Source organism: Staurois parvus, unplaced genomic scaffold (genome assembly GCF_062004578.1).
Source record: "Staurois parvus isolate SC_StPar_1 unplaced genomic scaffold, SC_StPar_1.0 ptg000691l, whole genome shotgun sequence".
Classification (NCBI taxonomy): domain Eukaryota; kingdom Metazoa; phylum Chordata; class Amphibia; order Anura; family Ranidae; genus Staurois; species Staurois parvus.
Genome location: NW_028318487.1, coordinates 338740 through 410828, shown reverse-complemented (window position 1 = coordinate 410828; position 72089 = coordinate 338740). Strand labels below are relative to the sequence as shown.

The 72089-nt window shown below is 41.6% G+C and overlaps 2 protein-coding genes across 2 annotated transcripts in view; one reads left to right on the top strand and one right to left on the bottom strand.

Annotated features, from left to right (window-relative positions):
- The window catches only part of SYTL4 (synaptotagmin like 4), a 114404-nt gene extending 113085 nt beyond the window's left edge, over positions 1-1319 (top strand). The window contains exon 17 of the mRNA XM_089652721.1: positions 919-1319. Coding sequence (XP_089508847.1) covers positions 919-1058 — 140 coding nt within the window. The 3' untranslated portion in view covers positions 1059-1319. The remainder of the gene's footprint in view (positions 1-918) is intronic.
- A 17212-nt stretch (positions 1320-18531) lies between these two features.
- LOC149446279 (uncharacterized) lies at positions 18532-39094 on the bottom strand. Its single transcript, XM_089652716.1, has 3 exons — positions 39016-39094; positions 20477-20503; positions 18532-19643 (listed from the first exon to the last, which is right to left on the bottom strand). The coding sequence occupies exons 1-3, from the start codon at positions 39092-39094 to the stop codon at positions 18724-18726; spliced, it is 1026 nt and encodes a 341-aa protein (XP_089508842.1). The 3' UTR covers positions 18532-18723.
- Positions 39095-72089: the final 32995 nt, after the last annotated feature.

Genomic DNA, 72089 nt, shown 5'->3' with positions numbered 1-72089 from the left:
CAATGGTGTGTGAGATGGACTGAAGAGTTCCAATGGTGTATGAGATGGAAATAGAGGGGAAGGGTGTCCCTCATCTGACTTAATGAGTTGTGTGTGGATCTGGATAACACATCAGATTACAGTCTATTCACAGCATAATAGTATAATGATTCAGTAAGATGTTGCACAGTCTTCAGTGTGCCATCTTCTGTTTGCAGATGGATAATACAGTAGTACAATTAAATGTGTAATACTCATTTGACTAAACAGAATGAAAGAAATCTTTTATGACCAATATTGCAACACATGCTGTTTTCTGATAACTGAAACTGAGAAGTTCAGTGACTTGGCCTTGGTTGGCATGGTTTAGACAATATATTGCCGCTGCTGCTATAGGACTGTCCAGCAACCACACTACTTCCTGCTCACAACCCTCCAGCTTTGCTGAGCTGTGTAGGAAAGCCTCCTGGTGCTATATCCTAGTCATGGATTCTGCTTCTGCATACATAGCCTGAGATGATGTCCTCATTCTGCTGCAGGCCGGAGGAAGCATTTCCTCAGTTTCCTGTCCCCCACTAATCTGACTGCCACATTGTACCTTTGTAGTAAAGTAAGATCAGAGTAAGCTATTTCAGTCCAGGAGAGGAGCCTCTACAACACGGGTGTCAAACTGCAGCCCTCCAGTTGTTGAGAAACTACAATTCCCATCATGCCTGTGCCTTTGGGAGTCATGCTTTTAACCTGCAATGCCATATGGGATTTGTAGTTCTGAAACCGCTGGAGGGCCGCAGTTTGACACCCCTGCTCTACAAAAAGACTGAAGGGAAGGCTGGAGGTCAGGTTTAACTGTAAATCATGTTATAAATAAGGAGGAAAGGTATTGTTTTCTAACTGGGGTTTACCAATTTTTACCAAATTCATTGGCTTGGCTTGTTCTAGGTGTATTCAATGGACAGCCGGTAGACTGGATGGACTCCACCGGAGAAGAGCTGAGCCTATGGAAGAAGATGGGACAATATCCTGGTTCCTGGGCTGAAGGAACCTTGCAGCTCCGTCCCAGCATGGCCAGGTCAAAGTAATCCACTGTACTGGGGGGCGCACAGCCTGGATCAGATGCCAGCTCACGTTCAATAAACTGTATATTAATGAAGGAAAAAAGTATGGAGTATTTTTAGTCCACCAATAATGTAAATTTTGTGATTATTTATTTTCCTTATTATGAGGTTTTAAATTATATTGGCACTGTTTCATTGAACTTGATGGTGTATGGAATATTCTACTGGATCTGTTCTATAGCCACTTCGATTTTAGAGGAATAAACTCCTAGATGGTTCATTCTACGTTGTGACGTCATATCCTCTGTCACTATTATCTGTCCTGTATATACACACACTCGTCTGCTGTTTTTGTTATGTTTCACGAACCAACACTAAATATATGACCATTAAATATGGGTTAGAAATGGTTGCCATATCAGCGGTTTATTGGGATTTTATTTCATTTTTTTTATAGTGGTGTGTCCATAATAACTCTTTAATATTAGATCAAGCTGTTCTAACAATGAATGTTCCTCAAAAGTGTAACCACGCTAAATGTTTTCAAACCAATAAAAAGCAGCTGGCATGCTACAATATTTACCATAGTCAAAAAAATGATCAAACCGATATGCTGCCCAAACCAATGATGCTACACAAACACACATGTATCTATGCAATAAAAAAATAATAAATCAATAAATCCACTCATAACAGTAAATACATTCAAAATAAAGAATACAGAAAGTCCATAAAGAAAGGTGCTCTGTTCCACATCACAAGTGTTGCCGCCACCATGCAGACACGCCGAGAGGCTCTCCAAGAATGCAGGATTCTCTTATTATAGAGAAGCCATATAAAGCTTTATACAACTACTCTCAACATCACACCAGGTCACCAGCACTCCTTGAACACATGGATATCTCAAAAGGGTATCTCCTCCCAGGATCTTCTCCAGTTCTTATGCAGGCCATACATGGGTCGAATTCTGAATGATTTTTCCTCCGAAAATCGAAAACAACGTTTCCTCGGTAATCCGATGGCGCCATCAATGATATCGAAAATTGGCCGACCAAGTCATAAAGTTCACCCCATATAACAGGTGAAACTTTTGTTCCTTCCAGGTCACTGCTCATTCCCATATTTGTACGATTTGACCATCATAGAGTCGAAAATCGGCTGTTTTTCACAAATTTTCCAACATGCCCGATCACCGAAAAGGGGAGGAACCACGAAAATTGGACGGTGCCATTGACCCACTAACAAAGCGAAAATAGGCCAATTATTCTTAGATCCAATTTTTGGATGAAAAATTGTTTGAATTTCAACCCATGTATGGCTGGCATTAGTATATGCATGCAGGTATGTTAAAAAAGAATAGAGACCAAGCGCTCCACATACCATAAAATCCAGCGTAAAATGTAATAAAATAGCAGAAATGCACTTATAAACAATGAGTGCAAAACAGTGCTGTCTGTAAACCAAAGATTGTGTAAAAATACTACACTTCTGAGGTCACTTCCAGTATACATGATGATGTCACAACAAATTCCTACCGACACGTTCCATCATAGATGACATATTTTATGATTGCGCAGAGCCTGCTGTGACATCATCACGCATACTGGAAGTGCTGTGTTTCTACACAATCATTGGGTTACGTACATCACTGTTTCACTCTTTGTAAGTGCATTTCTGCTATTTTAATAAATTATACGTTGGATTTTTTCCTAATGTATAATATATTTAAATATCAGAAATGCACTTATAGAGTAAAACAGCGCTGTATGTCACCCAAGATCACGTAGAAACACCTCACTTTAATAAATTATGACATCACAACAGACTCCGCTCGATGCGTTTCATCACTGAAGATGTCACCTATGATGAAACGCATTGGAGGAACCTGTTGTAACCTCATCACATATACTGGAAGTGATCCTAGAAGTGCAGTGTTTCTACACGATCTTTGGTTTACATACAGCACTGTTTTACTTTCTTTGTTTGTAAGTGCATTTCTGCTATTTTAATAAATTATACTTTGTATTTTATGGTATAAATCTTTATACAACTACCCTAAACATCACACCAGGTCATCTGGCACTCCTTGAAGACATGGATATCTCAGAAAGGGTATTTCCTCCCAGGATCTTCTCCAGTTCTTGGTCTCTGTTCTTTTTTATCATACCTGTATACATGGACTAAGTGCTCCACATACCATAAAAGTATAATTTATTAGAATAGCAGAAATGCACTTACAAATAAAGAAAGTAAAACAGCGCTGTATGTAAACCAAAGATTGTGTACAAACACTGCACTTTTGAGGTCACTTCCAGTATACGTGATGAGGTTACAACAGGCTTCCTCCAATGCGTTTCATCATAGATGACATCTTCAGTGATTAAACACATTGAGCGGAGTCTGTTGTGATGTCATCACATATACTGGAAGTGAGGTGTTTCCACATGATCTTTGGGTGACATACAGCGCCGTTTTACTCTGTAAGTGCATTTCTGCTATTTAAATATATTGTACATTAGCAAAAAATCCAACGTATAGTTCATTAAAAAAGCAGAAATGCACCTACAAAGAGAGTAAAACGGTGATGTACGTAACCCAATGATTGTGTAGAAACACAGCACTTCCAGTATGCGTGATGATGTCACGGCAGGCTTTGCTCAATCATAAAAAATGTCATCTGTGATGAAACGTGTCGGGAGGAATTTGTTGTGACATCATCATGTATACCGGAAGTGACCTCAGAAGTGCAGTGTTTGTACACTATCTTTAGTTTACAGACAGCACTGTTTTGCCCTCATTGTTTGTAAGCGCATTTCTGCTATTGTATTACATATTACGTTGGATTTGATGGTATGTGGAGCGCTTGGTCTCTATTCTTTTTTTAACATACCTGCATGCATAGACTAAGAACTGGAGAATATCCTGGGAGGAGATGCCCTTTCTGAGATATCCATGTGTTCAAGGAGTGCTGGTGACCTGGTGTGATATCAAGGGTAGTTGTATAAAGTTTTATATGACTTCTATATAATTCGAGAATCGTGCATTCTTGGTAAGCCTCTCAGTGTGCCTGTGTGGTGGCGAAGACTTTTGTGACGTGGAATTCACACTTCTAATTTTGAATTCCTACACAGAACACATTTCTTTTACAGACGTTTTGTTCTTTATTTTGCATTTATTGACTTTTATGTGTGGCTGTATTGATCCAGTTGTTTATTGCATAGATACATGTATTACTTGTGTGGATAGCACAGCTTATTGGTTTGCTAAGAGTGAATATAGAAGTACATTTTCACCCAGTTTCAGACATATGTCCAATGTCCCCTCACTGGAAAGGCACAGCCCAATAACTCTTTTATTAGAGCTCACAGAAGAAGCATCAAAGATGTTGCTTGTCTTTTTTTTTTTTCATGCCATATTAATGCTTATTAGCTGTATTATTCAATCTATTAAAATGCATGGTATAGCACCAAAGTGCAAAGGATCCTTAAAGTGGAAGTAAACTGTATCTGAGCGCCACAAACTTAAAACGTTATTTAATTCATTTTTAATATTCACAACAAATTCCCCATCCAGCCATGTCTCCATGCTTTATTTTGTTGAGAAATAACTTCAAAAAACACCCCTCCAGCATTTCTAACCACGGTCATCTTGAGTGAGGGCAGATGATTCATGTAGTAGCATTTACTTCCTGGAATCCATCTGCTCTTCCCACATGGAAGAAAAATATATTTGAAATATATTTTAAAAATATTCTTCCCAAATATACTGACATATATTGAAATGCTACAATTTTGGCCGTATTCAATATATTTCAAAATATATTTAGCTCTTAATTGAACGATTGCCTAACCTCCCCCCCGTCCATCCAAGTATAAATTCAGTACAGTCCTTGGGATGGCTGGCGAGGGGACAGGCTGGCATTCCTTGCGCAAAGTACATGTTACGGCGCTAAGTACATGGCACTTTGACTAAGGCAAGTACAAATATTAGGGCTCTACCTCAAGTAGATTGCATGCGCTCTTCACTCCCTTACCTCTTTCCGTCTGCCTTCCTTTGTTATTTCCCCTCTCTCCAGCATGCTCTTCCTAACTCTCTTTGTTGCTATAATGCCCTCTCTTCTCAAACTCTCTCTGGTTTACCCCCCCCTCCCCCACCCCACAACCTGTACATATCACCCTCACTTCTGCCCTCTCAATATCACTGCACTTATCTCCTGCTCTCTCTTGGTCCACATAATGCCACCTCTACAAAAGCACTGCAGCATTTGCCCTCATATAAATCTTGCTCCCACCACACCTCCCTCACCCTTCTACTACTACTAACTTCTGGAGACATTGCTCCAAACCCTAGCCCTCCACCATCAAACTCCAACCCACAGAAGAAGCAGCCTCCACTCTCTAGCCGCAGCCGCAACCCTCAGTCTCTTATCTCAATTCCCCTGCTTCCACGCACCAACCCCTCCCTCCTATGTGCTCTCTGGAATGCCCACTCAGCCTCTAACAAACTCTCTACTATCAATGACCTCTTCCTCTCCCACTCCCTCAACCTTCTTGCTATTACTGAAACCCGGCTCCAGGATTCCGACTCTGTCTCCTCAGCTGCACTCTCCCATGGTGGCCTCCTCTGGACTCACTCGCCCAGACCCAGTAGACGAAAAGGGGATGGAGTCGGACTTCTTCTTTCCCCACAAAGCACATTCCAGGTTCTTCCTGCCCCTCCGTTTCTGTCCCTCCGCTCTTTTGAAGTGCACTGTATTCGTCTCTTTTTCTCCTGTTTGTCTGAGGATCGCAGTCATCTACTGGCCCCCAGGCCTAGTGTCACGCTTTCTAGATGACTTTTCAACATGGCTACCGTACTTTCTCTCCTCTGAGGTGCCTGCCATCATCCTCGGTGACTTTAACATCCCAGTCAATGTTCACACCCCTGCCACCTCTCAACTACTCAACCTAACTTCCTCATTATACCTAACACAATGGTCACAATCCACCACCCACTCCAATGGCAACACCCTTGACCTTGTATTCACCCACCTATGCACTCCCTCTAACCTCTCTAACACCCCTTTTTCTCTCTCTGATCACAACTTTATCAGCTTCACACTCTCCTTGCCTCCTACCTCCCATGTCTCCAACCAGCAAACCGTTACCCGTAGAAACCTCAGCCCTGACCTTCTTCACTAGGCTACTGAGCACCTCTATGATGAAATTGCACTCTGTCCTGCCTACAGCAACTGTCTGTCATCCTACCTGGACGCTCTTGCTCCTCTTTCTACATGCAGAACCAGGCCTCGCCTGCCACAACCCTGGCAAACAGATGACACCAGAAGTCTCAAGAGACGCAGCCGCACTCTTGAGTGAGCGTGGCGTAAAACTAAATCCCTGAAAGACTTTACCCTCTACAGATCCGCTCTTCTTAAATACAACTCCAACCTCCACGCTGCTAAGCAAACCTACTATAACACTCTCATCAAGACCCTCTCATCCAATCCTCGTCAACTCTTCTCTACCCTTAATTCCTTACTCTACCCCCCACTACCTCCACCCACCAGCTTACTTACTGCACAGGAGATTGCCAGTCATTTCAAGAAGAAGATTGTCACAATTCGTGATGAGATCTCCAGTGTCAAGCTTCCTCCTCTAACCAACATACCAGGCCCAACACCAAACTCAACACTCTCCTCCTTTGACCCTGTTACCACCAAGGAAGTTACCAAATTCCTTTCCAAGGCCCACTTCACCACCTGTCCCCTGGATCCTATCCCCTCATGACTGTTGCAGCCTCCTTCCTTCTCTATCCTAAACTCTCTAACCCACATCTTCAACCTCTCACTCTCCATGGGCACCTTTCCCTCCCCACTCAAACATGCACTGGTTACCCCCATTCTCAAAACACCCTCGCTGGACCCCACCTGTTTGAATAACTTAAGACCCATCTCCCTGCTCCCGTTTGCTTCCAAGCTTCTCTAAAGCCTTGTTCACAAATGTATGAACTGCTACCTCACCGACAACAACCTTCTTGATCCCCGACAGTCTGTCTTCCGCCCACAACATTCCACAGAAACTGCCTTACTAAAACTCACTAATGACCTACTAATGGCTAAAACCAATGGCCATTACTCCATACTCATACTCCTTGACCTTTCTGCTGCCTTTGACACAGTCGACCACCCGCTCCTCCTCAGTAAACTCCACTCGGCCTCTGTGACTCTTCTCTCTCCTGGTTCTCCTCTTGCCTTTCTCAGTGCACTTTCAGTGTCGCATACAACTCCTCCTCCTCCGCTCCTCTTTCTGTTTGGGTACCCCAAGGTTCTGTTCTTGGGCCCCTCCTTTTCTCTCTCTATACCTCCTCCCTGGGCCAACTGATAACCTCCCATGGCTTCCAATACCACCTCTACCACCTCTATGCTGATGACACCCAGATCTATCTCTCCACTCCCCAGCTCACCCCCTCAATCTCCTCACGTATCACAAATCTACTAAGCGACATATCAGCATGGATGTCTCATCACTACCTTAAACTCAATCTTTCAAAAACTGACCTTGTAATATTTCCTCCTCCCGATCCCCCACTCACGACTTTACCATTAAGATCAACAGCGCAACCATTGGTCCTTCCCCTCATGCCAGGGTACTAGGCGTAATCCTAGACTCTAACCTCTCCTTTGGGCCCCACATCTACTCACTAGCTAAATCCTGCCGCCTCAACCTCCAGAACATTTCCAAAATCCGCCCCTTCCTGACCAATGACACCAGAAAACAACTTATCCACTCCTTGGTTATATCCCGCCTCGATTACTGCAACTCCCTCCTCACTGGTCTACCGTTACACAGGCTATCCCCCCTTCAGTCTATTATGAATGCTGCTGCTAGACTCATACACCTTACCAACCGATCAGCGACTGCTGCCCCTCTCTGCCAATCCCTCCACTGGCTTCCACTAACCCAACGTATAAAATTCAAAATACTAACCACAGCATACAAAGCCATCCACAACACTGGCCCTAGCTACATCGCCAACCTCATCCACAGATATTGCCCACTCCGCTCCTCCCATGATATCCTCCTCTCTAGCTCGCTCATCACCTCCTCCCACGCTCACCTCCAGGAATTCTCCAGAGCCTCTCCCATCCTCTGGAACTCCCTACCACAGCATGTCCGGTCAGCCCCCACCCTGTCTGCCTTTAGGCGATCTTTGAAAACTCACTTCTTCAGGGAAGCCTACCCCACCTCCACCTAAGAACTGTACTTGAATGACCTCCGCCAGATCATCCCCCTCACCTTTTGTATCCCCTCCCCCTTCCTTTAGATTGTAAACTCAACAAGCAGGGCCCTCATATTCCTTCTGAACTGAAATGTATTGCAATTGTACTGTCTCCCTCATATTGTAAAGTGCTGAGCAAACTGTTGGCGCTATATAAATTCTGTATAATAATAATAATAATAATAAATATATATATATATATATATATATATATATATATACTGCATGTTGAAATGCGTTTTTATTACAAAATAAATGAAAAATACATTTCAAATATACTGTATGTCTTTAAAAATACAAATCTACATTTTTGGAATGCATTTAAAAATATGTTAAAATTTATTTTTTATATGTATTTCATATGTAATATATTCTTAAGATTTTTTTTTTAACATATAAAAAAGTCATATTAACATATATCTTTACATATATTTGTAAATGCATTCCACAAATGTAGATTTGTATTTTTAAAGACATACAGTATATTTGAAATGTATTTTTGAAAATATTTTTCATTTATTTTGTAATAAAAACGCATTTCAACATGCAGTGTGTGTATATAATATATATATATATATATACATGTTTGTAATTTTTTTTTTTTAAACATGTTGAATTTCAACATTCAGTGTGTGTGTATGTATGTATGTATGTATGTGTGTGTGTGTGTGTGTGTGTATATGTATATATATATATATATATATATATATATATATATATATATATATATATATATATATAGAATACGGCCAAAATTGTAGTATTTCAAATATATGTCAATATATTTGGGAAGAATATTTTTAAAATATGTTTCAAATGTATTTTTCTTCCATGTTGGTTAGCTCAGGCATGCAGACAGGAGGGTGTGCTTAGAGGAAAAAGTCCCTCCTTCAGTTGATAGAGAAGTCCTTTCTCCCTTCCACCTGATGAAAGAGAAACAATGCCCATGAAGACTCCTGGGATGTAGGACATCATTTTGGATTAGGCCAGATACCTTGGGAGCAACTGAGGAAATGTAAAAACAATTTACTAATCTAGCAGCATAAGGATTAAAAACAGTTCATGTTGATGCAGCAAGTTTTGTTCTGCTTTAAGGTGTTGGAAGACTGCTGAGTCTTGGCCTGTAGAGTTTGCCATCCTATGTTGGGTCATCTGTTTGAGACATTTCTTTTACTAATGTTCAGGTCTTTGTGTTCCTTTCTACACCGCATTGCATATACCAAGTTATTTCTCATGTGGTGGGGATGGAATATCTTCCCAATGGTCATTAGAACCGAAGACGTGACTCAGAGAAGCTGCAAAATATCTTTAACATTACACAATTCCAGCTAAATGTGACTATATCCTGTATAATAATGACCATCTATTACTAGCTATACTTTTGGCTGCTTTTTTTTTGTTCCAGTTTAATAATAATATCCTGTTCAGGTTTTAAAAATTCAGTATTTGACAACCTCAGCAGTTTCTGCTAACCTGAAATAAAATACGGATGAGGTCACAGTTCCATTTTTGTGGTATTACTCCAAGGACATTAGCCAGTTTGTGGTTGATGACTGCAGCTTTGAAGAACGATGCTGGACATCTGTGTGGTAGTAGGTTTGGTAAGATTGCACACGGTCCTTTTGGATTTAATGGATCTCACAGGAGCTTCCAAAACAAATCCAGTCCTGCAGTAGGCAGTCTCAGTGCTGCCATACTGTAAGTATAATGGAGTACCTGATTTTCGAGTAATGTGCGTTGCCGGTCTATTAAGGAACTGTAAAGTTTTATATCCTCCCGGTGCACTATACAGTAAGGCAGGGGTCTCCAAACTTTCTAAATATAGGGCCAGTTTATTGTTCTTCAGGCTTTAGGGAGGCCAGACTATGACCATTTGGAGTAGAAAACACCCTGCCATCAGTGGGAGTAAACAATGCCCCATCATTGGTTTTAGTGGGAGGAATAGTGCCCCATTGTTGGTATCTGGTGCCCCATCTGTGTCTGTAGGAGGAATGGTGCCCCATCATTGGTGTCTGTGCATGGAACGGTGCCCCAAAGGCCTGATAAAGGCAAGCAAAGGATCAAAGTCAGCCCATGGGGCACAGTTTGGAGACCACTGCAATAAGGGAAAGTGTGGGGCAGGTGGGGCTCCACAAGGGCATAGGGCAAATGTCAAAACATGCCTCCTTGTCCACCCTTACCAACTGCATAGAGAGCTGGGAGGAAGTAAGCACTGTGCTGGTGCTCTATACATAGGGCAGTACAAAAATTAACAAAAAAGTAACAAAAATTGCTTTATGAAGAGTAACCATTTACATTGACAACCTGGGAGCACAGCGTTTCTAAAGAAGTTTTTAATTTTTTTAATTTTTGGTGTCTGTCACACTCACATTTTCTCCAATCCAGCACTGAGTCTCCTCACTTCTCGGCACTTCTGAGTTTCACCTGGGATGCCATCACTGTGGCCAATCAGAAGACAGTTCTCCTTATGAGAGCCTTTTGGTTTTGAATTGTGCAGCAATGTGTGGAGAGGTTGAGTCCTCTGCTGCCGTAAGTTTTCCTGTCCTCCATGTCTGCCTCCTGTATTGTGTCCTCTATATTTCTTCAGCATCCAGTGCGCCCCATGTCTTCAGTGATCCCTAAGCATACTGTGTCTCCATTGATCTCCTAAAGGGCTTGTGTTTCCAATGACCCCCTAAACGTCCTGTGTCATCCAGTCACCTCAGTGAGCCTTATGTCTCCAGTGACCTCTGAGCATCCTGTGTTCCCCCTGAGCTCCTAAAGGGCTTTTGTCTCCAATGACCCCTAAAAGTCCTGTGTCATCGAGTGATCGCAGTGTGCTCATGTCTCCAGTGACCTTTTGGCCCCGTTAGAAGCCCGGTCAAAAAGCTTCCATTGAGCAATTCCCATATTCTGTCTAGTTGCTAAAACGCAAAAATCACTGTTTTTATTCCAGTAATGCTGAGAACAAGTGTTCACCCTTATGTATTATACATGGAGATCATATCCCTCCATATGTATTATACATGGAGATCATATCCCCCCTTATGTATTATACATGGAGATCATATCCCCCCATATGTATTATACATGGAGATCATATCCCCCCTTATGTATTATACATAGAGATCATATCCCCCTTATGTATTATACATGGAGATCATATCCCCCCTTATGTATTACACATGGTGATCATATCCCCCCTTATGTATTATACATGGAGATCATATCCCCCCTTATGTATTATACTGTACATGGAGATCATATCCCCCCCTTATGTATTATACATGGAGATCATATCCTCCCTTATGTATTATAAATGGAGATCATATCCCCCTTATGTATTATACATGGAGATCATATCCCCCTTATGTATTGTAAATGGTGATCATATCCCCCCCCCCTTATGTATTATACATGGTGATCATATCCCCCCTTGTAAATGGTGATCATATCCCCCTTATGTATTGTACATGGTGATCATATCCCCCTTATGTATTATACATGGAGATCATATCCCCCCTTATGTATTATACATGGTGATCATATCCCCCTTATGTATTATACATGGAGATCATATCCCCCCCTATTGTATTATACATGGAGATCATATCCCCCCTTATGTATTATACATGGAGATCATATCCCTCCTTATGTATTATACATGGAGATCATATCCCCCCTTATGTATTATACATGGAGATCATATCCCCCCTTATGTATTATACATAGAGCTCATATCCCCCCTTATGTATTATACATGGAGATCATATCCCCCTTATGTATTATACATGGAGATCATATCCCCCTTATGTATTATACATGGAGATCATATCCCCCCTTATGTATTATACATGGAGATCATATCCCCCCTTATGTATTGTACATGGAGATCATGTCCCCCCTTATGTATTATACATGGTGATCATGTCCCCCCTTATGTATTAAAAATGGAGATCATATCCCCCCTTATGTAATATACATGGAGATTATATCCCCCCCTTATGTATTATACATGGAGATCATATCCCCCTTATGTAATATACATGGAGATTATATCCCCCCCTTATGTATTATACATGGTGATCATATCCCCCCTTATGCTTTATACATGGAGATCATATCCCCCCCAAGTATACCACGTCCACCACCAACCCTCTTTCCAGGTATACCACGTCCACCACCATTCATCTGTCCAAGTATACCACGTCCACCGCCACTCCTTTGTCTAAGGTTTTGCTCACCTCCCCATAAAAAAAGATTTTTTTGACAACTTCGGTCTTTCAATCCATGCTGTGTGTTGCTTAACCCCCTGGCGGTATTCCTGAGTGTAGCTCGGGGTAAAGTTTCAGTACCAAAAGCGTAACCCCGAGCTACACTCGGGCTTACCATGCAACGCTGCATAGGGATTCCCTGCAGCGCTTACCTTGTCCTTCGCTCCCGTGATGCGTCCCCTGCAGCGTCCCCGGCCATCTCCTCCGGTTGATGCCGGCATCCGGCTTCCGTGTTCCGGTCGCTGTGACGTCGGGACGTACAGGTGCCGGAACCGGCGGCAAATTTGAAAATTTTAAAAAAATGACTTTTTTTAAAACGATTATTACATAGTAAAACATTGCTGTTTCAACCCATTTCACATACATGTTGTCCCGAGTGCTTTGTCCGGCGCCCTGCCTGCATTTTTACTGTTCTTTCTGCCTGGAAACTGAGAAACATCCATGGCGTCCAAAAAGTGTCCCTTTACGTCAAAAGCGGTTTTAGATCAGCTAGAGAACAGCGATAGTAAATCAGAACCACTTGCAGAATTGAGTGATAATGATTCGTGGAGGAAATTTGCCATCAGACACTGAAAACGATTCTGCGACTTTGCTCAGCGATGTGCGAACTTGGCGCTATATTTCACATTTCAGTGTTTTTGGTTTGATTATATTATTGAATTAAATGTATTATTATTATATTATTATTTTTTATGATTATTTATTAAATTATAATTTATGATTTCGTGTTTCAAGTTTTATCCTACCCGGGATGTTTACTAGACTCTTGTTCGGACAGATTTCAGGGAGTTATTCCTAAAAATTACAGGCCTACAATAAAAAACTACATATTTCCATACAAAAAAATGGTACCGCTTTCAGCACCAAAAATCTGAAATAATCATACCGCCAGGGAGGTTAAAGGATAAACTTACCCTTGGAAACATGTTATGTGTTCCACCTGTTTTTAGGGGGGAACATGTAACATGTTCCCATAGCCGCAGCTGCGCCCGCCGCCCCTCCCCCCCTCTGACAGATAGTACGAGGAGAAGTCTGTCAGATTTTAAAACAGCGGCTGTCAGCTTCTTTTCAATGAACTACCACTCTGCTGTGGAGCACCGAAGTAGTTCATTGAAGCTTCCTGTCAGAATACCTGCTTGTCCGTACACCCTGCACACCCCGTACACCCTGTACATCCTGTACACCCCATACATCACATACAACCCGCACACCCCGTAAATCTCGTATACCCCATACATCCCGTACACCCCATATACCCCGCACACCCCATACATCCTGTACACCCCATACATCCCATACATCCCGTACGTCCCGTACACCCCATATACCCCGCACACCCCATATACCCTACACACCCCATACATCCCGTAAATCCCATACAACCCGCACACCCCGTAAATCTCGTATACCCCGTACATCCCATACACCCCATACATCCCGCACACCCCGTACATCCCATACATCCCGTACGTCCCGTACACCCCATATACCCCGCACACCCCATACATCTCGTATACCCCATACATCCCGTACACCCCATACATCCCATACACCCCGTACGTCCCGTACACCCCATATACCCCGCACACCCCATACATCCTGTACTGCAAGCAGATATACTGACAGATTTGCAGGAGACCTGCATGGCACCAGTGATCTACTGATTGCTGGTGCAATACTTTCCAGGTTCCTGCAGACAAAAATAATAAATGCACATTTTTTTACCTGCAAAAAAATGTGCATTTATTATTTTTGTCAAAAAGGTGAATTTAACCTTTACATTTTTCTTTTTCCAGCAAGAACTCATCTCTGTGGTCTTTATTAAACTCTCCAGTATCCTCCCAACTATAGAAGTTACACTAACAGGTCTATAATTACTTGGTAAAGATTTTGACCCCTTTTTAAATATTGGCACCACATTGGCCTTACGCCAATCCAGGGGTACTATGCCAGTCATTAAAGGGTCCCTAAAAATTAGAAATAATGGCTTTGAAATGACAGAGCTCAATTCCTTAAGGCCCCGTGGGTGTATGCCATCCGGTCCAGGGGCTTTATTCACCTTTATTCTGTCTAAATATTTCTGGATAGAGATGGGATTCACGTTCATGTTGAACCTAAGTTCCACTTCAACATGGGCCAACGGTACGGGCGTCCAGCGGGCTATTCATCTGCCGCGCCCCAAAATACACTGCACCCTGACTGGTCAATGCAATGCACCTGACCACAGGTCAGATGTAATGCTTTGACCAATCACAGCGTGTGATGACATCACAAGGGGCCGAGGTGAACTCCGCCCCCTTGTGATGCCATGACAGTATTTAAGAACTGTCATTAGGGGCGCAGCTGTAAGAACGCGGGTGCCCGATTTACGAGTGCTTCGCTTTCTTTTTTTCTTTTTTTGGCGGTGGGCATCGTGATTGACATTGGATTTATTTGGGGGACTTTTTTTTATTTTTAATAAAGGATTTGTCAAAGACTGTCTCCTGTCTTTTTTTACATTACCCTTTTTTTTGTGAATTGGTAGCGCATACTTATTCACATGGGGGGGCAGGATCTGGGGGCTCCCATGCTAAAGGTAGCTTCCAGATTCTGATAAGCCCCCCCCCCGCAGACCCCCATAACCACAGGCCACAGTTGTGGGGAAGAGGCCCTTGTCCTCGCCCCAAATCAGCCCCCCCATGTTTAGGGCATGTGGCCTGGTATGGTTTAGGAGGGGGGAGCACTGGCTCGTTTTACATTTTGGCATGGGGGTTCCCCTCAAAATCCATACCAGACCCGAACGGCTTGGTATGGATGGGAGGGGGGACCCTGTGCTGTTTTTAAAAAAAAAAAAATATTTTAAATGTTGGTCAACACCAACAATTGTTTTTACATTCAGCTGTCAGCAAGGAACCCCACTGACAGCTGAAACATGAATGAATGTCTCACTACTAACATACCGCGTGACGTCATAATAGAACTCATGGCGGATTGTAGTAACTGAGCGGAATCATACCACATCCTCAGGTGCCGTAAGATACCGATCAGTAAATTGTTTGGTTCGTGTTCGAAGTTTGCGATTGAACATTCTGTAGGTTTGGATGTTCGACCAGAAAACCGAACAGGGGGGTGTCCAGCCCATCACTATTTCTGGACCATCAGTTGTGAGCCAATGTGGACCATCTGGAGCTGTGTCAGTACCACGCCCATAATGGACAAGAGCCCCCCCATGCTTCATTGTATACACAGAGCTGAAGAAGGGATTCCATACATTGGCCTTCTCTTTGTCCCCAGTCACCCCCTCTAGATGATTCTGTAAAGGGCCTACATGCTCGGACCGAACCTTTCTACTATGAATATATTTGATGAATGTTTGGGGGGTTTAGCCCGCCATCTTTTGCAATGTGTAGCTCATTTTGAATTTTTGTGGCCTTCATTTCCTCTTTACAAATTCTGTTCTATTCCTTGTAGTGGTGATAATGTTCCTTCATTTTTATCATTTTTAAAAGCTCTTTTCTTATTATTTAAAGCTATTAAGTAATATTTACTAACATGACACAAAAAATTACTGACAGAGACATTTTTTTTACTGCCACAACACATAAAATTTACCAACAGAGTCACATTTTTACAGACCGTTCACGTCGAACACAAGTCATCGCTGGCACAGCTGTCAGACAGCCGTTCAATCTACTTTGGGGGACTTTTTTAATTTTTATTTTTAATAAGGGACTTGTCAAAGACTGTCTTCTGGCTTTTTTTACACTACATTTTTTTATGAATGGGTAGCGGTACCATGTACCACATACTCATTCACTTGGGGGGGGGATCTGGGGGCCCCCTTGTTAAAGGGGGCTTCCAGATTCCGATAAACCACCCCTGCCCCCGGCCCCCCGCAACCACAGGCCACGGATGTGGAGAAGAGGTAATTGTCCCCATCAACATGGGGAGCCCCCCTGCCCAAAAGCATCCCCCCCCATGTTGACGGCATGTGGCCTGGTATGGTTCAGGAGGAGGGGGGCGCTCACTCATCCCTCCCCTTTCCTGACCTGCCAGGCTGCATAATCGGATAAGGGTCTGGTAGAGATTTTGGGGGGAACCCCAAGCCATTTTTTTTTTAAATATTGGTGTGGGGGTTCCCCTCAAAATCCATACCAGACCCGAAGGGCTTGATATGGATGGGAGGGGGGACCCCATGCCAATTTGAAAAGAAAATTTTACTTGTCGGGTAATGCTAAGAATTTTTTTTACATTCAGCTGTCAGCAGGGAACCCCACTGACAGCCGAGACATGAATGAATGTTTCACTAGTAAAATACCGCGTGACCCAATAATACAACTAATAGAATAATAGAACTGCCGTATTTTAGTAACCGAGCGGCTTCTTACCACATACTCAGATGCACTCAGTTGTTCGGTTTGTGTTCATGGAAGAACATTCTGTAGGTTTAGATGTTCGACCACAAACCAAACAGGGGGTGTTAGGCCCATCACTACCCAGCACGGAGTTCCCCCTTACATCAAAGTCTGCAGGGTTCCCCTTTACAGTGCAAGGGGAAACTCTGCAGACTCTGATGTAAAAGGGAACACTGTTGACTGTCTATGTTAAGAGAACTCTGAGAGCTCTGATGTACAGTGGAATGCTGCGGACTCTAGTGTAAAGGGAAGCTCTGATGCAAGGGGGTCTCTGGTCACCAGAGCCCCCTACACAAGAGTCCACAGAGCTCCCCTTTATATGGAAGTCAACAAAGTCCCCTCTTACATCAGATTCCAGAGTTCCCCTTTACATCGCAATCTACAAAGTTCTCCCTTACATCAGAGTCTACAAAGTGAAGGGGAACTCTGTGGACCCCGATGTAATGAGAAACATCATGGATCCTGATGTAAAGGGAAACTCTGTGGAATGCTGTGTACTATGATGTAAGGGCGAATGCTGCAGACTCTGGTGTAAAGGGTAACTCTGGTCACAAGAGCCCCCCTTTACATGGGAGTCCACAGTGTTTCCCTTTACATCAGAGTTCCCATTTAAATCAGGGTCTGCAGCATTGTCATTTACAGAGTTCCCCTTTACATCAGGTCCAGCGTTCCCCCTTGAACTGTAAGAGGAATCCTGCAGACTGATGTAAAAAGGAATACCTGGTCCAGATCACCTTTATATCAGTGTCCCCCCTTACTTTAGCATATTATTCACCCCCCCCCACATCAGTGACCCCTCCCCTTACAGACTTTGTGTGGAATGACTGTCTGGGAGCTGTAAATGACCTGACTTCCAGGCTCCTCCATTGCTCTCTCAGGGGCAGGCAGTCAGACACAGTCCAGAGCAGACTGGGCAGCTGGGCACAGAGGCTCATTTTGAGTCTGTCCTCTTCTCATCCAAACTAGAGTCCTACACCCCACGCTCAGTGGGTGGCTCTCCTGAGTCCTGGCTCCCCCTCCAGTCTGACTCCTGCTGTGTGATTCATAAAACATCACCTTGATCCTGCCGTTGCCAGGCCGGTGCCAAAATGCACCAAAAGCCTTTTTTTTTTTTTTTTTTTTTACGGGCAGCCCATCTATAACAAAAATTTACAGACATCTTGCAAATTTGCCAATATTTGCCAACCCTGCCTCCAATGTAGAGGGATCAGTCATGGGGCAGCTAATAAAATCTGCAAGGTCAATGTTTTTTAGGTATGATAAATTACACTTTTAAAGATTTCACTTTCAGCTCCAAATTTGTTTTGTAAGGTGAATTAGTTCACACAATTGTATTTCAACTGTGTATTCAGCAGTTCCCATATAATTTAACCGGTAAATGAAGAGTAACCCTCTTGTTTTTGGATTTGAGAATATTTGAGTGCTTTCTGTTTTAGGGAGGCAATGCTGTACTCATAGATTGAATAAACTCAAACTTTTTTTGCAAATAACCTTATAGACTTATCTTATAAATAAAAAAAACACCAGTTGGTAGAAAAAACATTTATTTAGAAAAATTAAAGAATTTAATATGTGCATGATTAAAAATAAACAACGCTGATAAAAATTACAAACTTACATTTTTCTTGTTGCACAGAAAATGGGAATTAGCACTGAAATACGTGGCACCCTATACAGGGTGTGGGATTTTCAAGGGTCTTTTATTCTAATTTCCTAGGTCTGTCTGACAGAGGGGAGATTTACATGGTCAGAATACACTGAACAGCATTGCAGGCTATAGCTTCAGTGGTGATCATCTCCAGAAGCCTCTCCTTGTTCCTTATAAATCAGTTGTCCGTGGTCTCCAGAAGCCTCTCCTTGGTCCTTATAAATCAGTTGTCCGTCATCTCCAGAAGCCTCTCCTTGTTCCTTATAAATCAGTTGTCCATCGTCTCCAGAAGCCTCTCCTTGGTCCTTAAAAATTGGTTGTCCGTCATCTCCAGAAGCCTCACCTTGTTCCTTATAAATCAGTTGTCCATCATCACCAGAAGCCTCTCCTTGGTCCTTATAAATCAGTTGTCCATCATCTCCAGAAGCCTCTCCTTGTTCCTTATAAATCAGTTGTCCGTCGTCTCCAGAAGCCTCTCCTTGGTCCTTAAAAATCAGTGGTCCTTCATCTCCAGAAGCCTCTCCTTGTTCCTTATAAATCAGTTGTCCGTCGTCTCCAGAAGCCTCTCCTTGGTCCTTAAAAATCAGTTTTCCATCTCCAGAAGCCTCTCCTTGTTCCTTATCAATCAGTTGTCCGTCGTCTCCAGAAGCCTCTCCTTGGTCCTTAAAAATCAGCTGTCCATCTCCAGAAGCCTCTCCTTGTTCCTTATAAATCAGTTGTCCATCATATCCAGAAGCCTCTCCTTGTTCCTTATAAATCAGCTGTCCATCATCACCAGAAGCCTCTCCTTGGTCCTTAAAAATCAGTGGTCCTTCATCTCCAGAAGCCTCTCCTTGTTCCTTATAAATCAGTTGTCCGTCATCTCCAGAAGCCTCTCCTTGTTCCTTATCAATCAGTTGTCCGTCGTCTCCAGAAGCCTCTCCTTGGTCCTTAAAAATCAGCTGTCCATCTCCAGAAGCCTCTTCTTGTTCCTTATAAATCAGTTGTCCATCATATCCAGAAGCCTCTCCTTGTTCCTTATAAATCAGTTGTCCATCATATCCAGAAGCCTCTCCTTGGTCCTTATAAATCAGTTGTCCGTCGTCTCCAGAAGCCTCTCCTTGTTCCTTAAAATTCAGTTGTCTGTAGTCTGCGGAAGCCTCTCCTTGTTCATTAAAATTCAGTGGTGTTTCATCCTTATTGGCATCTTATAGTAGAGAAAAAAATATTAATTTGGGAGGAAAATCGATCTGTAAAATGCTACAGCACTACGCAGCTTTTAATCAATAGAAAAGTAAGCATAACGGCCTACAGGACCAACTGGACAACTTGAGGCGAGGAGTGCAGGAAAGGAGAAGGAAATCTTAATTGTTTTAGTTCCATCTATTGGATGTCCTTGTCAACCCAACCAGTCAAAAGGTTACTTTCCATGGTCATCTTACATTTAATGATGGGTGTATGTTTGAGTCAAATGTTAGTTTGACTCAAAAGATCGGCCGTTCATGAGAGAGAGAGAAAGAAAGAGAGAAAGGGAAGAGAAAGAGAGAAAGGGAAGAGAGAGAGAGAGGGGGAAGAGAAAGAGAGAAAGCGAAGAGAGAGAGGGGGGGAGAGAGAGATAGAGAGGGAAGAGAAAGAGAGAGGAGGAGAGAGGGGGAAGGGAAGGGGGGGGAGAGAGGGGAGAGAGAGGGGGGAGAGAGAGAGGGGGGAGGAGAGGGGAGAGAGAGGGGGGAGAGAGAGAGAGATCTTCACCTACAAGACAACAAGGCTGGATTCCATGGACTACCAAGTATTTTTTTATATTTTCATACTGAAACAATGTATAGGGATTTTACTTTTTATACAGGATATCTAGGGTGGGGTTCCTCTGCTAGCAACAGTTCTGGACATGCATGCCTTTGAGTAACTTACCAATTTTCCAACTTTCCTCGGGATATGCTGAAAGAGAAGAACAGAATATTAAGATAACGGAAGACTCTGGATATCACATTCATATTGCCTGTTGAGTTACACAGTTGAGCAAATTAACATTTTTTTTTTTTACAACTTCCATTAAAATGAAATATGGTTGCTAGAAGAAACACGCAGATTTATCCAATGAGGAGTGCATGGAGAAGTGTGCCGAGTGCAGTACACCCATAGGGGGCGATTTACTAAAAGTGGAGAGTGGAAAGTCTTGGGCGGCTCTGCATAGGGACCAATCAGCTTCCAGGTTTTATTACCAAAGCTTAATTGGAAAATCTGATGTTAGAAGCTGATTGGCTGTCATGCACAGCTGCACCAGATTCAGAGTGCTCCAGTTTTAGTAAATCTTCCCCAAAATAAACCAATCAGAGCTCACTTTACTGCAAACACATGAATGAATGGGGGATCATCTGCCAAGGAGGCTTTTCAGACAGGCTGCACAGTGCCCACGTGTATGAAGGGGGGCAGGTACAATTATTTGAAGAGTGATATGTAATGTGCCAGGGAGGCTGGGATACAATACATGGGGGATTTTTGTTTGAAAATGGCCAATAAAGGGGGAACTATCCCTTTAAATTGTAAACAGCTTAAGAAGTCTTAAGGGTGGAGTAACAGCCCCAGGTGACACAAAATAGACAAATCTGCATTCTATAACTTCTACAATTAAAGAAAAACTAAAGGGATTTTTAAAAAAAACAGCTTGAATTAAACAACAACAAAAAAAAAAATTTGCAGTGCTGAAATATACCATAACTTCTACAAATAAAAGTAGAACTAAAGACATTTTTAAAAAAAACAGCTTGGATTAAATAAAAAAAATTAAAAATAAAACCAAAGATTGGCAGTGCTCAAATATACTATAAACAATTAATTAAAGTAGAAGTAAAGGCATTTTTTTAAAAGACAGTGCAAATTAAATGAAAAAAAAAAAAAAGTGGCGGTCCTCGAATATACCATAAAAATTTAAAGTAGAACTTAAGGCATTTAAATCTGGGATTTTTTTTTAAATGACCAATAAAGGGGGAACTATCCCTTTAAATTGGAAACAGTTTAAGAAGTCTCAAGGGTGGAGTAACATAGCCCCAGGTGACACAAAATAGACAAGTCTGCATTTTATAACTTAGAACTAAAGGCAAAAAAAATAGCTTGAATTAAACGAAAAAAATAAATAAATAAAAAATTGGCAGTGCTCAAATATACCATAAACATGTATGCAGCCTGATATCAAAGGACCTCATTTGTATAATTTTATATATAATTATATATCCCTACCACAACATGTCCGGTCAGCCCCCACCCTTGTCTGCCTTTAGGCGATCTTTGAAAACTCACTTCTTCAGGGAAGCCTACCCCACCTCCACCTAAGAACTTGAATCACCTCCACCAGATCATCCCCCGCAGCTATCACCTTTTGTATCCCCTCCCCCTTCCTTTAGATTGTAAGCTCCAGGAGCCGGGCCCTCCTATTCCTTCTGTACTGAAATGTATTGTACTTGTACTGTCTCCCTTATATTGTGAAGCAATGCGCAAACTGTTGGCGCTATATAAATCCTGTGCAACAATAATAATAATATATTTATATATTATATATTTTTTTGTCTAGGGATAAAAACCTGACGGGGGTTCTAATCCCTCTCCACTTTATCCAAAACGAAAGAAAAAAAGAGTTCTGCCATTAATCATACTTAAAAAAAACAGCAAAAGTGTGTATGCCCTTTTAAAACATCTGCTTTTTTAAAAAAAAAAAAAAAAAAAAGCAGAAACGGAAACTACACAGGATTATAGTAGCTTCAGTGTAATTAAAATCCCCACAATTATATGTGAGAGAGAGAATTGTATTAATATTCCATTGCAATAATTATATACTATAGAGAGAAGTAAAAAAAAAAACAGATCAAAGTGAGAGATAAAATAGGGAATACATATGAATCCAAATTCACCATTTCATTTGCTAAGCTGTGAACAATAATACAGAAGAGATGGAAGAGAAGTGGATTTACCTGGCCGACATAGAATTTGATTGATGCAGCACAAAATGATGATCACAAGGCCCTTCATCCTGATGGCAGATGGCAGGTAATGGGTATGAGAGCAGAAGGTGATGAGGGTCTTTATATAGGACAGACCACCTCTGCATTATCTGGGTGGATTTACAGAAAACAATGAAGTCTCCTCCCTGATATTTGCATTTAGATAGCAAACCCTAATATTATAAAAAAGGTTGTTTTACAATTTGGGACCCAGTGTGTGTGGGGGAGGGGCTGATATTACTTTCTGTTGAAACCAACTTTATTTTTACTTTATTGATATACTTTAATTTTTCAAAATAAAATAAAAAACAATGAAATATTTAAAATTCTGCTGATTATGACCATAGATAAATGTAAAAGACAGGGCACATTTATAAGTTTTTTTTTAGAATAAACAATGCAAAATTTGCCTTTTTTATTTTATTTTAGAAATGTTTAAAAAAAACTAATTTCTAATGGTTTTGACCACTTAAAAATGTAAAAGACAAGGCACTGTGGGTTTATTTTTCTAAAATATTAGATATTATTCACATAAAAATGAAATCCATTTTTTTCAAAATGAAAAAAAAATTGAGAAAATTATTTAAAAAAAACTAATTTCTGTTGATTTTGACCACATAAAAAATGTAAAAAAAAAAAGCAAAGTGTTTATATAAATAATTGTATTAATTTGTCTGGAATGAAACAATATTTTTTCAAGTTATGAGGAAAACATAATACAGTATTATATATTATATACAAAGCTTTTTGCCTTCTCCATGACTTGAAATTACATACTTTATTCATTTTTTTTTAGAAAAGAGATAAATGGTAAAAATTATGAAACTAAAAACAGTTTTCTGCTGATTTTGACCACATAAAAATGTAACAGGTAAAGCACATTGTTTTTTTCTGAAATATTTTTTTTTTATTTTTTCTGGAATAAAACAATATGAAATTTGCCTGTTTTTTTTCTTTAAATTTGTGGGAAAAACATATTTTATTATTATTACAGGTGCTTCTATAGTGCTGTCAATTTACGCAGCTCTTTACACACACATATATATATATATTGTACATTCACATCAGTCCCTAACCCTCAAGGAGCGTACAATCTAAGGTCCCTAACTCACAGTCATACCTGCCTTAATTCTTTATTTTATTTTTTTATTTCAGGTACTTATATAGCGCCATCAATGTACGCAGCACTTTATATATATATTGTACATTCACATCAGTCCCTAACCCTCATGGGGTGTACAATCTAAGGTCCCTAACTCACATTCATACATACACATACTAGGGACAATTTGGGCAAGATCCAATTTACCTCCCAGCATGCCTTTTGGAGTGTGGGAGGAAACCAGAGTACCCAGAGGAAACCCACACAGGGACAGGGAGAACATGCAAACTCCAGGCAGGTGGTGCTGTGGTTGATATATGAACCAAGGACCCTAGCACTGCCAGGCAGTAGCGCTAACCATTCAGCCACTGTGCTATGTATTGGCCAGCTTTGCACATGTATGGCCAAATCTAAGACCAGCCAACCAAGAATATGAGTTAGTCTAGGGGTGTCAAGCTGGAAGCGCTCCAGATGTTGCGAAACTACAAGTCCCATCATGCCTCTGACTTTGGGAGCCATGCTTGCAGCTGTCAGTCTTGCAATGCCTCATAGGACTGGTAGTTTGGCAACAGCTGGAGGGCCGCCAGTCTGACACCTGTGAGGTACCCTAGGTTCACATATGGGGACACTAGTTCTAGTGACCTGGGGCCCCCAAGGAATTCTCTTAATTTGCAGGGATTTCCTCTCACTTCCTGTTTGGCTATGGGACAAGAAGTGAAGGGAAATCTCCCCAATGGGACACAGATGCTGCTCTATCCAAAATGGAAAACAAAAAAAAAGTTTAGGTCATGTAAGTTCATGTTTTCCGGCAGAGCAAATTTCAGGATCAGCCCACCCAAAGTTTCAGTTTTTGGTAAACTCTGAAGACCTAAACTGTGAATTTCTAGTGATAGGCAGAGGCATCCCTAGGGTTGGTGTCACCCGGTGCGGTAACACTTGGTGACACCCCCTCCGACGATCCCCGGAGAATGCATCAGATCTGTGGATTGAGCATAATGGATCGGAGTCCGATCCATTATCCTCCCCAATCCACAGATCCGATCCATCCAGGGGGGATCGTCGGTTTGCAACCTATACGGGGTGACTCCAGACCCACCCCACGAAAAGGTAAGTTTTAAACAAGCCGACGATCCACGCAGGGGGGATATGATATCCATGTATAATACATAAGGGGGGATATGATCACCATGTATAATACATAAGGGGGGATATGATCTCCATGTATAATACATAAGGGGAGATATGATCACCATGTATAATACATAAGGGGGGATATGATCTCCATGTATAGTACATAAGGGGGGGATATGATCTCCATGTATAATACATAAGGGGGGATATGATCTCCATGTATAATACATAAGGGGGGATATGATCTCCATGTATAATACATAAGGGGGGATATGATCTCCATGTATAATACATAAGGGGGGGATATGATCTCCATGTATAATACATAAGGGGGGATATGATCACCGTGTATAATACATAAGGGGGGATATGATCTCCATGTATAATACATAAGGGGGGATATGATCACCGTGTATAATACATAAGGGGGATATGATCTCCATGTATAATACATAAGGGAGGGATATGATCTCCATGTATAATACATAAGGGGGGATGTGATCACCATGTATAATACATAAGGGGGATATGATCTCCATGTATAATACATAAGGGGGGGATATGATCTCCATGTATAATACATAAGGGGGGGGGATATGATCTCCATGTATAAATACATAAGGGGGGATATGATCACAATGTATAATACATAAGGGGGGATATGATCTCCATATATAATACATTAGGGGGATATGATCTCCATGTATAATACATAAGGGGGATATGATCTCCATGTATAATACATAAGGGGGGATATGATCACAATGTATAATACATAAGGGGGGATATGATCTCCATGTATAATACATAAGGGGGGATATGATCTCCATGTATAATACATAAGGGGGGATATGATCTCCATGTATAATACATAAGGGGGGATATGATCTCCATGTATAATACATAAGGGGGGATATGATCTCCATGTATAAATACATAAGGGGGGGTATGATCTCCATGTATAATACATAAGGGGGGATATGATCTCCATGTATAATACATAAGGGGGGATATGATCTCCATGTATATTACATAAGGGGGATATGATCTCCATGTATAATACAAAAGGGGGGATATGATCTCCATGTATAATACAAAAGGGGGGATATGATCTCCATGTATAATACAAAAGGGGGGATATGATCTCCATGTATAATACATAAGGGGGGGATATGATCTCCATGTATAATACATAAGGGGGATATGATCTCCATGTATAATACATAAGGGGGATATGATCTCCATGTATAATGCATAAGGGGGGATATGATCTCCATGTATAATACATAAGGGGGGATATGATCTCCATGTGTAATACATAAGGGGGATATGATCTCCATGTATAATACATTACATTACATCGAGTTTATATAGCGCCAAAGGGTTTGCTCAGTGCAGTACAATAGAGGGGGGGACAATACATGCAACAGTTCAGCAACTACAAACAGCACACGAGGGGTTAGAGGGCCCTACTCTTTCGAGCTTTCAATCTAGGAATACATAATACATAAGGGAGGATATGATCACCATGTATAATACATAAGGGGGATATGATCTCCATGTATAATACATAAGGGGGATATGATCTCCATGTATAATACATAAGGGGGGATATGATCACCATGTATAATACATAAGGGGGGATATGATCTCCATGTATAATACATAAGGGGGGATATGATCTCCATGTATAATACATAAGGGGGGGATATGATCTCCATGTATAATACATAAGGGGGGATATGATCTGCATTTATAATACATAAGAGGGGATATGATCTCCATGTATAATACATAAGAGGGGATATGATCTCCATGTATAATACATAAGGGGGATATGATCTCCATGTATAATACATAAGGGGGGATATGATCTCCATGTATAATACATAAGAGGGGGATATGATCTCCATGTATAATACATAAGGGGGGATATGATCTCCATGTATAATACATAAGGGGGATATGATCACCGTGTATAATACATAAGGGGGGATATGATCTCCATGTATAATACATAAGGGGGAATATGATCTCCATGTATAATACATAAGGGGGATATGATCTCCATGTATAATACATAAAGGGGGGATATGATCTCCATGTATAATACATAAGGGGGGATATGATCTCCATGTATAATACATAAGGGGGGTATGATCATCGTGTATAATACATAAGGGGGGAAATTATCTCCATGTATAATACATAAGGGGGGATATGATCTCCATGTATAATACATAAGGGGGGATATGATCTCCATGTATAATACATAAGGGGGATATGATCTCCATGTATAATACATAAGGGGGGATATGATCACCATGTATAATACATAAGGAGGGATGTGATCTCCATGTATAATACATAAGGGGGGATATGATCTCCATGTATAATACATAAGGGGGATATGATCTCCATGTATAATACATAAGGGGGGATATGATCACCATGTATAATGCATGAGTGGGATATGATCTCCATGTATAATACATAAGGGGGGTATAATCTCCATGTATAATACATAAGGGGGGATATGATCTCCATGTATAATACATAAGGGGGGATATGATCTCCATGTATAATACATAAGGGGGGATATGATCTCCATGTATAATACATTAGGGGGATATGATCTCCATGTATAATACATAAGGGGGATATGATCTCCATGTATAATACATAAGGGGGATATGATCTCCATGTATAATACATAAGGGGGGATATGATCTCCATGTATAATACATAAGAGGGGGATATGATCTCCATGTATAATACATAAGGGGGGATATGATCTCCATGTATAATACATAAGGGGGATATGATCACCGTGTATAATACATAAGGGGGGATATGATCTCCATGTATAATACATAAGGGGGATATGATCTCCATGTATAATACATAAAGGGGGGATATGATCTCCATGTATAATACATAAGGGGGGATATGATCTCCATGTATAATACATAAGGGGGGTATGATCATCGTGTATAATACATAAGGGGGGAAATTATCTCCATGTATAATACATAAGGGGGGATATGATCTCCATGTATAATACATAAGGGGGGATATGATCTCCATGTATAATACATAAGGGGGATATGATCTCCATGTATAATACATAAGGGGGGATATGATCACCATGTATAATACATAAGGAGGGATGTGATCTCCATGTATAATACATAAGGGGGGATATGATCTCCATGTATAATACATAAGGGGGATATGATCTCCATGTATAATACATAAGGGGGGATATGATCACCATGTATAATGCATGAGTGGGATATGATCTCCATGTATAATACATAAGGGGGGTATAATCTCCATGTATAATACATAAGGGGGGGTATGATCAACATGTATAATACATAAGGGGGGATATGATCTCCATGTATAATACATAAGGGGGGATATGATCTCCATGTATAATACATAAGGGGGGATATGATCTCCATGTATAATACATTAGGGGGATATGATCTCCATGTATAATACATAAGGGGGATATGATCTCCATGTATAATACATAAGGGGGGATATGATCTCCATGTATAATACATAAGGGGGGGGTATGATCAACATATATAATACATAAGGGGGGGGGAATTATCTCCATGTATAATACATAAGGGGGGATATGATCTCCATGTATAATACATAAGGGGGATATGATCTCCATGTATAAATACATAAGGGGGATATGATTACCATGTATAATACATAAGAGGGGATATGATCTCCATGTATAATACATAAGAGGGGGATATGATCTCCATGTATAATACATAAGGGGGGATATGATCTCCATGTAAAATACATAAGGGGGGATATGATCACAATGTATAATACATAAGAGGGGATATGATCTCCATCTATAATACATAAGGGGGGGATATGATCTCCATGTATAATACATAAGGGGGGATATGATCTCCATGTATAATACATAAGGGGGGATATGATCTCCATGTATAATACATAAGTGGCGATATGATCTCCATGTATAATACATAAGGGGGAATATGATCTCCATGTATAATACATAAGAGGGGGATATGATCTCCATGTATAATACATAAGGGGGGATATGATCTCCATGTATAATACATAAGGGGGGATATGATCACCATGTATAATACATAAGTGGGGATATGATCTCCATCTATAATACATAAGGGGGATATGATCTCCATGTATAATACATAAGGGGGAATATGATCTCCATGTATAATACATAAGGGGGGATATGATCTCCATGTATAATACATAAGGAGGGATATGATCTCCATGTATAATACATAAGGGGGAATATGATCTCCATGTATAATACATAAGAGGGGGATATGATCTCCATGTATAATACATAAGGGGGGATATGATCTCCATGTATAATACATAAGGGGGGATATGATCTCCATGTATAATACATAAGGGGGATATGATCTCCATGTATAATACATAAGGGGGGATATGATCACCATGTATAATACATAAGGAGGGATATGATCTCCATGTATAATACATAAGGGGGGATATGATCTCCATGTATAATACATAAGGGGGATATGATCTCCATGTATAATACATAAGGGGGGATATGATCTCCATGTATAATACATAAGGGGGGATATGATCTCCATGTATAATACATAAGGGGGGATATGATCTCCATGTATAATGCATAAGTGGGATATGATCTCCATGTATAATACATAAGGGGGGGTATAATCTCCATGTATAATACATAAGGGGGGGTATGATCAACATGTATAATACATAAGGGGGGATATGATCTCCATGTATAATACATAAGGGGGATATGATCTCCATGTATAATACATAAAGGGGGGTATGATCAACATTTATAATACATAAGGGGGGGAATTATCTCCATGTATAATACATAAGGGGGGATATGATCTCCATGTATAATACATAAGGGGGGATATGATCACCATGTATAATACATAAGGGGGATATGATCTCCATGTATAATACATAAGGGGGATATGATCTCCATGTATAATACATAAGGAGGGATATGATCTCCATGTATAATACATAAGGGGGGATATGATCTCCATGTATAATACATAAGGGGGGATATGATCTCCATGTATAAATACATCAGTGGTTCATATAGTGGACTCGGTGTAGAGATATTCACCCTGAGGTCATCACAGAGGACAAGGGGGCACTCTTTACATCTGGAGGAATAGAAAATTAATCTCCAAACATGGAAAGGTTTCTTCACAGTGAGAGCTGTGAGAATGTGGAATAGACTCCCTCAAGAGTTGGTTGTGGCCAGCTCAGTGGAGTGCTTTAAAAAAGTCCTGGATTCTTTCTTGGATACACAGAATATAACTGGATCAGGAGCGGACTGACCATTTGGAAACTCGGGCACTGCCCGAGGGCCCATGGTCAGTAGGGGGCCCCATGAGATGTCCCTGGTACCTTTTTCATAGGCTTTTTTGAGTTTGGGCAAGGACACAGGGACCCCATGATCCCCTATTGCCCGGGGGCCCCATGAGTTGCCAGTCCGCCCCTGAACTGGATTTAACATTTATAGGTAAAGTTGATTGAAGGAATATCCGATTGCCTCTCGGGGGAACAGGAAGGAGTTTTTCCCCTGTAGGAGCAAATGCTTTGCTGGTTTTTTTTTTACCTTCCTCTGGATCAACTGGGTAAAAGGTTATAATTTTTCTTCTTCCCTTTTATGTTTGAACTAGATGGACTTTTTTCAGCCAGACTAACTATGTAACTACAATATATTGCCAAAAGCAGTAGTCGGCCTGCCTTTCCACGCACATGAACTTTAATGGCCCCCCAGTCTTACTCCCTAGGGTTCAATATTGAGTTGGCCCCGCCCTTTGCAGCTATAACAGCTTCAACTCTTCTGGGAAGGCCATCCACAAGGTTTAGGAGGGTGTCTATGGGAAGGTTTGACCATTCTTCCAGAAGCACATTGTGAGGTCAGGCACTGATGTCGGGGGAGGAGGCCTGGCTTGCAGTCTCCGCTCTAATTCATCCCAAAGGTGTTCTATGGGGTTGAGGTCAGGACTCTGTGCAGGACAGTCAAGTTCCTCCACCCCAAACTGGCTCCTCCATGTCTGTATGGTCCTTGCTTTGTGCACTGGTGCGCAGTGATGTTGGAACAGGAAGGGGCCATCCCCAAACTCTTCCCACAAAGTTGGGAGCATGAAATTGTCCAAAATGTCTTGGCATGCTGACATCTTAAAAGTTCCTTTCTCTGGAACTAGGGGGCCAAGCCCAAACCCTGAAAAACAACCCCACACCATAATCCCCCTCCACCAAACTTTACACTTGGCACAATGCAGTTAGGCAAGTACCGTTCTCCTGTCAACCACCAAACCCAGACACGGCCATCAGATTTCCAGAGAAGTGTGATTGGTCACTCCAGAGAACACGTCTCCACTGCTCTAGAGTCCAGTGGCGGCGTGCTTTACACCACAGCATCCGACGCCTTGCATTGCACTTGGTAATGTAAGGCTTGGATGCAGCTGCTCGGCCTTGGAAACCCATTCCATGAAGCTCTCTACACACTGTTGTTGGGCTCATCTGAAGGCCAAACCAAGTTTGGAGGTCTTTAGCTATTGACTCTGCAGACAGTTGGTGACTTCTGCGCACTGTGCGCTTCAGCATGCGCTGACCCCGCCCTGTCATGTGACGTGGCCTACCACTTGGTGGCTGAGCTGCTGTTGTTCCCAGTTGCTTCCACTTTGTTATAATCCCACTAACAGTTGACCGTGGAATATTTAATAGCCAGGAAATGTCATGGATGGACTTATTGCACAGGTGACCACCTATCACGGGACCACGCTTGGAGTCACTGAGCTCCTGAGAGCGACCCATTCTTTCACCAATGTTTGTAGAAGCAGTCTGCATGCCTAGGTGATGATTTTATACAGCTGTGGCCATGGAGGGGATTGGAACGCCTGAATCACATGACTTGGAGGGGGTTCCCAATACTTTTGGCAATATTTGTTTATTTATTTCAGGTACTTATATAGTGCTGTCAATATAGTGTATAAATGCTGCCAAATATGACTTTTTTTTGCTTTCTTTTATTTTTCTAGAAGTTATAACATGTTGGAAACCATTTCTAGCAATAAGCCCTTCATCGGCCTACAAATCTGTGTTTTTTGGCTTGATGAAGAGGTCTGTGTTTTTTGGCCTGATGATGGACTTATTGCTCATAACTGTTGCCAACATGTTTTGAAACTCTTTGGGATTTAGGATAACATTTTATAAGATGCAAGCCATTCTCAGATATACTGCTAAATATGGAGCCTGAAAGGCAGAGCTGTTCACCTTCTCACCCTCTCTCCTTATATAGATATCAATGAATATTACAAAATATTTGATAAAATATATTAATGTAAAAAAATATATATATATGTACAGTTTGTAGTTGGATAGAAGTCTCTACTCACTGCACTTATCTTTTAGAGTCTCCAGTCTACAAATAATGGGCTTTGTCTTCAGGGCAGTTTCTGCAATCAGGTCCTGTTTATATGATAATGAATTAGCACATCAATAGGTTGTCATTAAAGGGAAAAGAACAACATAGTGATGTTTACAATAGATAGGTCTGATAAACTGCCACTCCGTTTACATAAGATAGCATACAACCCAAACTTTTGAACCGACATTCTGTGTGTCTATCAAAAACTCAGATAATGTAAGTGGAACCATACAAAGGAGCACTAATGATGGCCAATCAACCCATACACTGCTCTGATCTACAGTGCCTTGGTAAAGTATTATTACCCCTTGACATGTTTGTCACCTTACAACCAAGAAGGTCAATGTATTGTATTGGGATTTGTGGTGATAGACTATGAGACTCCAAACCTTTCAAGCAAAGGGCCAGTATACTGTTCTTCAGACTTTAGGAGGGCCGGATTAGGAGGATAGAAAATGTCCTGGTTCCAGCATCAGTGAGAATAAAGATGGCCTCTGGGTTGTTGGTCAGTAGGATTAGTGCCCCACCATTGGTATTAGAGGGAAGAATAGTTCCCCAAGGGCCAGATAAAGGGTAGCAAGGAGCCACATCTGGTTGCCAGGCCGCAGTTTGGAGGCCCCTGTGATAGATCAACACAAAGTGGCACATAGTTGTGAAGTGGAAGGAAAACGAGAAATGGTTTCCAACATGTTTTAGAAATAATAAATCATTATATGTGTGCCCATAGATATTATAGGACAGTTTTGGATGTGTCAGGAGACAATGCAAGGTCTACCGTCCACCAATATTATGGTTTCCATTGCAGATCTACTGTCCACCCAATATGACGGTTTCCATTGCAGATCTACTGTCCACCCAATGTGACGGTTTCCATTGCAGATCTACTGTCCACCCAATATGACAGTTTCCATTGCAGGTCTACTGTCCACCCAATATGACGGTTTCCATTGCAGATCTACTGTCCACCCAATAGGACGGTTTCCATTGCAGATCTACTGTCCACCCGATATGACGGTTTCCATTTTAGATCTACCGTCCACCCGATATGACGGTTTCCATTGCAGATCTACCGTCCACCCGATATGACGGTTTCCATTGCAGATCTACCGTCCACCCGATATGACGGTTTCCATTGCAGATCTACCGTCCACCCAATATGACGGTTTCCATTGCAGATCTACCGTCCACCCAATATGACGGTTTCCATTGCAGATCTACTGTCCACCCAATATGCTGGTTGCAGATCTGGCAGCCAACATAAATGTCTGAAGGTGGTGAGATTGTTCACATATATGGGGCCATGCGGGCGGCGTTTTACACGTTCACAAGAGCCCATTCATTTGAATGGACTCCCGTGCCCCATGACACGCAGGGAAGAAGTCCCGGCACTTCTTCTGAAAACGCAACCTGCACGGTTCCCAGTACGGTTGTGTTTGCCAGTGCGGGTGGCGTGCCATTAGAAATAATGGCACCCACCTGCGAGTCCGAATTCTTCTGTGTGGGTGGTGGATTTTCATGCGGATCCGCAGCCGCACCACCTGCACATATGTGAACCTAGCCTTAGGGCCTGTTCACACCAGATGCAGTTCAGTGCACTTTTTTCTGCATCGGTTACTTTTTTTGGATAGTTTAAGTTTGAGGAAATGGAGCTACATCCAGTCTGATATGTCGTTTAGGAGGTGGGTGATGCGGGCAGAGAGTGAGGGGGTGAGGTGGGGGGTGGAGAGGTAAATTTGGGTGTCATCGGCATAGAGGTGGTAACTGAAGCCGTGGAAGTGAATAAGTTTGCCAAGGGAGGAGGTATAGATGGAGAAGAGGAGGGGCCTGAGGACAGAGCCTTGGGGGACCCCGACAGAGAGGGGGAGGTGGCAGTGTTGTAGGTGACGCTGAAGGAGCGTTGGGAAAGGTAGGAGGAGAACCAGGAGAGAGCAGCGTCCCTGATGCCAAGGGAGTGCAGTTTAGCAAGGAGGAGAGGGTGGTCAACAGTGTCGAAGGCCGCGGAGAGGTCGAGGAGCAGGAGGATAGAATAGTGGCCATTGGCTTTGGCGGTTAACAGGTCGTTGGTGATTTTAAGTAGGGCGGTTTCGGTGGAGTGCAGGGGACGGAAGCCAGACTGTAGGGTGTCATGGAGGTTGTTATCAGTGAGGTGGGCGCTTAGGCGATTGTAGGCCAGGCACTCAAGGAGCTTGGAAGTGAAGAGCAGCAGGGAGATGGGTCTAAGGTTGTTCAGGTCAGTGGGGTCAAGGGAGGGTTTTTTGAGTATGGGGGTGATGTGCGCGTGCTTTAGAGGGGAGGGGAAGGTGCCAGTGGAGAGGGAGAGATTGAAGATGTGAGTGAGGGAGTGAATGATGGAGGGGGGGGTGACTGGAGGAGCTGTGAGGGGATAGGGTCCAGGGGGCAGGTGGTGAGGCGGGCTTCAGTGAAGACCTTAGAGACCTCCTCGGGGGTAGTTGGGCTGAAGCAGTGGAGTGTTGGGGAGGTGATGATGTGCGGGGGATTAGGTATAGTGGGGGGTAGTGCGGCTATGAGGTCGGGGGAGGGGACAGTTGAGGGGTTGAAGGAGGGCGGGAGGCTGGGTGGAGAGGTGGATTGTGAGTTGACAATGTCCTTACGGATTGCGTCAATCTTGTTTTGGAAGTGAGTGGCAATCTCGTGGGCGGTGAGTGAGGTGCTGGGTGGGGTTGGGGGGGGGAGAGAGCAGGGATTTTAAAGTGGAGAAGAGCCGGCGAGGACAGATGGAGAGGGTGCTGATAAGGGTTATGAAATAGGCTTGCTTGGCGGCGTGAAGGGAGGTGGTGTAGGCGAGGTAGGCGGCTTTATAGAGGGAGAACGCGCGAGGGGATCTGGTTTTGTGCCATAAGTGCTCCAGCGCGCGACTGCGTCGTTTGAGGCATTTTGTGTGGTCGTTTTGCCACGGTTGGAGCGTTCGGGGTCTAATGCTACGTGTGGTTAGGGGTGCCAGGGAGTCAAGGGCAGCTGACAGCGAGTCATTGTATGCAGTAGTGGCCAGGTCAGGGCATGACAGAGGGAGGATACTGTCATACAGGCGGTCAGCTGCCGGGTGGAGATGGGTCGGGTTCAGATTGCGGAGGTTGCGGGGGATGGTTAGACGCTTCGGGAGAAGGGGGGAGTTGAGGGAGGGGGAGATGGAGAATTTGATGAGGTGGTGGTCAGAGAGGGGGAAGGGGGTGTTAGTGAAGTCGTGGGGGGTGCAGAGGTGGGAGAAAACGAGGTCCAGGGTGTTTCCATTGGAGTGGGTGGAGGACTGTGTGTGCTGTGTGAGCGCGAAGGAGGAGGTTAGAAGGAGGAGTTGGGAAGTAGCCGGGCTGTTGGCGTTGATCGGGATATTGAAGTCGCCTAGGATGATGGTCGGTAGCTCGGAGGAGAGGAAGAAGGGAAGCCAGGCGGCAAAGTCGTCTAGGAAGGGGGATGGATAGATTACCGCAATCCGTAGGGGGTGGGAGAGAAGAGCCGGATGCAGTGGGCCTCGAAGGAGGAGAAGGATAGGGAGGGGGGGTTAGGGAGGACCTGGAAGGTGCTCAGCGGTGGTAGGAGCATATCGACCCCTCCGACTCTGCGTCCGCTCGGTCTGGGTGAGTGGGTCCAGACGAGGCCTCCATAGTAGAGGGCAGCCGGGGAGGTGGAGTCAGTGGCTTGGATCCAGGTTTCGGTGACCGCTAGGAGATTGAGGGAGCGGGAGACAAAGAGATCGTGGATGGCGGTGAGCTTGTTGCAAACCGAACCAGCGTTCAGGAGTGCAACTGAGAGGGGAGGGGTGGATGTGGGGAGGAGGGGGACAGATATGAGATTGAGGGGGTTGCGGTGGTTGGCGTGAGTAGGGGGGTGCCGGGAGGGGGAGTGGGGAGATGGGGGGCCAGGGTTCGGGGAGATGTCACCGGCGGTTAGGAGAAGGAGGAGGGTTTAAAAGGTGGCATGGGAACGGGAGGTGCAGGAGCGCGTGGGTCTGTTGGTGGTGGCATGTGGGTCGGCGGGGGAGTGGAGTATTAGGAAGAGGTGGTGAGAGCCGTAGAGGGGGGAGGGAAGAAGTGAGGGTACAATGTACACCAATGATGGAGCACTATTCCTTCCACTGACACCAATGATGGGGCACTATTCCCCCCACTGACACCAATGATGGGACACTATTCCTTCCACTGACACCAATGATGGGGCAATATTCCCCCCACTGATACCAATGATGGGGCACTATTCCTTCCACTGACACCAATGATGGGACACTATTCCTTCCACTGACACCAATGATGGGGCACTATTCCTCCCTCTGACACCAATGATGGGACACTATTCCTCCCACTGACACCAATGATGGGGCACTATTCCTCCCACTGACACCAATGATGGGGCACTATTCCCCCCACTGACACCAATGATGGGACACTATTCCTTCCACTGACACCAATGATGGGGCACTATTCCTCCCACTGACACCAATGATGGGGCACTATTCCTCCCACTGACACCAATGATGGGGCACTATTCCTTCCACTGACACCAGTGATGGGGCACTATTCCTCCCACTGACACCAATGATGGGGCACTATTCCTCCCACTGATACCAATGATGGGGCACTATTCCTCTCACTGATACCAATGATGGGGCACTATTCCTCTCGCTGACACCAATGATGGGGCACTATTCCTCCCACTGACACCAATGATGGGACACTATTCCTCCCACTGACACCAATGATGGGGCACTATTCCTCCCACTGATACCAATGATGGGGCACTGTTCCTCTCACTGATACCAATGATGGGGCACTATTCCTCTCGCTGACACCAATGATGGGGCACTATTCCTCCCACTGATACCAATGATGGGACACTATTCCTCCCACTGATACCAATGATGGGGCACTATTCCTCCCACTGACACCAATGATGGGGCACTATTCCTCCCACTGACACCAATGATGGGACACTATTCCTCTCGCTGACACCAATGATGGGACACTATTCCTCTCGCTGACACCAATGATGGGACACTATTCCTCCCACTGATACCAATGATGGGGCATTATTCCTCCCACTGACACCAATGATGGGGCACTATACCTCCCACTGACACCAATGATGGGACACTATTCCTCTCGCTGACACCAATGATGGGACACTATTCCTCTCGCTGACACCAATGATGGGACACTATTCCTGTCGCTGACACCAATGATGGGACACTATTCCTCTCGCTGACACCAATGATGGGACACTATTCCTCTCGCTGACACCAATGATGGGGCAGACAGATATAAAAAGACACAAATGAATGCAGCTCTGTAATCAATAATACATTATTAACCCCTTCCTACTGACCGTACCGATATACACTCACTGGCCACTTTATTAGGTACACCTGATCAATCGTTTGGTAACAAATTGCTAATCAGCCAATCACATGGCAGCAACTCAATGCATTTAGGCATCTAGATGTGGTGAAGACAACTTGCTGAAGTTCAATCCAAGCACCAGAATGGGGACGAAAAGGGATTTAAGTGACTTTGAACATGGCATGGTTGTTGGTGCCAGACGGGCTGGTCTGAGTATTTCAAAAACCGCTGATCTACTGGGATTTTCATGCACAACCATCTCTAGGGTTTACAGCAGGGGCGTATTTACCACAAGGCAAACCAGGCATTTGCCTAGGGTGGGATTTTTCAGGTGGGCAGTGCCACCCTCTGGTAGAAAGGATAGAAGAAGGGACACACGCAGCATGGGGTCCAAGTGGGATCAGAGAGAGTCTGGAGGCTGCTTGACAGTATATGTAGAGCCTGACTCTCATTCCCGAGGAGTTCCGGAGCTGTGAAGGTGATTGTCTTTCTCTCTCTCGCCGGGTGGGGGAAGGCAGTGTATGGGGGGCAATGGTAGAGGAAGGCTCTCTCGGGTGGGGGGTCAGGTGTATTATTGATCAATATCTCAGGCTCTTTCCTCCAGGGGGTGGGGGTGGCGTTGGTCGTTGTCAGACTTTCTCCACAGGGGGATGTGGGGGTGGCTGATTTTTGTGTTGCCTAGGGCAGCACAAAACCTACATACACCACTGATTTACAGAGAATGGTCCGATAAAGAGAAAATACCATACCAAGCCCACAGCCACCCCTCTGTCCAAGTATACCACGTCCACCGCCCCCCCTCTGTCCAAGTATACCAAGTCCACCGCCACCCCTCTGTCCAAGTATACCAAGTCCACCACCACCCTCTGTCCAAGTATACCAAGCCCACAGCCACCCCTCTGTCCAAGTATACCACGTCCGCCGCCACCCCTCTGTCCAAGTATACCAAGCCCACAGCCACCCCTCTGTCCAAGTATACCACGTCCACCGCCACCCCTCTGTCCAAGTATACCACGTCCGCCGCCACATCTCTGTCCAAGTATACCACGTCCGCCGCCACATCTCTGTCCAAGTATACCACGTCCACCGCCCTCCTCTGTCCAAGTATACCATGTCCACCGCCCCCCCTCTGTCCAAGTAAACCAAATCCACCGCCCCCCCTTCTGTCCAAGTATACCATGTCCACCGCCCCCCTCTGTCCAAGTTTACCACGTCCACAGCCACATCTTTGTCCGAGTATAAAACATCCACCGCCCCTCCTCTGTCCAAGTACACCCCGTACACCCCATACAATCCGCAGACCCCGTACAATCCGCATACCCCATACACCCCACACATCCTGTACACCCCATCCACCCCGCACACCCCCCACTCACCGCACATTCCGTACACCCCGCACATCCCGTACACCACGCACATCCCGCACACCCAGTACACCCCACACACTCTGTACATCCCGTACACCCCCTACATCCCGTACACCCCCTACATCCCGTACACCCTGCGCCTCCCGTACACCCCTCACACCCTATACATCCCCACACACCCCGTAATCCTCGCACTCCCCGCATACCTTGTACATCCCCGCACGCCCCATACATCCTGTACATCCCCGTAAATCCCGCGCCTCCCGTACACCCCGTACATTGCGTACTCCCTGCATACCCCGTACATCCCCTCACAACCCATACATCCTGTACATCCCCGTACATCCCACACACCGTACATCCCCGCACACCCCGTACATCCCACACACTGCGCACACCCCGTATATCCCCGCACACCCCGTACATCCCACACACTGCACACACCCCGTATATCCCCGCACACCCCGTACATCCCACACACTGCGCATACCCCGTACATCCCGCATACCCTGTACATCCCACACACCGTGCATACCCCGTACATCCTAACACACCCCACACATCCTGTACATCCCCGTACATCCCACACACCGTACATCCCCGCACACCCGTACATCCCACACACTGCGCATACCCCGTACATCCCACATACCCTGTACATCCCCCACACCGTGCATACCCCGTACATCTCACACACCCCTTACATCCCCACACACCCTGTACATCCCACACACCGCGCTTACCCTGTACATCCACGCACACCCCGTACATCCCACACACTGCGCTTACCCCGTACATCCCACACACCGTGCTGGCCCCCTACATCCCCGCACACCCTGTACATCCCACACACCGCGCATACCCCGTACATCCCCGCACACCCTGTACATCCCACACACCGCGCATACCCTGTACATCCCCGCACACCCCGTACATTCCACACACCGCGCATACCCCATACATCCCTGCACACCCCGTACATCCCCGCACACCCCGTACATTCCACACACCGCGCATACCCCATACATCCCCGCACACCACGTACATGCCACACACTGCGCACAACCCAAACACCCTGTACTGCAAGCAGATATACTGATCTGCAGGAGACCTGCATGGCACCAGTGATCTACTGATTGCTGGTGCAATACTTTCCAGGTTCCTGCAGACAAAAATAATAAATGCACATTTTTTTACCTGCAATAATAAATGCACATTTTTTTTATTATTTTTGTCAAAAAAGGCGAATTTAACCTTTAAATTTTTTTTTTTCCAGCAAGAACTCATCTCTGTGGTCTTTAATAAACTCTCCAGTATCCTCCCAACTATAGAAGTTACACTAACAGGTCTATAATTACTTGGTAAAGATTTTGACCCCTTTTTAAATATTGGCCCCACATTGGCCTTACACCAATCCAGGGGTACTATGCCAGTCATTAAAGGGTCCCTAAAAATGAGAAACAATGGCTTTGAAATGACAGAGCTCAATTCTTTAAGGCCCCGTGGGTGTATGTCATCTGGTCCAGGGGCTTTATTCACCTTTATACTGTCTAAATATTTCTGGATAGAGATGGGCTTCACGTTCATGTTGAACCTAAGTTCCACTTCAACATGGGCCAACGGTACAGGCGTCCAGTGGGCTACTCACCTGCCACGCCCCACAATGCACTGCAGCCTGACAGGACATTGTGACTGGTCAAGGCAATGCACTTGACCATAGGTCAGGTGTAACGCTTTGACCAATCACAGCACGTGATGACTTCACAAGGGGCCGAGGTGAACTCCGCCCCCTTGTGATGCCATGATAGTATTTAAGAACTGTCATCGGGGGCTAAGCTGTAAGACGGCGGGAGCCCTCATCGCGAGTGCATCACTTTCTTTTTTCGGACGTGGGCATCGTGATTGACATTGGATCTACTTTCGGGGACTTTTTTATTTTTAATAAAGGATTTGTCAAAGACTGTCTCCTGTCTTTTTTTACACTACACTTTTTTTTTGTGAATGGGTAGCGCATACTCATTCACATAGGGGGGGGGGGACAGGATCTGGGGGCCTTTGTGCTAAAGGGAGCTTCCAGATACCAATAAGCCCCCCCCCCCGCAGACCCCCACAACCACAGGCCACAGTTGTGGGGAAGAGGCCCTTGTCCTCACCCCGAAGCATTCCCCCCATGTTTAGGGCATGTGGCCTGGTATGGTTTAGGAGGGGGGAGCACTGGCTCATTTTACATTTTGGCATGGGGGTTCCCCTCAAAATCCATACCAGACCCGACTTCATAATAGAACTCATGGCGGATTGTAGTAACTGAGCGGAATCATACCACATCCTCAGGTGCCGTAAGATACCGATCAGTAAATTGTTTGGTTTGTGTTCGAAGTTTGCGATTGAACATTCTGTAGGTTCGGATGTTCGACCAGAGAACCGAACAGGGGGGTGTCCAGCCCATCACTATTTCTGGACCATCAGTTGTGAGCCAATGTGGATCATCTGGAGCTGTGTCAGTACCACGCCCATTATGGACAAGAGCCCCCCCCATGCTCCTTTGTATACACAGAGCTGAAGAAGGGATTCCATACATTGGCCTTCTCTTTGTCCCCAGTCACCCCTTCTAGATGATTCTGTAAAGGGCCCACATGCTCGGACCGAACCTTTCTACTATGAATATATTTGATGAATGTTTGGGGGGTTTAGCCCGCCATCTTTTGCAATGTGTAGCTCATTTTGAATTTTTGTGGCCTTCATTTCATTTTTACAAATTCTGTTATATTCCTTGTAGTGATGATAATGTTTCTTCATTTTTAAAAGCTCTTTTATTATTTATAGCTATTAAGTAATATTTACTAACATGACACAAAATATTACTGACAGACTTTACTGCCACAACACATAAAATTTACTGACAGAGTCACATTTTTACAGACCGTTCACGTCAAACACAAGTCATCGCTGGCACAGCTGTCAGACAGCCGGGAGCCAGCATTGGGAGCAGAGCTGGTATGTTCTCCCCCTTGGGTAGCGGCGGCAGCGGGCATCGTAATTGATGTTCAAATCTACTTTGAGGAACATTTTTTTTAATTTTAAATAAATGACTTGTCAAAGACTGTCTTCTGGCTTTTTTTTTTTTTTTTCCACACTACTTTTTTTTTTTTTTTTTTTTTTAATGAATGGGTTGCAGTACCATATACTCATTCACATGGGGTGGGTGGGAATTGGGGGCCCCCCCAGATGGTTCATGAGGAGGGGGGGGGCAATCCCCTTACCTGCCAGGCCACATAATCGGATAGGGGTCTGGTAGGGATTTTGGGGGGGAACCCCCATGCTTTTTTGAAATATTGGTGTGGAGATTCCCCTCAAAATCCATACCACACCCAAAGGGCTTGCTATGGATGGGAGGGGGGAACCCCATGCCATTTTGGAGAAAAAAAAAAATATTTTACTTGTCGGATTATGCTGAGAATTCTTTTTACATTCAGCTGTCAGCAGGGAACCCCACTGACAGCCGAGACATGAATGAATGTTTCACTAGTAAAATACCGCGTGACCTAATAATACAACTAATAGAACTGCCGTATTTTAGTAACCGAGCGGCCAAATTTGTTTTGTAAGGTGAATTAGTTCACATAGTTGTATTTCAACTGTGTATTCAGCAGTTCCCATATAATTTACCTGGTAAATGAAGAGTAAGGCTACGTTCACACTAGCGTTGTGTGCAGGCGGCAGAGAGGCGTTTTTACTGCTTCCCAAACGCCTCTGCCAATTCTACACATTGTGCTGTTCTAACGAGAGGTTGAGTCAGGAGGCGTTGAAGCCTCCTATTCTAGTCTATGGTGCCGCTCCGCAAACGCCCGGCTTTTGCGGTGCGGTTGCGGAGCGGTAACACCATTCAAACTGCATTATAGGCATTTGTAACGCTCGGCAAACGCCTAGCAACCAATGCTAAACCGCACATGTGGCATTTGCAGAGTGTTAAAAAACCCTCCGCAAACGCCGGACCAATGCTTGCCAAACGCTATAGGGGCGTTTGGCAAGCGTTGGTGAAACAGCCAAATGTGAACGAGCCCTAACCCTCTTGTTTTTGGATTTGAGTGCTTTCTGTTTTAGGGAGGCAATGCTGTACTCATAGATTGAATAAACTCAAACTTTTGCAAAATAACCTTAGACTTTTTTTTTTTTTTTAAATAACACACCAGTTGATAGAAAAAAACTTTTATTTAGAAAACATTTTATGTAATATGTGCAAGATAAAAAAAAAAAAAACAAAACAAAAAAAAAAACCACAAACTTACTTTTGTCGCACAGAAAATGGGAATTAGCACAAAATATTGGTCCTCCTGTCCAGTGGCCCCTATTTTATCTCTAGAGCCCTCTTCTCCATAGGTAGCCCATAGATGAGTCAATTCCCCCACCCCCATTCAGCCAGCTGGGTTGAACAAAAAAAAAAAAAAAAGTTTTTTTTGATTCCCCCATCCACACATTCAATGTTAATGGGGTAATCCTCCCCCCTGAACTATTGTACTCTGATAGAGGGGAGATTTACACGGTCAGAATACACTGATTAGCATTGCAGGCTATAGCTTCAGTGCTGATAAAGTGGGGAAAATTTTGACAAAGCAGATCGGTAGATCGAGTTCTGTGCAACCACAGTGCCATACGTAGATCGAAATTTGGCTGGTTCCTTCTAAACTGGCCAAATTTCAATCTATGTATGGCCAGCTTTAGTAAATGCCACTAGACCTCCAGAACCACTCCAGAGAGTGGAGTGTTATCTCCAGAACCATTTTCTCCTTGGTCCTTTCCCAATCAGTCCGGTGTTCTCTCCTTATCTCCAAACCCATTTTATCCTCGGTTATTTCTAAACAGTCCTGTGTCATCTCCAGAAACCTCTCCTTGGTCCTTTAAAATCAGTGCTGTATCATCTCCAGAAAACTCTCCTTGGTCCTTTCCAGTCTGTCCAACATCTCCAGAACCATGTTCTTCTATGACTTCCTTATTGGTAACTTATAGTAAAGAAAAAAAAAAAGTTATTAAATTTTGAGGAAAATTCTTGACACACATTTTCATGTTTGGTAATAAAATTGAAATGCTGCAGTCATCTTCTTTACAGCAGCTCCACAAGAGGAACTTTTTTTCTGGTACTTAATGGGCAAAAAGGAAGCCACTGGTTCCCGATCTATAAAATGTTACAGCACTACACCGCTTTAATAAATAGAAAGTACACACACTATAGTGATTTTACTTTTTACACAGGATACCTAGGGTGGGGTTCCTCTGCTGGTAACAGTTCTGGACATGCATGCCTTTGTGTAACTTACAGGGATTTGTTAGGTCACAGTCATCATTAGCGCAGATGGGTTTTTCCACGGGAGATACTGAAAGGAAAGGACAGAATATTAAGATAACGGAAGACTCTGGATATCATATTGCTGGTTGAGTTAAAAATACACAGTTGAGAAAATTAAAAAAAAGATATATTTTTTTTTACAACTTCCACTAAAATGAAATATGGCTGCTAGAAACACGCAGACTTATCCAATGAAGAGTGCATGGGGAAGTGTGCCGAGTGCAGTACACCCATAGGGGGCGATTTACTAAAAGTGGAGAGTGGAAAGTCTTGGGAGGCTCTGCATAGGGACCAATCAGCTTCCAGGTTTTATTACCAAAGCTGGATTGGAAAATCTGATGTTAGAAGCGGATTGGCTGTCATGCACAGCTGCACCAGATTCAGAGTGCTCCAGTTTTAGTAAATCCCCCCAAAATAAACCAATCAGAGCTCACTTTACTGCAGTCACATGAATGAATGGGGGATCATCTGCCAAGGAGTTTTCAGACAGGCTGCACAGTGCCCATGTGTATGAAGGGGGACAGGAACACTTATTTGAAGAGTGATATGTAATGTGCCAGGGAGGCTGGGATACAATACATGGGGGATTTTGGTGTCCGTTTAAGAAAGAGAAAAGCCGAGATCCTGAAGATCACATCTGATCTCTCAGGTGTGCCAGTTTATGAAGCTGTGGTGAAGAGCCGAGAACATTTTCTTCACTTCTCATCACAGGACACACCGTTTTGTCGTTCACTTTTACAGAGATGGCCAGTTTATGATGGTGAGATCTAAAGACCTCGCTGGGCATTTCTTTAAAATATCTCCATCCCACATTCTCCAGCCCAGAGCTGGAGAATCTTGGGTGTCCTTTTATGACACAGAGAATAGCTGCGATTTAACGGATTGCAGCTATTCTCTGGTCATTCACAGTTTATAACACTCAGGAGAACATGTTCAGCTCTTCACTGGCGATCTGTGTTCTCCCTCCAGATTCTCCAGCCCAGAGCTGGAGAATCGGAGGGACCGCAAACTAAGCAGAGATAATTTACCTCCGCTTAGTAAACTGATCTTTTACTGTAATATCGCGAGGTTATAGTAAAATGAGCCGTTTTCCAGAGTTTGGAGACCGTTCTCCCTTCATTTGGAGAACTGATCTACATATGCTTCATAAACTGCATTCACAGGAGAACTGTGTTCTCCGAGAATGCCGGAGAACTGAGCAGCGATCTATTACCGCTGGTTCATAAAAGGACACCTTTGTGAGAAACATGCTGTGATGTGAGGAAGAAGGCTTCTTTCTTAATATCAGCACCAGTGGGGTTAAACAGTGATATAAATTATAACTAATATTATATATATATATATATATATATATATATATATATAAAACACACACACACACAGTATAGTTTTATTGTCGTTTTTTGGTTGAGTTGACATTTTTATGTGCATTTTGGTGCTTTAACATGTATTTTGGCTCACTCTTTACTTCCGTTTTTCTTTGTGTTCTGGAAACGCATGCAAAATGCATGTCATGTTTGTTGTGCTATTATTTGTAATGGCACCCAAAAGTGGCTAGCAGATGTGCAGTTTGACAAAATGAGCATAAAACCAAATTAAAATGCACTTTAAAAAAGTGCCAAAATGTGCTTTACAAACCACACCAAAATGCATGTTAAAATAACCTGTGCCAAAATGTGTGTGAAAGCTCCTAAATGTGTGTTTAGAATAGTGCCAAAATGCACATTTAAAAAACCCGCATCAAAATGAGTGTTATAAAAAAAACCAGCATGTTAAAAAGCAGCAAAATGAACGCAAGGAATGCTAAAATGCGCAATAAAATTACACATTTAAAGAATGTGCCAAAATGTGCGTTAAAAAATACCAATGGTCATTGCTTATTATTTTCATGTAATTACATGGTCTATTTAACTTTGGTTTCACTGTTTAAACTCAGGTGATCTGTAATCACACAAGTCTCTCAGGAGATCACACAAGTCTCTCAGGAGATCACACAAGTCTCTCAGGAGATCACACAAGTCTCTCAGGAGATCACACAAGTCTCTCAGGAGATCACACAAGTCTCTCAGGAGATCACACAAGTCTCTCAGGAGATCACACAAGTCTCTCAGGAGATCACACAAGTCTCTCAGGAGATCACACAAGTCTCTCAGGAGATCACACAAGTCTCTCAGGAGATCACACAAGTCTCTCAGGAGATCACACAAGTCTCTCAGGAGATCACACAAGTCTCTCAGGAGATCACACAAGTCTCTCAGGAGATCACACAAGTCTCTCAGGAGATCACACAAGTCTCTCAGGAGATCACACAAGTCTCTCAGGAGATCACACAAGTCTCTCAGGAGATCACACAAGTCTCTCAGGAGATCACACAATTCTCTCAGGAGATCACACAAGTCTCTCAGGAGATCACACAAGTCTCTCAGGAGATCACACAATTCTCTCAGGAGATCACACAATTCTCTCCGGAGATCACATGCAGCCCCTTCCCCTTCTACATAGATCTCAGCTGTTCTCAGGAGGAAACACTTCTCTCTTCTCCTTTTGAGAACAAATGCTCTCCGCTTCCTAAACAAGGGGACAGAGGAGAAGATTTTTCCCTGAGAACTGAAATGAGATAAATTATCTCCGCTTAATAAATGTAAGACTTAGGTGTCCGTTTATGAACCAGCAGTAATAGATCGCTGCTCAGTTCTCCGGCATTCTGAGAGAACACATTTCTCCTGTGAATGCCGTTTATGAAGCATATGTAGATCAGTTCTCCATACGAAGGGAGAACGGTCTACAAACGCTGGAAAACGGCTGATTTTACTATAATCTCGCGAGATTACAGTAAAAGATCAGTTTACTAAGCAGAGGTAAATTATCTCTGCTTAGTTTGCGGTCCCTCCGATTCTCCAGCTCTGGGCTGGAGAATCTGGAGGGAGAACACAGATCGCCAGTGAAGAGCTGAACATGTTCTCCTGAGTGCTATAAACTGTGAATGACCAGAGAATAGCTGAGATCCTCTGAATCCCAACTATTGTCTGTGTCATAAAAGGAAACCTAATGCAGGCCATAGATGGGTCGAAAATCGGCCGATTTTTTGGCCGAAAATAAAATCGCCTGATTTTTGGATTGTTAGTGGGCTAATTGTTCGGCCGTTTTTCGGTATTTTGGCAGATTTTTTTTATCGGTAAAGTTGGGGAAAAAAAAAAAAAAACGTCCGATATTTGCGGCAATGATGGGCAAATCGGCCGATCTTTTTACCGATAAAAAAAATCTGTGCATGAGCAGTGACCTGCAAGAGGAAGACAAAAAGAAGAAGAGGATGAAGAAGAGGAGGAGGATGAAGAAGAGGAGGAGGAGGAGGGAGGATGAAGGGGAGGAGGGAGGATGAAGAGGAGGAGGGAGGATGAAGAGGAGGAGGGAGGATGAAGAGGAGGAATTCCAGTCCAGCAAAAAATGTCCCTGCAGAGAGCTCCGCTATTTCTTTGACAGTTCCTTGACATTTATAGCGGTTGCAACAATGTATCTATTTGTTTCTGAATAAAAACATCTGTATCCTAAATGGATACAAATACATTGTTGCAACCGCTATAAATGTCAAGGAACTGTCAAAGAAATAGCGGAGCTCTCTGCAGGGACACTTTTTGCCGGCTGTAGACGGGATGAAAATCGGCCGATTTTTTTTTACCGTTGCTGGTAACGTCGGCCACTTAAACGACCGATTTTTCGTTCTTTAACAAAAAAAAAAAACGTCCGATTTTCGACCCATCTATGGCCTGCATAAGTTTGAAAATGGTCAATGAAGGCGGAACTATCCCTTTAAATTGGAAATAGTTTAAGAAGTCTTAAGGGTGGAGTAACACGGCCACAGGTGATACATAATAGACAAATCTGCATTCTAGAACTTCTTAAATTAAAGTAGAACTAAAGGCATTTAAAAATAAAAAAAACAGCTTGAATTAAAAAAAAAATAAAAAATTGTCAGTGCATAAATGTACCATAAACATATGTAACCTTACATCAAATGAAGCTCACTTGTATAATTTATATATAAATGAGGTTCACATGATATAAGGTTACATACACATTTATGGTATATTTGAGGGCTGCATTATTTGGTTTTATTTTTTTTCTACATATAAAAACCTGACAGGGGTTCTAATCCCTCTCCACTTTATCCAAAACTAAAAAAAAAAAAAAAAAAGTTGCCATTAATTTTACTTAAAGGAAAGAAAAAGAAGAAACATGAACTACACAGGATTATAGTAACTTCAATGTAATTAAAATCCCCACAATTATATGTAGGAGAAGTAATTGTATTAATATTACATTGCAATAAGTATCTATATAGAGAGAAGTAATAAAAAACAGATCAAAGTGAGAGATAAAATAGGGAATACATATGAATCCAAATTCACCATTTCATTTGCTACGCTGTGAACAATAATACAGAAGAGATGGAAGAGAAGTGGATTTACCTGGCCGACATAAACCTTGAGAGATGCATCAAAGAGCAATGATCAGCAAGACCTTCATCCTGATGACAAGCTGTGAGTTCAGGTAATGGGTATGAGAGCAGAAGGTGATGAGGGTCTTTATATAGGACAGACCACCTCTGCATTATCTGGGCGGGTTTAAAGTAAACAATGAAGTCTCCTCCCTGATATTTGCATTTAGATAGCAAACCCTAATATTAAAAAAAAGGTTGTTTTACAAATTGGGACCCAGTGTGTGTGGGGGAGGGGCTGATATTACTTTCTGTTGATACCAACTTTATTTTTACTTTATTGATATATATTTTTTCAAAATAAATTTAAAAAAGATTAAATATTTTAAATTCTGCTGATTCTGATCATATAAAAATGTAAAAGACAGGGCATATTTATAAGATTTTTTTTAAAATAAAACAATACAAAATGTGCCTTTTTTTTAACCAGTTATGATGAAAATATATGGTGTAGAAACAATGGTGTATATATTACATTTTATTTGTGAAGCTTTTTCTCCCCACACTATGACTTTAAATTACATACTTTTTTATTTTATTTTACAAATGATTAAAAAAAGCAATTTTCTGTTGATTTTGACCACTTAAAAAATGTAAAACACAAGGCACTGTGGGTTTATTTTTGTAAAATATTAGATTTTATTTACATAGCTTTTTTTCTCACACTATGGCTTTAAATGAAATCCATTTTTTTTAAATGAAAAAAAAAATGGTGAAAATGATAAAAAAAACTAATTTCTGTTGATTTCGACCGCATAAAAAATGTAAAAAAACAAAGCACGGTGTTTTTATAAATAATTGTATTAATTTGTCTGGAATAAAAACAATATTGCCGGCTTTTTTCAAGTTATGGAGAAAACATATGATGTAGAAATTATTATGAATATGCCGTATTATATTTTATTTACAAAGCTTTTTGCCTTCGCCATGACTTTAAATGATATACTTTATTTATTCTTTTTTTTAGAAATTAGAAAATATGGTAAAAATTAGGAAAAAAAACAGTTTTCTGCTGATTTTGACCACATAAAAATGTAAAAGGTAAAGCACAGTGTTTTTTTTTCCTGATTTTTTTTATTTTGTCTGGAATAAAATAATATGAAATTTGCCTGTTTTTTTTTTTCAAATTTGTGGGAAAACATATTTATTTTATTACAGGTGCTTATATAGTGCTGTCAATTTATGCAGCTCTTTACACACATATATATATATATATTGTACATTCACATCTGTCCCTAACCCTCAAGGGATGTACAATCTAATGCAGGATATAGATGGGTCGAAAATCGGCCGATTTTTAGGCCGAAAATAAAATTGGGCGATTTTCGGATCGTTAGTGGGCTATTTGTTCGGCCGTTTTTCGGTATTTTGTCAGATTTTTTTTATCGGTAAAGTTGGAAAAAAATCGTCCGATTTTGCCGATCGGCCGATTTTCGCGATTTTACCGATAAAAAAATCTGCGCATGAGCAGTGACCTGCAAGAGGAAGACAAAAAGAAGAAAAAGAAGAAGAGGAAGAAGAAGAGGATGAAGAAGAGGATGATGATGATGACGATGATGAAGAAGAGGATGATGATGAAGAAGAAGAGGCTGATGATGAAGAAGAAGAAGAGGATGATGATGAAGAAGAGGAAGAGGATGATGATGAAGAAGAAGAGGATGATGATGATGAAGAAGAACAAGAGGATGATGATGATGATGATGAAGAAGAAGAAGAAGAAGAAGAAGAAGAAGAAGAAGAGGATGATGATGAAGAAGAAGAAGAGGATGATGATGATGATGAAGAAGAAAAGGATGAAGAAGAAGAAGAGGGTGATGATGAAGAAGAAGAAGAAGAAGAAGAGGATGATGATGATGAAGAAGAAGAGGATGATGATGAAGAATAATAATAATAAGAAGAGGATGATGATGATGAAGAAGAAGAGGATGATGATGATGAAGAAGAAGAAGAAGGATGAAAAATAAGAGGAATTCCAGTCCGGCAAAAAGTGTCCCTGCAGAGAGCTCCGCTATTTCTTTGACAGTTCCTTGACATTTATAGCGGTTGCAACAATGTATCTATTTGTTTCCGAATAAAAACATCTGTATCCTAAATGGATACAAATAGATACATTGTTGCAACCGCTATAAATGTCAAGGAACTGTCAAAGAAATAGCGGAGCTCTCTGCAGGGACACTTTTTGCCGGCTGCAGACGGGATGAAAATTGGCCAATTTTTTTTACCATTGCTGGTAACGTCGGCCGCTTGAACGACCGATTTTTCGTTTTTTTAAATTAAAAATTTGCTGTTTTTCTCCCCGTCTATGCCCTGCATAAGGTCCCTAACTTACATTCATACATATACATACTAGGGACAATTCAGACAGGATCCAATTAACCTACCAGCATGTCTTTTGGAGTGTGGGAGGAAACTGGAGTACCTTGAGGAAACCTATGCAGGCACAGGGAGAACATGCAATATTTATTTCAGGTACTTATATAGTGCTGTCAATTTACACAGCGCTTTACATATACATTGTACATTCACATCAGTCCCTAAACCTCAAGGGGTGTACAATCTAAGGTCCCTAACTCACACATACTAGGGCCAATTTGGGCAAGATCCAATTTACCTTCCAGCATGTCTTTTGGAGTGTGGGAGGAAACCCACACAGAGACAGGGAGAACATGCAAACTCCAGGCAGGTGGTGCCGTAGTTGGGATTTGAACCAAAGACCCGAGTACTGCCAGGTGGAAGTGCGGACCACTTAGCCACTGTGCTGCCCCATTCTTCATGGCATAGATTCAACAAAATGTTGGAAACATTCCTCAGAGATTTTGATCCATATTGATATGAGTTACTTTTATGAACACTTTGGAGGAGTACCCCTGAAGCGAAGGAATGGGAAGAGTCTGATTCCATAAAGTAGCCTATCATATGAATACTCCCAGAGGATTGGAGTGTTTTATATATGTTTAAAGGTAATGCATTATAGATTATTTCTTTTTTTTGAGGTTTTCGTGGAATAATTAGGATTATATTCCTTCTTACTGGATTGAAGTGAAAATTTGGATTTTGGGCCTTATTGGGCACATTTGAGATTGAATTTGAATTGGACACTTTATGGTTTATTTGATTTAATTTTCATATTGTCTTTGGGAACTTATGTGGTTTATCACAAAAAGGTATATGTATTATTGTGTACTTTCTAGGGAGGAAGTGTGACTTTTTGGTGGGAGTTGAGTTTAAGGAGGTTATTTATTTATTGATGTGGCCTGGTATGGTTTAGGAGGGGGGAGCACTGGCTCGTTTTACATTTTGGCATGGGGGTTCCCCTCAAAATCCATACCAGACCCTAACAACTTGGTATGGATGGGAGGGGGGACCCTGTGCCGTTTTTAAAAAAAAAAGATTTTAAATATCGGGCAATGCCAACGATTGTTTTTACATTCAGCTGTCAGCAAGGAACCCCACTGACAGCTGAAACATGAATGAATGTCTCACTACTAACATACCGCGTGACGTCATAATAGAACTCATGGCGGATTGTAGTAACTGAGCGGAATCATACCACATCCTCAGGTGCCGTAAGATACCGATCAGTAAATTGTTTGGTTCGTGTTCGAAGTTTGCGATTGAACATTCTGTAGGTTCGGATGTTCGACCAGAGAACCGAACAGGGGGGTGTCCAGCCCATCACTATTTCTGGACCATCAGTTGTGAGCCAATGTGGACCATCTGGAGCTGTGTCAGTACCACGCCCATTATGGACAAGAGCCCCCCCATGCTCCATTGTATACACAGAGCTGAAGAAGGGATTCCATACATTGGCCTTCTCTTTGTCCCCAGTCACCCCCTCTAGATGATTCTGTAAAGGGCCTACATGCTCGGACCGAACCTTTCTGCTATGAATATATTTGATGAATGTTTGGGGGGTTTAGCCCGCCATCTTTTGCAATGTGTAGCTCATTTTGAATTTTTGTGGCCTTCATTTCCTTTTTACAAATTTTGTTCTATTCCTTGTAGTGATGAGAATGTTCCTTAATTTTTATCATTTTTTAAAAGCTGTTTTCTTATTATTTATAGCTATTAAGTAATATTTACTAACATGACATAAAAAATTATCTACTAAAGATCTACTTAGGGGGACATTTTTTTAATTTTTATTTTTACTAAAGGACTTGTCAAAGACTGTCTTCTGTTTTTTTTTACACTACATTTTTTTTTATGAATGGGTAGTGGTACCATGTACCACATACTCATTCACATGGGGGGGCGGGATCTGGGGGCCCCCTTGTTAAAGGGGGCTTCTAGATTCCGATAAACCACCCCTGCCCCCAGAACCACAGACCATGGTTGTGGAGAAGAGGTAATTGTCCCCATCAACATGGGGAGCCACCCTGCCCCAAAGCATCCCCCCCATGTTGAGGGCATGTGGCCTGGTATGGTTCAGGAGGAGGGGGGTGCTCACTCATCCCTCCCCTTTCCTGACCTGCCAGGCTGAATAATTGGATAAGGGTCTGGTAGGGATTTTGGAGGGGAACCCCATGACATATTTTTTTAAATATTGGTGTGGGGGTTCCCCTCAAAATCCATACCAGACCCGAAGGGCTTGATATGGATGGGAGGGGGGACCCCATGCCATTTTGAAAAAAAAATGTTACTTGTCTGGTAATGCTGAGAATTCTTTTTACATTCAGCTGTCAGCAGGGAACCCCACTGACAGCCGAGACATGAATGAATGTTTCACTAGTAAAATACCGCGTGACCCAATAATACAACTAATAGAATCATAGAACTGCCGTATTTTAGTAACCGAGCGGCTTCTTACCACATACTCAGATGCACTCAGTTGTTCAGTTCATGTTCGAAGTTCATGGGAGAACATTCTGTAGATTCACATGTTCGACCACGAACCAAACAGGGGGGTGTTAGGCCCATCACTACCCAGCACGGAGTTCCCCCTGACATCAAAGTCTGCAGGGTTCCCCTTTACAGTGCAAGCCCTAGTGTAAAGGGAAGCTCTGATGTAAGGGGGTCTCTGGTCACCAGAGCCCCCTACACAAGAGTCCGCAGAGCTCCCTTTTATATGGAAGTCAACAAAGTCCCCCCCTTACATCAGATTCCAGAGTTCCCCTTTACATCGCTATCTACAAAGTTCTCCCTTAGATCAGAGTCTACAAAGTGAAGAACTCTGTGGACCCCGATGTAATGGGGAACATTGTGGATCCTGATGTAAAGGGAAACTCTGTGGAATGCTGTGTACTATGATGTAAGGGGGAATGCTGCGGACTCTGGTGTGAAGGGAAACTCTGGTCACAAGAGCCCCCCTTTACATCGGAGTCCACAGTGTTTCCCTTTACATCAGAGTTCCCATTCACATCAGGGTCTGCAGCATTGTCATTTACAGAGTCCCCCTTCACATCAGGTCCAGAGTTCCCCCTTGGACTGTAAGGGGAATCCTGAAGACTGATGTAAAGGGGAATACCTGGTCCAGATCACCTTTATATCAGTGCCCCCCTTACTTTAGCATATTGTTCACTCCCCCCCCCCCACATCAGTGACCCCTCCCCTTACAGACTTTGTGTGGCCTGACTGTCTGGGAGCTGTAAATGACCGGACCTCCATTGCTCTCTCAGGGGCAGGCAGTCAGACAGTCCAGAGCAGTTGGGCACTTCTCATCCAAACTAGAGTCCTACACCCCACGCTCAGTGGGTGGCTCTCCCGAGTCCTGGCTCCCCCTCCAGTCTCCTGCTGTGTGATTCATAAAACATCACCTTGATCCTGCCATAGCCAGGCCGGTGCCAAAGTGGCCTTTTTTTTTTTTTTTTTATTATCGGGCAGCCCATCTGTAACAAAAATTTGCAGACATCTTGCAAATTGGTCAATATTTACAACCCGTCCATAAATTTACGGACATTTGCCAACCCTGCCTCCAATGTAGAGGGATCAGTCATGGGGCAGCTAATAAAATCTGCGAGGTCAATTTTTTTTAGGTATGATAAATTACACTTTTAAAGATTTCAGTTTCAGCTCCAAATTTGTTTTGTAAGGTGAATTAGTTCACACAATTGTATTTCAACTGTGTATTCAGCAGTTCCCATAGAATTTACCCGGTAAATGAAGAGAAACCCCCTTGTTTTTGGATTTGAGAATATTTGAGTGCTTTCTGTTTTGGGAGGCAATACTGTACTCAGAGATTGAATAAACTCAAACTTTTTTTGCAAATAACCTTATAGACAACACCAGTTGGTAGAAAAAACATTTTTATTTAGAAAAAATAAAGAATTTGATATGTGCATGATTAAAAATAAACAACGCTGATAAAAATTACAAACTTACATTTTTTTTGTTGCACAGAAAATGGGAATTAGCACTGAAATACGTGGCACCCTATACAGGGTGTGGGATTTTAAAGGGTCTTTTATTCTAATTTCCTAGGTCTGTGTGACAGAGGGGAGATTTACATGGTCAGAATACACTGAACAGCATTGCAGGCTATAGCTTCAGTGGTGATCATCTCCAGAAGCCTCTCCTTGTTCCTTATAAATCAGTTGTCCGTGGTCTCCAGAAGCCTCTCCTTGGTCCTTATAAATCAGTTGTCCGTCATCTCCAGAAGCCTCTCCTTGTTTCTTATAAATCAGTTGTCCATCGTCTCCAGAAGCCTCTCCTTGGTCCTTAAAAATCGGTTGTCCGTCATCTCCAGAAGCCTCTCCTTGTTCCTTATAAATCAGTTGTCCATCATCACCAGAAGACTCTCCTTGGTCCTTATAAATCAGTTGTCCATCATCTCCAGAAGCCTCTCCTTGTTCCTTATAAATCAGTTGTCCGTCTTCTCCAGAAGCCTCTCCTTGGTCCTTAAAAATCAGTGGTCCTTCATCTCCAGAAGCCTCTCCTTGTTCCTTATAAATCAGTTGTCCGTCGTCTCCAGAAGCCTGTCCTTCGTCCTTATAAATCAGTTGTCCGTCATCTCCAGAAGCCTCTCCTTGTCCCTTATAAATCAGTTGTCCATCGTCTCCAGAAGCCTCTCCTTGGTCCTTAAAAATCAGTTGTCCTTCATCTCCAGAAGCCTCTCCTTGTTCCTTATAAATCAGTTGTCCATCATCTCCAGAAGCCTCTCCTTGTTCCTTATCAATCAGTTGTCCGTCGTCTCCAGAAGCCTCTCCTTGGTCCTTAAAAATCAGCTGTCCTTCATCTCCAGAAGCCTCTCCTTGTTCCTTATAAATCAGTTGTCCATCATATCCAGAAGCCTCTCCTTGTTCTTTATAAATCAGTTGTCCGTCGTCTCCAGAAGCCTCTCCTTGTTTCTTATAAATCAGTTGTCCATCGTCTCCAGAAGCCTCTCCTTGGTCCTTAAAAATCGGTTGTCCGTCATCTCCAGAAGCCTCTCCTTGTTCCTTATAAATCAGTTGTCCATCATCACCAGAAGACTCTCCTTGGTCCTTATAAATCAGTTGTCCATCATCTCCAGAAGCCTCTCCTTGTTCCTTATAAATCAGTTGTCCGTCGTCTCCAGAAGCCTCTCCTTGGTCCTTAAAAATCAGTGGTCCTTCATCTCCAGAAGCCTCTCCTTGTTCCTTATAAATCAGTTGTCCGTCGTCTCCAGAAGCCTGTCCTTCGTCCTTATAAATCAGTTGTCCGTCATCTCCAGAAGCCTCTCCTTGTCCCTTATAAATCAGTTGTCCATCGTCTCCAGAAGCCTCTCCTTGGTCCTTAAAAATCAGTTGTCCTTCATCTCCAGAAGCCTCTCCTTGTTCCTTATAAATCAGTTGTCCGTCATCTCCAGAAGCCTCTCCTTGTTCCTTATCAATCAGTTGTCCGTCGTCGTCTCCAGAAGCCTCTCCTTGGTCCTTAAAAATCAGCTGTCCTTCATCTCCAGAAGCATCTCCTTGTTCCTTATAAATCAGTTGTCCGTCATATCTAGAAGCCTCTCCTTGTTCTTTATAAATCAGTTGTCCGTCGTCTCCAGAAGCCTCTCCTTGGTCCTTATAAATCAGTTGTCCGTCGTCTCCAGAAGCCTCTCCTTGTTCCTTAAAATTCAGTTGTCTGTAGTCTCCGGAAGCCTCTCCTTGTTCATTAAAATTCAGTGGTGTTTCATCCTTATTGGCATCTTCTAGTAGAGAAAAAAATATTAATTTGGGAGGAAAATCGATCTGTAAAATGCTACAGCACTACGCAGCTTTTAATCAATGGAAAAGTAAGCATAACGGCCTACAGGACCAACTGGACAACTTGAGGCGAGGAGTGCAGGAAAGGAGAAGGGAAATCTTAATTGTTTTAGTTTCATCTATTGGATGTCCTTGTCAACCCAACCAGTCAAAAGGTTACTTTCCATGGTCATCTTACATTTAATGATGGGTGTATGTTTGAGTCAAATGTTAGTTTGACTCAAAAGATCGGCCGTTCATGAGAGAAAGAAAGAAAGAGAGAAAGGGAAGAGAAAGAGAGAAAGGGAAGAGAGAGAGAGAGAGAGAGAAGAGAAAGAGAGAGGGGGGAGGGAAGGGGGAAAGAGGGAGAGAGAGAGGGGGGGGAGAGGGGAGAGAGAGGGGGGAGAAAGAGAGAGATCTTCACCTACAAGATGACAAGGCTGGATTCCATGGACTACCAAGTATTTTTTTTATATTTTCATACAGAAACAATATATATTATATAACAATTATAGAGATTTTACTTTTTATACAGGATATCTAGGGTGGGGTTCCTCTGCTAGCAACAGTTCTGGACATGCATGCCTTTGAGTAACTTACCGATTTTCCAACTTTCCTCGGAATATGCTGAAAGAGAAGAACAGAATATTAAGATAACGGAAGACTCTGGATATCACATTCATATTGCCTGTTGAGTTACACAGTTGAGCAAATTAACATTTTTTTTTTTTTTTTTACAACTTCCACTAAAATGAAATATGGTTGCTAGAAGAAACACGCAGACTTATCCAATGAAGAGTGCATGGAGAAGTGTGCCGAGTGCAGTACACCCATAGGGGGCGATTTACTGAAAAGGCGAAAGTGGAAAGTCTTGGGCGGCTCTGCATAGGGACCAATCAGCTTCCAGGTTTTATTACCAAAGCTTATTTGGAAAATCTGATGTTAGAAGCGGATTGGCTGTCATGCACAGCTGCACCAGATTCGGAGTGCTCCAGTTTTAGTAAATCTCCCCCAAAATAAACCAATCAGAGCTCAATTTACTGCAAACACATGAATGAATGGGGGATCATCTGCCAAGGAGGCTTTCCAGACAGGCTGCACAGTGCCCACGTGTATGAAGGGGGACAGGAACACTTATTTGAAGAGTGATATGTAATGTGCCAGGGAGGCTGGGATACAATACATGGGGGATTTTTGTTTGAAAATGGCCAATAAAGGAGGAACTATCCCTTTAAATTGCAAACAGCATAAGAAGTCTTAAGAGTGAAGTAACAGCCACAGGTGACACAAGATAGACAAATCTTTAATTGTAGAAGTTATAGAATGCAGAAGAACTATTTTTTAAAAAAACAGCTTGAATTAAATGACAAAAAAAAAAATTTGCAGTGCTCAAATATACCACAACTTCTACAAGTAAAATTAGAACTAAAGACATTTTAAAAAAAAACAGCTTGGATTAAAAAAAAAAATGAAAAATAAAACCAAAGTTTGGCGGTGCTCAAATATACCATAAACAATTAATTAAAGTAGAAGTAAAGGCATTTTTTTTAAAAGAAAGTTCAAATTAAATGAAAAAAAAAGAAAAAAAAAGTGGCGGTCCTTGAATATACCATAAAAAATTAAAATAGAACTAAAAGCATTTAAATCTGGGATTTTTTTTGAAAATGACCAATAAAGAGGGAACTATCCCTTTAAATTGGAAACAGTTTAAGAAGTCTTAAGGGTCGAGTAACATAGCCCCAGGTGACACAAAATAGACAAATCTGCATTTTATAATGTCTACAATTAAAGTAGAACTAAAGGCATTAAAAAAAAAAAACCTCTTGAATTAAATGCAAAAAAAATTAACAAAAAATTGGCAGTACTCAAATATACCATAAACAATGTGCCAGGGAGGCTGGGATACAATACATGGGGGATTTTTTTTGAAAATGGCCAATGAAGGGGGAACTATCCCTTTAAAATGTAAACAGTTTAAGAAGTCTCAAAGGTGGAGTAACATAGCCCCAGGAGATACAAAATAGACAAATCTGCATTCTGTAACATAGAACTAAAGACAATAAAAAAAAAAAACAGCTTGAATTAAACAAAAAAATAAATAAATAAAAAGTGCTCAAATATACCATAAACATGTATGTAGCCTTATATCAAATGAAACTCATTTGTATAATTTTATATATAATTATATATTCCTACCACAGTATGTCCAGTTAGCCCCCACCCTGTCTGCCTTTAGGCGATCTTTGAAAACTCACTTCTTCAGGGAAGCCTACCCCACCTCCACCTAAGAACTGTACTTGAATCACCTCCATATGATCATCCCCCGTAGCTATCACCTTTTGTATCCCCTCCCCCTTCCTTTAGATTGCAAGCTCCATGAGCCGGGCCCTCCTATTCCTTCTGTATTGAAATGTATTGTAATTGTACTGTCTCCCTTATATTGTGCAGCACTGTGCAAACTGTTGGCGCTATATAAATCCTGTACAATAATAATATATTTATATATTATATTATTTTTTTTCTAGCTATAAAAACCTGACGGGGGTTCTAATCCCTCTCCACTTTATCCAAATCTAAAGAAAGAGTTTTGCCATTAATTATGTAATGTAAAATGTAATTAAATGTAATTAAAATCCCCACAATTATATGTGAGAGAAAATTGTATTAATATTACATTGCAATAAGTATCTATATAGAGAAAAATAATAAAAAAACAGATCAAAGTGAGAGATAAAATAGGGAATACATATGAATCCAAATTCACCATTTCATTTGCTACAATGTGAACAATAATACAGAATAGATGGATGAGAAGTGGATTTACCTGGCCGACATAGAATTTGATTGATGCAGCACAAAATGATGATCACAAGGCCCTTCATCCTGATGGCAGATGGCAGGTAATGGGTATGAGAGCAGAAGGTGATGAGGGTCTTTATATAGGACAGACCACCTCTGCATTATCTGGGTGTATTTACAGTAAACAATGAAGTCTCCTCCCTGATATTTGCATTTAGATAGCAAACCCTAATGAAAAAAAAAAGGTTGTTTTACAATTTGGGGCCCCATGTCTGTGTGTGAGGGAGGGGGTGGGGGGTGGGGGGAAGGGGGGCTGATATTACTTTCTGTTGAAATCAACTTTATTTTTACTTTATTGATATACTTTTTTTTTTTTCAAAATAAAATAAAAAACAATGAAATATTTTAAATTCTGCTGATTCTGACCATACAAAAATGTAAAAGACAGGGCACATTTATAAGTTTTTTTTAGAATAAAACAATGGAAAATTTAACTTTTTTATTTTATTTTAGAAATGATTAAAAAAACAATTTTCTGTTGGTTTTGACCACTTAAAAATGTAAAAGACAAGGCACTGTGGGTTTATTTTTCTAAAATATTAGATTTTATTTACATGAAAATGAAATACATTTTTTTTCAAAATGAAAAATAAATTGTGAAAATTATAAAAAAAAAAACTAATTTCTGTTGGTTTTGACCACATAAAAAATGTAAAAATAGAAAAAGCACCGTGGTTTTAAAAATAATTGTATTAATTTGTCTGGAATAAAACAACATTGCCCGTTTTTTTAAGTTATGAGGAAAACATAATACAGTATTATATTTTATATACAAAGCTTTTTGCCTTCTCCATGACTTTAAATTATATACTTTATTCATTTTTTTTAGAAATGAGAAAAAATGGTAAAAATTATGAAACTAAGAACAGTTTTCTGCTGATTTTGACCACATAAAAATGTAAAAGGTAAAGCACAGTGTTTTTTTTTCTGAAATATTTTTTTTTAATTTTGTCTGGAATAAAACAATATGAAATTTGCCTGTTTTTTTTTTCTTTAAATTTGTGCGAAAAACATATTTTATTACTATTATTACAGGTGCTTATATAGCGCTGTCACCTTACGCAGCTCTTTACACACATGTATATATATATATATTGTACATTCATATCAGTCCCTAACCCTCAAGGGGCGTACAATCTAAGGTCTCTAACTTACATTCATACATACACATACTAGGGACAATTTAGACAGGAGCCAATTAACCTTCCAACATGTCTTTTGGAGTGAGGAAGGAAACCGGAGTACACAGAGGAAACCCACACAGGGACAGGGAGAACATGCAAACTCCAGGCAGGTGGTGCTGTGGTTGGGAAATGAACCAACAACCCTAGTAATGCCAGGCAGTAGCGCTAACCATTCAGCCACTGTGCTATGTATTGGCTAGCTTTGCACATGTATGGCCAAATCTAAGATATGAGTTAGTCTAGGGGTGTCAAGCTGGCGGCCCTCCAGATGTTGTGAAACTACAAGTCCCATCATGCCTCTGATTTGGAAGCCATGCTTGCAGCTGTCAATCTTGCACTGCCTCATAGGACTGGTAGTTTGGCAACAGCTGGAGGGCCGCCAGTTTGACACCTCCGAGGTACCCTAGGTTCACATATGGGGACACTAGTTCTAGTGACCTGGGGGCCCCCAAGGAATTCTCTTAATTTGCAGGGATTTCCTCTCACTTCCTGTTTGGCTATGGGACAAGAAGTGAAGGGAAATCTCCCCAATGGGACATAGATGCTGCTCTATCCAAAATGGAAAACAAGAAAAAAGTTTTGGCTTTAGTTCTACTTTAACCCCCCTGGTGGTATTCCCGAGTGTAGCTCGGGGTTAAGTTTCAGTACCAAAAGCGGTAACCCCGAGCTACACTCGGGAATACCCTGCAGTGTTGCTCCGGGATCCCTTTTCCACTTACCTTGTCCTACGCTCCCGCAATGTCCCCCCTGCAGTGTCCCTGGCCATCTCCTCCGGCCGATGCCGGCATCCATCTTCCGTCTTCCGGTCCCTGTGAGCGTCGGGACGTATGGGGGACGGAACTGGCGGGAAATTCAAGAATTTTAAAAAGTGACATTCACTCAATACACTAAAATCACATAGTAAAACATTCCTGTATCAAACCATTTCACATACATTTTGTCCCGAGTGCTTTGTCCTGCGCCCTGCCTGCATTATTACCGTTCTTTCTGCCTGGAAACTGAGAAACGTCCATGGCGTCCAAAAAGCGTCCCTTTAGGTCAAAAGCGGTTTTAGACCGGCTAGAGAACAGTGATAGTAAATCAGAACCACTTGCAGAAATGAGTGATAATGATTCGTGGGGGAAATTCCTCATCAGACACTGAAAACGATTCTGCGAATTTGCTCAGCGATGTGCGAACTTGGCGCTATATTTCAAATTTCAGTGTTTTTGGTTTGATTATATTATTGGATTAAATGTATTATTATATTATTATTTTTTATGATTATTTAGCTTATTTATTATTTAATTTCTCAAGATTTATCATACCCGGGATGTTTACTAGACTCTTATTCGGACAGATTTCAGTGAGATATTCCTAAAAATTAAAGGCCTACAATAAAAAAACGACATATTTCCATGCAAAAAAATGTACCACTTTGAGCACAGAAACACTGACATAATCAGACCGCTAGGGAGGTTAAGCTCAGGTCGTGTAAGTTCATCTTTTCAGGCACAGCAAATTTCAGAATCAGCCCACCCAAAGTTTCAGTTTTTCAGAATGGATCGGATCTGCAGATTGAGCATAATGGATCGGAGACCCCAATCCGAACATCCAATCCATCCTGCAGGGATCGTCGGTTTGCAACCTATACGGGGCTAACTGATCTCTGCACGAGCTCCACGAAAAGGTAAGTTTTAAAGCAAGCAGACGATCCACGCAGGGGGGATATGATCACCATGTATAATACATAAGGGGGGGATATGATCTCCATGTATAATACATAAGGGGGGATATGATCACCATGTATAATACATAAGGGGGATATGATCTCCATGTATAATACATAAGGGGGATATAATCTACATGTATAATACATAAGGGGGGATATGATCTCCATGTATAATACATAAGGGGGATATGATCACCATGTATAATACATAAGGGGGGATATGATCTCCATGTATAATACATAAGGGGGATATGATCACCATGTATAGTACATAAGGGGGGATATGATCTCCATGTATAATACATAAGGGGGATATGATCTACATGTATAATACATAAGGGGGGATATGATCTCCATGTATAATACATAAGGGGGATATGATCACCATGTATAATACATAAGGGGGGATATGATCTCCATGTATAATACATAAAGGGGATATGATCTCCATGTATAATACATAAGGGGGATATGATCTCCATGTATAATACATAAGGGGGGATATGATCTCCATGTATAATACATAAGGGGCGATATGATCTCCATGTATAATACATAAGGGGGGATACGATCTCCATGTATAATACATAAGGGGGGATATGATCTCCATGTATAATACATAAGGGGCGATATGATCTCCATGTATAATACATAAGGGGGGATACGATCTCCATGTATAATACATAAGGGGGGATATGATCACCATGTATAATACATAAAGGGGATATGATTTCCATGTATAATACATAAGGGGCGATATGATCTCCATGTATAATACATAAGGGGGGATATGATCTCCATGTATAATACATAAGGGGGGATATGATCTCCATGTATAATACATAAAGGGGATATGATCTCCATGTATAATACATAAGGGGGGATATGATCTCCATGTATAATACATAAGGGGCGATATGATCTCCATGTATAATACATAAGGGGGGATACGATCTCCATGTATAATACATAAGGGGGGATATGATCTCCATGTATAATACATAAGGGGGATATGATCACCATGTATAATACATAAGAGGGGATATGATCTCCATGTTTAATACATAAGGGGGGGATATGATCTCCATTTATAATACATAAGGGGGGGTATGATCTCCATGTATAATACATAAGGGGGGGTATGATCACCATGTATAATACATAAGGGGGGATATGATCACCATGTATAATACATAAGGGGGGATATGATCTCCATGTATAATACATAAGGGGGGGTATGATCTCCATGTATAATACATAAGGGGGGGTATGATCGCCATGTATAATACAAAAGGGGGGATATGATCCCCATGTATAATACATAAGAAGGGATACGATCTCCATGTATAATACATAAGGGGGGATAAGATCTCCATGTATAATACATAAGGGGGGATATGATCTCCATGTATAATACAAAAGGGGGATATGATCTCCATGTATAATACATAAGGGGGATATGATCTCCATGTATAATACATAAGGGAGATATGATTTCCATGTATTATTACATAAGGGGGGATATGATCTCCATGTACAATACATAAGGGGGGATATGATCTCCATGTATAATACATAAGGGGGATATGATCTCCATGTATAATACATAAGGGGGGATATGATCACCATTTATAATACATAAGGGGGATATGATCACCATGTATAATATATAAGTGGGTATATGATCTCCATTAATAAAACATAAGGGGGGAATATGATCTCCATATATAATACATAAGGGGGGGATATGATCTCCATGTATAATACATAAGGGGGATATGATCACCATGTATAATACATAAGGGGCGATATGATCTCCATGTATAATACATAAGGGGGGATATGATCTCCATGTATAATACATAAGGGGAGGATATGACCTCCATGTATAATACATAAGGGGGATATGATCACCATGTATAATACATAAGGGGGGATATGATCTCCATGTATAATACATAAAGGGGATATGATCTCCATGTATAATACATAAGGGGGGATATGATCTCCATGTATAATACATAAGGGGCGATATGATCTCCATGTATAATACATAAGGGGGGATATGATCTCCATGTATAATACATAAGGGGGGATATGATCTCCATGTATAATACATAAGGGGGATATGATCACCATGTATAATACATAAGAGGGGATATGATCTCCATGTATAATACATAAGGGGGGATATGATCTCCATGTATAATACATAAGGGGGATATGATCTCCATGTTTAATACATAAGGGGGGATATGATCTCCATGTATAATACATAAGGGGGGATATGATCTCCATGTATAATACATAAGGGGGGATATGATCTTCATGTATAATACATAAGGGGGATATGATCTCCATGTATAATACATAAGAGGGGATATGATCTCCATGTTTAATACATAAGGGGGGATATGATCTCCATTTATAATACATAAGGGGGGGTATGATCTCCATGTATAATACATAAGGGGGGGTATGATCACCATGTATAATACATAAGGGGGGATATAATCACCATGTATAATACATAAGGGGGATATGATCTCCATGTATAATACATAAGGGGGGGTATGATCTCCATGTATAATACATAAGGGGGGGTATGATCACCATGTATAATACAAAAGGGGGATATGATCCCCATGTATAATACATAAGGGGGGATATGATCTCCATGTATAATACATAAGGGGGATATGATCTCCATGTATAATACATAAGGGGGGGAATTGATCTCCATGTATAATACATAAGAGGGGATATGATCTTCATGTATAATACATAAGGGGGATAGGATCTCCATGTATAATACATAAGGGGGGATATGATCTCCATGTATGATACATAAGGGGGATATGATCTCCATGTATGATACATAAGGGGGGTATGATCACCATGTATAATACATAAGGGGGGGATATGATCTCCATGTATGATACATAAGGGGGATATGATCTCCATGTATGATATATAAGGGGGATATGATCTCCATTTATAATACATAAGGGGGATATGATCGCCATGTATAATACATAAGGGGAGAATATGATTAGAATGTATAATACTTAAGGGGGATATGATCTCCATGTATAATACATAAGGGGGGATATGATCACCATGTATAATACATAAGGGGGGATATGATCCCTATTTAAAATACATAAGGGGGGATATGATCAGCATGTATAACACATAAGGGGGAATATGATCTCCATGTATAATACATAAGGGGGATATGATCTCCATGTATAATACATAAGAGGGGATATGATCACCATGTATAATACATAAGAGGGGATACGATGTCCATGTATAATACATAAGGGGGGATAAGATCTCCATGTATAATACATAAGGGGGGATATGATCTCCATGTATAATACAAAAGGGGGATATGATCTCCATGTATAATACATAAGGGGGATATGATCTCCATGTATAATACATAAGGGAGATATGATCTCCATGTATAATACATAAGGGGGGATATGATCTCCATGTATAATACATAAGGGGGGATATGATCTCCATGTATAATACATAAGGGGGGATATGATCTCCATGTATAATACATAAGGGGGGATATGATCTCCATCTATAATACATAAGGGGGATATGATCTCCATGTATAATACATAAGGGGGAGATATGAACACCATGTATAATACATAAGGGGGGATATGATCTCCATGTATAATACATAGGGGGGGGGGATATGGTCACCATGAATAATACATAAAGGGGGATATGATCTCCATTTATAATACATAAGGGGGGATATGATCTGCATGTATAATATATAAGGAGTGATATGATCAGCATGTATAAAACATAAGGGGGAATATGATCTCCATGCATAACACATAAGAGGGGATATGATCACCATGTATAATACATAAGGGGGGATATGATCTCCATGTATAATACATAAGGGGGGATATGATCACCATGTATAATACATAAACGGGGATATGATCACCATGTATAATACATAAGGGGGGGATATGATGTCCATGTAAAATACATAATGGGGATATGATCTCCAGGTATAATACGTAAAGGGGGATATGATCTCCATGTATAATACATAAGGGGGGATATGATCTCCATGTATAATACGTGAGGGGGGATATGATCTCCATTTATAAAACATAAGGGGGGATATGATCACCATGTATAATACATTATTAATATTATTATACAGTATTTATAAAGCGCCAATAGTTTGCTCAGCGCTGTACATTACAGAGGGTAACAGAACATGTGACAGAACAATACCAATACAATGCAAAACATGAGGGGATCGAGGGCCTTGCTCTTTCGAGCTTACAATCTAGGAGGTAAGGGGGATATGATCCCCATGTATAATACATAAGGGGAATATGATCTCCATGTATAATATATAAGGGGGATATGATCTCCATTTATAAAACATAAGGGGGGATATGATCTGCATTTATAATACATAAGGGGGAATATGATCTCCATGTATAATACATAAGGGGGGGATATGATCTCCATGTATATTACATAAGGGGGGATATGATCTCCATGTATAATACATAAGGGGGGGATATGATCTCCATGTATATTACATAAGGGGGGATATGATCTCCATGTATAATACATAAGGGGGGGGATATGATCTCCATGTATATTACATAAGGGGGGATATGATCTCCATGTACAATACTTAAGGGGGGATATGATCTCCATGTATAATACATAAGGGGGGATATTATCTCCATGTATAATATATAAGTTGGGATATGATCTCCATGTACAATACATAAGGGGGGATATGATCACCTTGTATAATACATAAGGGGGGGATATGATCTCCATGTATAATACATAAGGGAGAAATATGATCAGCATGTATAATACATAAGGGGGATATGATCTCCATGTATAATACATAAGGGGGGATATGATCTCTATGTATAATACATAAGGGGGGATATGATCACCAAGTATAATACATAAGGGGGGATATGATCTCCATGTATAATACATAAGGGGGGGATATGATCACCATGTATAATACATAAGGGGGATATGATCTCCATGTATAATACATAAGGTGGGATATGATCTGCATGTATAATACATAAGGGGGATATGATCTCCATGTATAATACATAAGGGGGGATATGATCACCATGTATAATACATAAGGGGGATATGATCTCCATGTATAATACATAAGGTGGGATATGATCTGCATGTATAATACATAAGGGGTGATATGATCTCCATGTATAATACATAAGGGGGATATGATCTCCATGTATAATAGATAAGGGAGATATGATTTCCATGTATTAATACATAAGGGGGGATATTATCTCCATGTACAATACTTAAGGGGGGATATGATCTCCATGTATAATATATAAGGGGGGATATGATCTCCATGTATATTACATAAGGGGGATATGATCACCATGTATAATGCATAATGGGGATATGATCTCCATGTATAATACATAAGGGGGGGATATGATCTCCATGTATAATACATAAGGGGGATATGATCACCATTTATAATACAGCGGGGGGGATATGATCTCCATGTATAATGCATAATGGGGATATGATCTCCATGTGTAATACATAAGGGAAGATATTATCTCCATGTATAATACATAAGGGGGGATATGATCTCCATTTATAATACAGCGGGGGGGAATATGATCAGCATGTATAATACATAAGGGGGGATATGATCTCCATTGATAATACATAAGGGGGGAATATGATCACCATTTATAATACATAAGGGGGGATATGATCTCCATGTATAATACATAAGGGGGGGAATATGATCAGCATGTATAATACATAAGGGGGGATATGATCTGCATGTATAACACTTAAGGGGGAATATGATCTCCATGTATTATACATAAGGGGGGGTATGATCACCATGTATAATACAAAAGGGGGGATATGATCTCCATGTATAATACATAAGGGGGGGATATGGTCACCATGTATAATACATAAAGGGGGATATGATCTCCATTTATAATACATAAGGGGTGATATGATCTGCATGTATAATATATAAGGAGTGATATGATCAGCATGTATAAAACATAAGGGGGATATGATCACCATGTATAATACATAATGGGGGATATGATCACCATGTATAATACATAGAGGGGGATATGATCACCATGTATAATACATAAGGGGGGGATATGATGTCCATGTAAAATACATAATGTGGATATGATCTCCATGTATAATACGTAAAGGGGGATATGATCTCCATGTATAATACATAAGGGGGGGATATGATCACCATGTATAATACATAAGGGGGGATATGATCTTCATGTATAATACGTGAGGGGGGATATGATCTCCATTTATAATACATAAGGGGGATATGATCTCCATGTATAATACATAAGGGGGGATATAATCACCATGTATAATACATTATTAATATTATTATACAGTATTTATAAAGCGCCAATAGTTCGCTCAGCGGTGTACATTACAGAGGGTAACAGAACATGTGACAGAACAATACCAATACAATGCAAAACATGAGGGGATCGAGGGCCTTGCTCTTTCGAGCTTACAATCTAGGAGGTAAGGGGGATATGATCCCCATGTATAATACATAAGGGGAATATGATCTCCATGTACAATATTTAAGGGGGGATATGATCTCCATGTATAATATATAAGGGGGGATATGATCTCCATGTATAATACATAAGGGGGGATGTGATCTCCATGTATAATACATAAGGGGGATACGATCTCCATGTATAATACATAAGGGGGGATATGATCACCATGTATAATACATATGGGGGGGATATGATCTCCATGTATAATACATAAGGGGGGATATGATCTCCATGTATAATACATAAGGGAGATATGATTTCCATGTATTAATACATAAGGGTGGATATCATCTCCATTTACAATACTTAAGGGGGGATATGATTTCCATGTATAATACATAGGGGGGATATGATCACCCTTTATAATACATAAGTGGGATATGATCTGCATTTATAATACATAAGGGGGGATATGATCTGCATTTATAATACATAAGGGGTGATATGATCAGCATGTATAACACATAAGGGGGAATATGATCTCCATGTATAATACATCAGGGGGGGATATGATCTCCATGTATATTACATAAGGGAGATATGATTTCCATGTACAATGCTTAAGGGGGGATATGATCTCCATGTATAATACACAAGGGGGGATATGATCTCCATGTATAATACATAAGGGGGATATGATCTCCATGTATATTACATAAGGGAGATATGATTTCCATGTACAATGCTTAAGGGGGGATATGATCTCCATGTATAATACACAAGGGGGGATATTATCCCCATGTATAATATATAAGTTGGGATATGATCAACATTTATAATACATAATGGGGGATATGATCTCCATGTATTATACATAAGGGGGATATGATCACCATGTATAATACATAAGGGGGATATGATCTTTATGTATAATACATAAGGGGGGATATGATCTTTATGCATAATACATAAAGTGGGATATGATCTCCATGTATAATACATAAGGGGGGATATGATCTCCATGTATAATACATAAGGGGGGGATATGATCACCAAGCATAATACATAAGGGGGGATATGATCTCCATGTATAATACATAAGGGGGATATGATCTCCATGTATAATACATAAGGGGGGAATATGGTCACCATGTATAATACATATGGGGGGATATGATCTCCATGTATAATACATAAGGGGGAATATGATCTCAATGTATAATACATAAGGGGGGATATGATTTCCATTTATTATACATAAGGGGGGATATGATCTGCATGTATAACATATAAGGGGGATATGATCACCATGTATAATACATAAGGGGGGATATGATCTCCATGTACAATACTTAAGGGGGGGATATGATCTCCATGTATAATATATAAGGGGGGATATGATCTGCATGTATATTACATAAGGGGGATATGATCACCATGTATAATGCATAATGGGGATATGATCTCCATGTATAATACATAAGGGGGGGATATGATCTCCATGTATAATACATAAGGGGGATATGATCACCATGTGTAATACATAAGGGAAGATATTATCTCCATGTATAATACATAAGGGGGGATATGATCACCATGTATAATATATAAGGGGGGATATGATCAGCATGTATAATATATAAGGGGGGATATGATCTCCATTGATAATACATAAGGGGGTAATATGATCAGCATGTATAATACATAACGGGGAATATGATCTCCATGTATAATACATAAGGGGGCATATGATCTCCATGTATAATACATAAGGGGGGGAATATGATCACCATGTATAATACATAAGGGGGGATATGATCTGCATGTATAACACTTAAGGGGTAATATGATCTCCATGTATTATACATAAGGGGGGGTATGATCACTATGTATAATACAAAAGGGGGGATATGATCTCCATGTATAATACATAAGGGGGGATATGATCTTCATGTACAATACTTAAGGGGGGATATGATCTCCATGTATAATACATAAGGGGGGATATGATCTCCATGTCTAATATATATGGGTGGATATGATCATCTCCATGTACAATACATAAGGAGTGATATGATCTCCATGTATAATACATAAGGTGGGATATGATCTCCATGTATAATACATAAGGGGGGATATGATCTCCATGTATAATACATATGGGGGGATATGATCTCAATGTATAATACATAAGTGGGGATATGATCTCCATTAATAATACATAAGGGGGATATGATCTCCATATATAATACATAAGGGGGATATGATCTCCATATATAATACATAAGGGGGGATATGATCACCATGTATAATACATAAGAGGGGATATGATCTCCATGTATAATACATAAGGGGGGATATGATCTCCATGTATAATACATAAGGGGGGATATGATCTCCATGTATAATATATAAGGGGGGATATGATCATCTCCATGTACAATACATAAGGGAGGATATGATCTCCATGTATAATACATAAGGGGGTATATGATCTCCATGTATAATACATAAGTGGGGATATGATCTCAATGTATAATAAATAAGGGGGGATATGATCTCCATGTATAATATATAAGGGGGTTATGATCTCCATGTATAATATATAAGGGGGTTATGATCTCCATATATAATATATAAGTGGGGATATGATCTCCATGTATAATATATAAGGGGGTTATGATCTCCATGTATAATATATAAGGGGGTTATGCTCTCCATGTATAATATATAAGGGAGGATATGATCTCCATGTATAATACATAAGGGAG

What these genes read in the sequence shown, in the direction of transcription:
- LOC149446279 (XM_089652716.1), bottom strand. Translation starts at nt 39,094, where the DNA reads ATGTACAGAGTGTGTGGGGTGTACTGGGTGTGCGGGATGTGCGTGGTG. An exon ending in CGGGGTGTACGGAATGTGCG is followed by an intron (nt 20,504 to 39,015) that starts GTGAGTGGGGGG and finishes CTTCTCTTTCAG; the next exon opens with CATATCCCGAGGAAAGTTGG. An exon ending in CGAGGAAAGTTGGAAAATTG is followed by an intron (nt 19,644 to 20,476) that starts GTAAGTTACTCA and finishes ATAAGGACCAAG; the next exon opens with GAGAGGCTTCTGGATATGAT.